Raw genomic sequence first — 72,089 nt, 5'->3', positions numbered from 1 at the left:
TGCCGCTAATTCATCATATTCAGAATCAATATTTACATCAAATGTGCCTTCAAACATGATATCAGAACTGCTGTTGCTGGCAACCTCATCTAGAAAATCTAGCATTTCTTGCATATGTATAGGTAGTCGTATACTTCCAGGACACCAGGCCGAAGCTAAAATACCAGTAATAGACTACAAAGACATAAAACAATGTTAAACCAAAATGTGTAACAGTATGATAAAAATCTTAATTTTTACATAACAAAATCATTTTATTCAGCAAATTTGAAAAAAATGTAACAGTAATATGCAATAAAATGTTGAAAAAACAATAGAAAAATTTCATTTTTTGAAAAGAAACAACTGTATGTTTTAGTTAAAAACGTCGATTACAAGTTGTTTTTCATATTTTTCACTGAAATCTAATAAGGTCGAGAACATCAACAGATAGATATCCTCTTTGTTTGTAAATGTGCGTTAAAAGAGTAATACACAAATTTATAATTACCAATGTGTATGTGACAGGAGGCAAGTTGCCGTCTCCATCGAAAGTTTCCTTATAACTCCAATCTTGGTCCGAGAAATTCATGACTAAAATATGAAAGAAGACAAGAAATAACATAAGATTTAATGGATGACCGATCATGAAAAATGATGAAACTTCTCCGATATTTCTTGCTCTAGATATTTTCCCAGACACCCGTATCATTTCTTAAAAATAAAACATTTTATTTTGTTTTTTTTTACTTTTTTAATGCTTCGGTTTTATTCTTTTTAAAACCGTTAAACTATTAATTAATGAGTCTTTTCATTTCCACGCATTAGTATGATTTCTAAAAATAACTCTTAGAGAAGTCTTATGTATGTTTCGTCTATGTAACATGTTTTTATTCGATTGTCTCTGATGAGTCTTTAGTAGGACGAACGCGCGTCTGACACAAAAAGTTCAATCCTGGTATATATAAAGAGTTTATTTTATTTTAACTTTGTAGCTTGCACAAAATGTATTGCAGACATGTGTTGTAAAAAGAAAAAGGAATACATGTACCTTTTTATTGAAAATTTGTCATTTCTATTTTAAATTAAGGGTTACTGACAGTAACTGTTGATAAAAATAAAGTAGTGTGAATCCAACAATCAAATATTAAACATTGGCAGGGGACGATTAAAAAACACGAACAATCTTACTAGGGAAAGTAATGAGTTGGCATCCTTAACGCATTAAGTATATTTCTGTATGTAGTTATCTACTCAATTAACATGTATATGTATTTGATTACAAAGAAACGACAAATGCAGATGGTTTATGTACAATTGAAAGCAATATTTCCAGTACTTGCCATAAAAACACCACGGAAACAGATCTTTGAGGTTTATTTATGGAACGCCAAAACTATCTTGTTATGACCATTTTCATTATATGATATGCATTTACCTTTAAATGATATGCACTTGTCATTATATGATAGTTTTGGCGTTCCATATTTATTGCCTATTACATAATATCAATGATCGTCAGTAAAATAATTTTGCACCCTGTTTTTCTTAAAAAAAATCTACTAGCATACGAATCTATTTTTCTAGCACAAATATAATCTTAAAAAGTGTATCGGGGATGTTGTTTTTGAATTGATAACTAAGCTAAATACTAAAACGTACAATAGTTATTTGTTATGAGCTGATGCTTACTTCAAGAAGTGTTATTAAATTTGTGCATGTTGATATTTTCTGTTTATTTTTACATACCTAAGTATAGTCTCTATACGTCAAAATATTTTCCTGTTTTGGTTCTTGCTGGTAGCCTTTAAAGATGAGTAAAACTATAACATTTTATATGCAAATGATTTTGAAATGAAAACAAATTACATTACATCGAAATGACGAATAGCACAGAATAGTTTAACTGTGTACAGATGGTTGAATTCCTAACCTTTCAATTTGACTGGTTAAAGTTAATCTATGACAGGATTTAAGACTGGTCTGACGACTATTTCTATGACCCCAATAACATTAAGGTGGTACCTAACACTACAGGGAGATAACTCTGAAAAAATCAGATAAACGTTTCTATTATACTGAGTTAATAAGGGAATATTAAGCTTCTCAATGATCAAAATAAGTGTTTGTCAAACTGCTATATAACCAGTTGATTTTTCTGTTAAATTGGTTGGTTCAAATTTTTTGAATTTTTTTTATTTTTTTCAAAGGGCCAAAAGTAAATACTTTGCCAAAATTTTATAAAAATTAAACGAGACAAATTAATTTTAGTGAAGGTGTTGGATACCACCTTAACACGAAACTAAAACTAAGACTTTTATAACAGCAGAACACATTGATACAGGTCCGCTACTATATTCAGTTAACTTCGAAACAATTCCTGTTAACTCTGATTAAGACAACGTCCATCGAACCAGACTTGATCTGAGTTAACATTTGTCTGATCTGATTAAAAATTAAAACAGGACTGCTTTTAATAGATATTTTTAAATGTTTTTTTTTTTTTTATGATATTAACAATACAGATTAAATACATAAATTGTTAATAAAGTACTGATGAAACATTGCTAGCTAACACATTTTTCCGTGATCTGCCTTTTTTACAAATTGAAAATGATATTGGTAACAAATCTAACGGTCATTAAATATATCTTCAAAACATATAATATTCTCTTAGTTGTACATACATGTATGTTTTTATAAATGTAATAATTTCTGATCGGTTTTAAATGAAGATTTTTCTCACTATAGCAAACACAAATAAAGGCAACAGTAGTATACCGCTGTTCAAAATTCATTGATCGATTGAGAAAAAAAAATACAAATCCGAGTTACAAACTAAAACTGAGGGAAACGCATTAAATATAAGAGGAGAACTACGACACAACAGAAACACAACATTAAAATGTAGCACACACAGAACCGAACTATAGTATAACAATGGTCAATTTCCTGACTTGGTACAGAACATTTTAAGAAAAAAATGATGGGTTGAACCTGGTTGTGAGGCATGTCAAACCTCCTGCTTTAATGGTAATGTTAAATGTAACATTAAAATGACAACATTACATGACAGGACTACAATAGAAATAAATGGGAGAAAATATTGAACAGAGAAACACACGCATAATAGCCAACAAAAGGTCACAGGTTTAAAATTTAATACGCCAGACGTGAGTTTCGTCCACACAAGACTAACCAGTGACGCTCAAATGAAAAAAGTTTAAAAGCCAAAACAAGTACAAAGTTGAGGAGCACTGAGGACCAAATGTTCCAAAAGGTTTTGACCAATATGGCTAGGGTTTTCTGCCTTATAAGAATATCCTTGTTATTGCAATAATAAATAATAAATAATAAATACACGCAATAATTTATAAATTGACTGTATTACCATGCATAAGTTTTTACCTGAAAAAATATGTGTTGTTTTAACACGTTAAATTCATTGTTAATGATGAAAGTCTATTTGAAAGACACCAATTGTTTTATGGTATAGATTAAGAAAACAACCCAACATCGACTTTATAGGAGCGCGAGAGAAGAGGTAAAACGTCGATTGTTGTGCGAATCATGGGCATGTCGATAACACGAAAGTTATGCACAGTTGCTTTCCGTTTGAAAATAATAGAAATATATGTCAAACGGAAACATATGAATAAATCAAAAGAAACATCTTGGCAATTATAAGAAATACTTTGCTGTGCTTTCTCTACAATTTTATAAGTTGATTTCCAAAAATGCACCTTTTTTGTTTGATTTATATTCAATTTTAATATACCCTAGCAGTATAGCAGCAGATACTATTTGCAAAACCATGAAAAAAACCAATTTAAGTCGACCGAACTTTTATCATAATGCTGGGATTTTACTCATAGGATTACTTCAAGTATGATTATCGAGATTTAAATTAGAAAAATGCTCATACAATGCTGTAAAATTGTAAAATATTATGTTTGTGATTAAAAAAAAATGACTACAGATTAATAATTTTAGTGATCACATTTTGTTTGAATGGTTTAAAATCACCAAACATGGTATAATTCCGAAAACCGATGTTTATGTCATTATGTTTTTGGGCTGACACGAACCACTCATCGGCAAATTCAAAATGATTACTTTTTGTTTGATAATTTCTAAGCAAACAAAACATTTCATACTAAGAAGTTCAATATTCGAAGCTTTTGTTACATTACTTAAGATCTATCAAAATAAAAGAAATACAAATGTTAATTAATATGTAAACAACTTACAATGATTTGTTTGTTTCTCTCCTTGTTCGCAAGATTCTTATTAGGGAAAAGACACATTGCTCATTTTTTATACAATGTCAGAAACAAATGAAAAATAATTGCTGACTTTTAATTTGTGTTTAAATGATTTATCATCTTGACATTCAAATATTATTAGTTGAGAAATAAATAGTTCAAATTAACCTACGCAATGGTTTATTCTTTAGTTTTCTATGTTGTGTCATGTGTACTATTGTTTGTCTGTTTATCTTTTTCATTTTTAGCCATGGCGTTGTCAGTTTATTTTAGATTTCTGAGTTTGACTGTCCCTTTGGTATCTTTCGTCCCTCTTTTATCGTCATTTAAAATAAGAAACCGTTACAGTTTTCTAATAATTGTAGATGTACAGTTTATATATCATTCAAACGTGCGTCATTTTAATCGGAGGCGTGTGATGATGGATCACAAGTGTAATAAATGAATAAGTGAACTATTATATGGCGTTAAATGAACATGTGTTTATCAAGAACCATTGAAATGATTTAAAATATCTCAAAGTACAATAACGACAAATATGTCCGCCAAAAAGTAATATAAATGAACACAGAAACCAAAATCCGTGTTGGATAGAGTTGTTTGCAGAACAAACTAAAAACACGTTAACACCATTTCATTTGTCAAGTTTAATTTTTGCGTTAACAAGTAAACGCGTTAACTCTGTGTCGGTGTAGTCTGTAGTAAACGGGCGTTTTCTAAAGATGATCGTTTTTACCTTTACGTGCATTTATAAAACACGCAATTAATCCAGTTTACTATTCGTGGAAATTAAAAAAAAAAAAAAATTCTGGCTTATTCATCAATTGCAAGTAATAAATACACAATATATAACTATAAGTAAATACTCGATCAGATCGTTTTTAATGTTTACAACAATGTTCATACCTGTATATCTAGCTTGGCAACGTTTCAATTTTGAGGTGAAACAGACTACATCAATTATCTATTATAGTTTGTTTTCGTTGTTCTTTTAATTTCAAAACGATTTCTTCCGTAAGCATTCTAACATCAATGTCTGGTTGATAATCTGGTATTCAAACACTATCGATAATACTAGTACTTTTCAATAGTAATTTACTTGATGTAGTAGTTTACATAGACCAGGGACAATATCAAAGACAAATAATGACCTCAAGAATATAATAACAAATGCATTGTATCAAGAATCTACAAATGTATATTTACCTAGATATATAAAGCATAAACTTGAACCATAACCATGATAACAGTTACAGATGTATATGAAAGGATCAAAACCTAAACAATGGCTCATTTTGTACTGTAGTCCTATCATACAATGTTGTCATGTAAGTGTTATATTCAACATTGTCATACAAACGTGAGGTTTAGATAGCCACAAAACCAGGTTTAACCCACGATTGTTTCTTTAAATGTCCTGTCCTAAGTAAGGTAAATGACTATTGTTGTCTTAAAGTTCGTTTCTACATGTGTTGTTTTGAATTTTTTTGTTGCACTTTGGTCATGTTGGTCTGTCTGTTATTTCGTTATTTTTCTCTTATTGTTGATGTATTTTCCTCGGTTTTAGTTTTTTTTTACCTGGACTTGTTTCTTTCAATCGATCTATGACTTTCGAACAGCGGTATACAACTGTTGCCTTTATTTACTCCATCTATGATCAACTCAATGATATTGTTATTTCACACAAAACTCAATCAATCCTTCAATTGTCTGTGTAAAAGTAAAAGATCAAAATAAAAGGTTAACGACAGAATCTACAAAATAATATAAATCATTCTAATTAGTCTGACAAAAAACGACAAAAACTTCATTTGATTGCTTTATAATACTTATGTTCATTTTGGTGATACAGTAAATTTTCAGCTTAAAGAGAATTATAAAGTATAAAGAAATCTGTTCGCATTAACTTTCAACTTTCATGATTTATTAATAAAAACAGACAATAAGAATGTACGGAAGACACAAATAAGAAATAAAAAATAACGAATAAAATGTATTTGTACGGAAACAACGAAAACTCCATCCTTTTACAATATTGTTGAATCGTTACGAAATTTGGCATCTCAATTTGAGGCACAAAACAGAAACGAACTTTGACGAAGTGTGTCAGCCAATTTTAAGATATATTTATCGTTTTGTGACGTTGGACTGTTCCTCAGTAGGCTATTTTGACCACTGATATATACCTCTTTTTTTCAAGTGATGAAATTTGATTTCAAGAATGAATTTATTAACTTACAAATTTCATGTTTTACAGAGCTGCTCAGATCAAAATGACAGTACCGATCAAAGTTTGATTCATATTAAATTGTTGTGAGATTTTCGTATTCAATTTGTATGATTTTCTATTAAAGGTTGCTCAATATAATGTTATACAACAAAACATAATTGATATTAAAAAAGAAAACATATGAGTATACATTTTAAAGAGGACAATAAGAATGACTCTAGACGAAATCAAGAAATTGATATCAATAAAAAATCAAAGGACATCTGATTTATAATGTTATTTTGAGATATAGATAAAAGTCCTGATAACCGTTTCAAAAATATTATCTAATTTAGTATGTTAATATCCGCGGGAGATTAGGATAGACATAAAACCAGTTTCAATCAACCATTTGTTTCTTAAAATGGAACCAAGTCAGGCCTATGATACTTATTATCTACAGCCTGTTTCCATTTATGTTGGCCTTTCCTTGTGTTGTAGTTCAGTGTCTGTTGTTCCGTTGTGTTTTCTATTTTTTTATAGTTGATTTTTTTTATCGGTTTATGTTTGTTTCACGGATTTGTTTTTGCAAAATAGAATTATGACTCTGTATAATTCTGTTGGCTTAATTTACAACTAATTCTATTATGCCATGCTTAATGTTTATTATAACATTGGCAGTCGTTTAATATATGTATAACAAAAATGCCAATCGTTCGCCAGTTATCAAATGTTGACAAATATAATGCCTATCCTATGATGAGGATTTAACACGGTTAGTTAGAATTATTTAGATTCTAATAAAAAAAAAGACTTTAAGGTTTGAAGCAGACAAATAACGCACTTTCGAAAGGATTTTTTTTAATAAAGCCACAACTAGCCACACCAAGAACAATGCCCAATTTTGTCAACGGGGTTGTATAAATTACAACTGACATTTAAGTTTTTACTCCGAGTTAGTCAATAAAAGCCCATGTTCTATGACTATATATGTTATTGTTATTAGATGTATATAACTATATGTTATATTGCAATTAGTGCATGGTCTTGTGTCCAAAGATAAAAATAAACGTAATAGTAGACTTAAAACCACATCCCTTTATCTTACATTGAATGGAACAAATTCTAGACTTTGTTTATTTGATATAAATACCCTAAGGGATATAGTCTTACTACAATAATGAAGTAATACAAATCTAGCTGATTTCAACATGTGGTAAATGTAATCTGTAATATGTTCTAAATAACCTGAATGTTTATAATAGAGAAACACGGTCCATAGTACTATACATATTACTAAGTGTACAATGTTTACACATGTTGTTCACACAACGAACAATATAATAGACTAGGTATTTGGTATGAAAGAGCGAAACTATGTTCAATTATACAAATGTATAAGTTTTACAAAACTATGTAAGGAGCTATCTTGGCCTTTTGAGAGACGTCTGCATTGTATGTGTTGTAGTAGCTTTGGTTCATTGGTGAGACATGAATTGAAAGACATGTCAGTAAATAAATGCTTAGTATGAAATAAAATTAACGGTATCAATTTTCTTGTACCAGATGCGCATTTCGACAATACATGTATCTTCAGTGATGCTCGTGGCCAAAATATTTGAAATCCAAAGCTTATATAAAAGATGAAGAGCTATAATCCAAAAGGTCCAAAAAGTATAGCCAAATCCGTGAAAGGAATCAGAGCTTAGCATGAGGGAGATACATTCCTTAATTTATAATAATTTCTATCATTTTGTAACAGCAAATTTTAATAACACAAAAAAAAAATCCGTATTTTCATGCCAGTACCGAAGTACTGGCTATGAAAGGAGTAAGACCCACAATATAGCAGTTTTACAGAATTCTTGAAATGTAAAATTTAAGCTATTTATTGAAAAGTATAATACTTTTGTAACATAAATATGGGTGTTTTTTAACAATACAATACACGTGTATCGGATTCTAGCATCATTAAGTCATATTAAATTACTGACATCTACACAATTTGAGCATTTGGGTGAATTTTTAGACGGTTTCTGTTTTAAATAGATGTGGCCGTATCTGTGTTCATTTTTAATATTTAAATGTAAGTTGTATTTGACAATAATATATAACAAATGTAAAAGTTGAGGATGAACACGGATGCGGCCACGTTCATTTTTGATAATAAAAACATCTGAAAAGTGACATATAAAGGCATATTTGATAGTATTTTAATATTTAAGCTTAAATTTGAGCGTCTTTAACGACTAAATGAGTTGAAATATTTCACACAAATAATCGAATCTCCTAAAGTAGACACTTATGTGTTTAAAAAGTGTCCAATATCTTTCTTTACATGAACCTCAAATTTGGAGCCAAAATCGGCCCTCACCGGACCTACTCCTTTAAACGCACGTGGAAAGGTTTGGGATTAATTAAAATGCATTTCGGTTTGACAGACGTGTTTTAAAAAAACAACCAAGACCCTACGCATAACACATTCATCTCCTCTTTTTGTCATTCTTTGCCAGTGTTCATATGAGTGAAAATTCGTACAGGAGCGTTTTCATGTTCTATTGAAAAAAAATAAAATAATCATTTATGTGACATTGTATGTTTATAGTTTCGTTTGTTATATATGTAATATACTACAGAACAGACTACAATAGTTTATGGTTGTACCTGGTTATTTGTTTCTATTGTAATTTGTGTTTCCTTGAACTTGTAAATGATTTTATATTGCATATATACTTAATAACTTACCGTTTTGAAAGTGTGATATAAATCCCCCTTTAATTTGTTACTTATATGAAATGACAAGAATGATGTGAATTAAGTTTTAAAAAACTCTAGAACTCAAACACAGTTTAATGTTGTGAAAAGTGAAATCACAAATAAAGAAGAAAGGTTGGTTTCGGAATTTAGGTAGCACTGTAAATTATATGTTTTAGCTGTTTTGAATAAGCGAATATAAAAACTACATTTTTTTGCAGTTCTTTGATGTATTGGTTCATTTTTTTTTCTTTGGGTAACTTTTTTTTTTGTTCGTGCAATTTTTTGTTTTGAATCAAGTGTATAATAATGTAAGATAACAAGCACTTGTTATTGTCATTTTGTTTAGAAAATACAGTAGAAAAATAACACATATACCGGATTTGCAAAAATATTCAAAATGGACGTCCTTTACCAAAATGACAAATTCTACTTAGGTTTCGCTTTTTCTTCTTTTTTTTTTAAACTACTGCTATTCATATAGTTGATAAAAGTTAGCCTGGTTCTTTTTATGTTTTTATTGAGAAAGTTAAAATACATCACAAATTTAACACATACACATCTCAAAATAACATTGACAAAATGTTTACTGGCAATTACAACACATGTACTGACATTTACATATATGTATATCACAACACAAACACCGATAGTTTCAGTTTTATTTTTGGCATTATCAAAGTACTGTGTTATCCACTATTAGTTTTAAATTGATATTACTAAACATGAAATTATACTTCTATTGCATACAATGCTTACAACCTAAAACAGAGATAATTGTCTATTCAATATCCCTTCCTCTTATTTCAATCGTTTAGAATCGAAATGCATGCTGTTGTTATTGCATGTCTTCATTTCAAAATGTAAATGCAATCGCTCGGTTTAACCACAGTCTAACTTAAAACTTTTACATGAGTTGAGTTTAGTATACATATATAAAACTAGTATTGTTGGGCTGATATTTAGACGAATGATAAATATATATTTGAGGAAGCAAATTTTTGTTCTTCCATGACAGAGATTCCAACCCATGTTACTGAGATATCGTTGCACAAAATCGGCTTGCACTGTACCGACTAGGATCTACATATATTTATATATATACGAGTCTAAATTGAAAACTACGTTCAAACCTATGATTGCGTTGGATAAAAACCGCAATTTTTATACGTGTGCATGTTAAAACAAATTTCATTGTAGAAGGGTCTAAAACAGCACAAACAACATTTTCCAAAAGACCAAAAAAGTGAAAAAGTATATTTAATCAAAACGCATTTGACTAACAGGTTGAACAACTGATGTTCTTTAACCCTGCTGACTGCCATTGGCGATTGCCAAATAAAATTGATCACAAGATGCAACAAAATGGATCTTAATATAAATTTAATACTAAACAGAAAAAAATTTAACTTGTGGCCAAGATGTTATGCCACAAATATACGGTGTTAATATTTTTAGTACACCAGATCTGGATTTCGACAATGAATGTCTCTTCAGTGATGTTAGAGATCGAAACGGTATTTGCAAGGCCATATAAAAAGTACCCTCATTTTTAGAAAAAAAGTACCCTCATTTTAAGATAGACTCTTGAATTTTAAGAGTCAATATAGGATGAACGGATCATATAAACCGGAGGGAAAATATGATACAAGCCCAAACGAAAAAATATAAACGAATCTAGTTCAAACCTATTACAGTATTTTTATAATAAGTGTCACTATGCAATGGCTTGGGCTCCTGACGATGGACATGGCCATGATCAATTAGTTAATTCTAATTGGTCTAAATAGATGTTCGAAACACCTTATGATCTATGGAGTTGGGGTGCTGGGATAGGCTTTGACAACGATTTATTGAAACACCTTATGATCTATGGAGTTGGGGTGCTGGGATAGGCTTTGACAACGATTTATTGAAATGAAAATAGATTCTATACTCTGTTCGTTAAATTGATAAACAAGGTTGAGTATATAAAGAGTATAGAAAAATATTAGTCAGACAGATCATGAGGTGACGAGCCCCTGATAAAAATTACAGTATTTTTATAATAAGTGTCACTATGCAATGACTTGGGCTCCTGACGATGGACATGGTCATGATCAATTAGTTAATTCTAATTGGTCTAAATAGATGTTCGAAACACCTTATGATCTATGGAGTTGGGGTGCTGGGATAGGCTTTGACAACGATTTATTGAAATATTTATGCATTGGCTTGGGCTCCTGACGATGGACATGGCCATGATCAATTAGTTAATTCTAATTGGTCTAAATAGATGTTCGAAACACCTTATGATCTAGGGAGTTGGGGTGCTGGGATAGGCTTTGACAACGATTTATTGAAATATTGATTATTGCGTTGGATAAAAACCGCAATTTTTATACATGTGCATGTTAAACAAATTTCGTTGTAGAAGGGTCTTAAACAGCAGAAACAACATTTTCCAAAAGACCAAAAAAGTGTAAAAGTATATTTAAACAAAACGCATTTGACTAACAGGTTGAACAACTGATGTTCTTTAACCCTCTTGACTGCCATTGGCGATTGCCAAATAAAATTGATCACAAGATGTAACAAAATTGATCTTAATATAAATCTAATACTTAACAGAAAAAAAATTAACTTGTGGTCAAGATGTTATGCCACAATCATACGGTGTCAATATTTTTTAGTACACCAGATCCGGATTTCGACAATAAATGTCTCTTCAGTGATGTTAGAGATCGAAACGGTATTGGGAAGGCCATATAAAAGTACCCTCATTTTTAGAAAAAGTACTCTCATTTTAAGATAGACTCTTGAATTTTAAGAGTCAATATAGGATGAACGGATAATATAAACCGGAGGGAAAATATGATACAAGCCCAAACGAAAAAATATAAAAGAGTCTAAATTGAAAACTACGTTCAAACCTATGATTGCGTTGGATAAAAACCGCAATTTTTATACATGTGCATGTAAAACAAATTTCGTTGTAGAAGGGTCTTAAACAGCAGAAACAACATTTTCCAAAAGACCAAAAAAGTGTTAAAGTATATTTAAACAAAACGCATTTGACTAACAGGTTGAACAACTGATGTTCTTTAACCCTGCTGACTGCCATTGGCGATTGCCAAATAAAATTGATCACAAGATGTAACAAAATGGATCTTAATATAAATCTAATACTAAACAGAAAAAAAAATTAAATTGTGGTCAAGATGTTATGCCACAATCATACGGTGTCAATATTTTTTAGTACACCAGATCCGGATTTCTACAATAAATGTCTCTTCAGTGATGTTAGAGATCGAAACGGTATTAGGAAGGCCATATAAAAGTACCCTCATTTTTAAGAAAAGTACCCTCATTTTAAGATAGACTCTTGAATTTTAAGAGTCAATATAGGATGAACGGATAATATAAACCGGAGGGAAAATATGATACAAGCCCAAACGAAAAAATATAAAAGAGTCTAAATTGAAAACTACGTTCAAAAATATGATTGCGTTGTAGTCGACCGAACTTTTATCATAATGCTGTGATTTTATTGATAGGATTGCTTCAAGTATGATTATCGAGATTTTAATCAGCAAAATGCTCATTCAATTCAAAATTGTAAAATATTATGTTTGTAATTCAAAAAAAAAATAATACTACAGATTAATAATGTTAGTGATCACATTTTGTTTGAATGGTTTGAAATCACCAACATGGTATAATTCCGAAAACCAATGTTTATGTCATTATGTTTTTAGGCAGACACGCCACTCATCGTCAAATTTCAAAATGATTAACTTTAGTTTGATAATTTCTAAGCAAATAAAACATTTCCGACTAAGAAGTTCAATATTCGAAGCTATTGTTACATTACTTGAGATCTATCAAAATAAAAGAAATACAAATGTTAATTAATATGTAAACAACTTACAATGATTTGATTGTTTCTCTCCTTGTTCGCAAGATCCTTATTAAGGAAAAGACACATTGCTCATTTTTTATACAATGTCAGAAACAAATGAAACATAATTGGTGACTTTTAATTCGTGTTTAAATGATTTATGGTCTTGACATTTAAATATTATTGGTTGAGAAATAAAGTCAACCTTGAAATGTCTTAGTTCAAATTAACCTACGCAATGGTTATCGTCATTTAAAATAAGAAACCGTTACAGTTTTCTAATAATTGTAGATGTACAATGTATATATCATTCAAACGTGCGTCATTTTAATCGGAGGTGTCCGCAAAAAAGTAATACAAATGAACACAGAAAACAAAATCCGTGTTGGTTAGAGTTGGTTGCAGAACAAACTGAACACACGTTAATGCCCTTTTATTTTAAAAGTTTAATTTTTGCGTTAACCAGTAAACGCGTTAACTCTGTGTCGGTGTAGTCTGTAGTAAACGGCGTTTTCTAAAGATGATCGTTTTTACCTTTACGTGCATTTATAAAACACACAATTAATCCAGTTTACTATTTGTGGAAATTTAAAAAAAAAACAAATTCTGGCTTATTCATAAATTGCAAGTAATAGATACACAATATATAGCTACAAAATGTTCCCAGAAAGTATTTCGATAAGTAAATACTCGATCAGATCGTTTTTAATGTTTACAACAATGTTCATACCTGTAGATCTAGCAACGTTTCAATTTAGAAGTGAAACAGACTACATCACTAATCTATTATAGTTAGTTTTCGTAAATCTTTTAATTTCAAAACGATTGCTTCCGTAGGCATACTATCATCAATGTCTGGTTGATAATCAGGTATTTGAACACTATCGATAATACTAGTACTTTTCAATAGTAATTTTTTTGATGTAGTAGTTACATAGACCAGGGACAATTTCAAAGACAAATAATGACCTCAAGAATATAATAACGAATGCTTTGTATCAGGAATCTCCAAATATGTATTTTCCTATATACATAAAGCATTAACTTGAACCGTAATCATGGTAACAGTTACAGATGTATATGAACGGAACAAAACCTAAACAATGGCTCAATGTGTACTGTAGTCCTGTCAAGCAATGTTGTCATTTCAGTGTTAAGTTCAACATTGCCATACAAGCGCGAGGTTTCGATAGCCACAAAACCAGGTTTAACCCACAATTATTTTTTAAAATGTCCTGTCCCAAGGAAGGAAAATGACAGTTGTTATCTTATAGTTCGTTTCTACATGTGTTGTTTTGTCTTTTTTTGTTGCACTTTGGTCATGTGTGTCATGTTGGTGTTTCTGTTATTTCATTATTTTCCTCTTATTGTTGATGCATTTTCCACGGTTTTAGTTTTTAACCTGGACTTGTTTCTTTCAATCGATATATGACTTTCGAACAGCGGTATACAACTGTTGCCTTTACTTACTCCAATTATGATCAACTCAATGATATTGTTATTACACACAAAAATCAATCAATCCTTCAATTGTCTGTGTATCGGTATAAGAGCAAAATAAAAGGTTAACGACATATACTACAATAATAATATAAACCATTCTAATTAGTCTGACAAAAAACGACAAAAATATTCATTTGATTGCTTTATAATACTTATGTTCATTTTGGTGATACAGTAAATTTTCAGTTTAAAGAGAATTATAAAGTATAAAGAAATCGTTTTGCATTAACTTTCAAATTACATAATTTATTAATAAAAACAGACAATTAGGATGTACGGAAGTCGAAAATAAGAAATAAAAAATAACAAATAAAATGTCTCTGTACGGAAACAACGAAAACTCATTCCTTTTGCAATATTGTTGAATCGTAACGAAATTTGGCATCTCAATTTTAGGCACAAAACAGAAACTAACTTTGACGAAGAGTTTTATCCAAGTTGGGATATATATATCGCTTCGTGTCGTTGTTCCTCAATAGGATATTTTGACCACTGATATATACCTCTTTTTTCAAGTGATGGAATTTGATTTCAAGAATGATTTTTTCCGGTATGTGGTTATTGATTGTAGAGCTCCCTCATCATAATTCATTCTCACTGAACTAGTTTACATTTTTGTTCAGGGGCCAGCTGGATCACGACTCCGGGTGCAGAATTTTCTCGCTGCACTGAAGACAAATGAGTGGTCTTCGGCTGTTATTTCATCTTTGGTCGGGTTGTATTCTCTTTGACACACTATCAAATTCCATTCTTAATTTTATCTTTTAATGTTTAATTTGTCTTCTTTTCGTTTCTTTCGCTATGGTTAAAATGTTAGACACAGAAAATATAACCGGCATAAACAGTAAGTATAATTTCATATAGCATAAGACTTCATATTATGCATAACAATATAGATTCATCTTTCTAATGGGTTGTTGATCTAATAGGGGAACATTATATCAAATTTTGATATTTAAATAACATATATTTTCATTATAATTGTAAAATGAATAGAAATGCAATAAAAGCTGCATTTGTATGTGCAAAAAATAGTTTAAGGTATATGTGGTTATATGTTTAAACAAATTTATCTTCGCTAGCTTAAATTTAATATATAATTACTTTATCAGTATAACCAAAAATTGATATATATATTTCGTTCCGTTTGTGACTTGAATATATGTGCAATTGCATTCGGTCGTCAGATATGTGTGTGTGCAAACGTGTATTTAAATGTCAGATTTATTTTGTTATTCTTAAACATAAATAGTAATCAGTTATTAAGACTTAATTTCACTTCTGCCAAATCAGTACTTTAGACTTTCTTGGTATAAAATCAGTACTGTTCATCAGCGTTTCAAAAATGATCATGATGTTGATTTGTACAGGTATAAACATTATACTCAACTGTCTAACCAGACGATGATAGACTATACTAAAATTTTCTGACCTGCACTGATTCTACTGCAGTGAATATGTATCAAATCTTCCAGAACGAATGAAAATGACTTACCAATTACATGTTTTACAGAGCTGCTCAAATCAAAATGACAGTACCGATCAAAGTTTGCGTCCTAATAAATTGTTGTAAGATTTTCGTATTCAATTTGGATGGAAGTCTTATTATCTATTACAAGTTAGATTAAATTTGAATGATTTTCTATTAAAGCTTGCTTAATATCATTTAATACAACGAAAAAGAATCAATATTAAAAAAGAGAACATATGAGTATACATTTTAAAGAGGACAATAAGAATGACTCTAGACAAAATCAGAAAATTCATATCAATAAAAAAGTAAAGGACGTCTGATTTATAATGTTATTTTGAGATATATATAAAAGTACTGATTACCGTTTCAAAAATTTTATCTAATTTAGTATGTTAATATACACGGGAGAATATGATAGACATCAAACCAGTTTCAATCCACCATTTGTTTCTTAAAATGGTACCAAGTCAGGCCTATGGCAACTATTATCTACAGCCCGTGTCCATGTATGTGGGCATTTCCTTGTGTTGTAGTTCAGTGTCTGTTGTTCCGTTGTGTTCTATTTTTTTATAGTTGATTTTTTTTATCGGTTTATGTTCGTTACACGGATTTGTTTTGGAAAGAGCTCCCTACATTTCGCATTGCGAACTAGTTTTTTATAATGTTTTCGTAAAGCTTTATTTATATTTCCTAACGAGAAATGATATTTAGTTACAAATACTAGTGGTATCTGCTTGTCAGATTCTTGTTTAAAGCGGAGTAACTCTGGTCGTTCGATATTCAGACGATGATAGACTATACTAAAATTTTCTGACCTGCACTGATTCTACTGCAGTGAATATGTATCAAATCTTCCAGAACGAATGAAAATGACTTACCAATTACATGTTTTACAGAGCTGCTCAAATCAAAATGACAGTACCGATCAAAGTTTGCGTCCTAATAAATTGTTGTAAGATTTTCGTATTCAATTTGGATGGAAGTCTTATTATCTATTACAAGTTAGATTAAATTTGAATGATTTTCTATTAAAGCTTGCTTAATATCATTTAATACAACGAAAAAGAATCAATATTAAAAAAGAGAACATATGAGTATACATTTTAAAGAGGACAATAAGAATGACTCTAGACAAAATCAGAAAATTGATATCAATAAAAAAGTAAAGGACGTCTGATTTATAATGTTATTTTGAGATATATATATAAAAGTACTGATTACCGTTTCAAAAATTTTATCTAATTTAGTATGTTAATATACACGGGAGAATATGATAGACATCAAACCAGTTTCAATCCACCATTTGTTTCTTAAAATGGTACCAAGTCAGGCCTATGGCAACTATTATCTACAGCCCGTGTCCATGTATGTGGGCATTTCCTTGTGTTGTAGTTCAGTGTCTGTTGTTCCGTTGTGTTCTATTTTTTTATAGTTGATTTTTTTTATCGGTTTATGTTCGTTACACGGATTTGTTTTGGAAAGAGCTCCCTACATTTCGCATTGCGAACTAGTTTTTTATAATGTTTTCGTAAAGCTTTATTTATATTTCCTAACGAGAAATGATATTTAGTTACAAATACTAGTGGTATCTGCTTGTCAGATTCTTGTTTAAAGCGGAGTAACTCTGGTCGTTCGATATTGAGAGCCGATTCACAGTTACGAAGTATTTCATGGTCCTTATACCCCCTTTGCTTAAGGTGGCCTTTGAATTTACAAAGTGTATCTTTTAAATATTGTGTGTTGCTGCTGTTTCGGTGGTGGCGAATAGCTTTCCCTTTTATGAATCCGGAGAAGACTGTTGGGTTATGCATAGACGTCCTATCTGAATATTGAAACGTATTATTAGGTTTGGTGTAGCTCTTTATATCAAGGATACCGGTGTTCCTGAACCTCAACCCTTTATGAACGACTGTATCGAGAAAAATAATTTCTTCGATTGAAATTTCATAAGTAAACTTTAATAAAGGTTGATGATCATTTGCTATTTAAAAAAAAATCCTCAACGTCTTCTCGTGACGAATGAGCTATTATAAACGCATCATCTCTATATCTTCCGTAAAATAAGATCTTATCTTTATACTTATATTTTTCAATAATTTCATTGATAGCTTCGAATGCTCTAATATCACAAATTTCTGGGCTGCATTTACTTCCAATACTAGCGCCTTTTTTCTGTACAAAGTATCGGTCATTAAATTCAAAATAATAGTTTTTCAACACTGTGGCTACTAACGATTTAATTGTTTCACAGCGAGGTAATTCTATCGGATAATCTTCTTTTACTGCACTGTTACATGTATAAGCCCGTCCAACAGAATGAATGAGTTCCTTGAACTCCATGTTTGTATACATGCTGGTGGAGTCAAAAGAAACTAAGAGGCAATCCCGATCAGGCCTTAAGTTTTCTATTTTATTTATGAAATCCCCATTACCTCTAATATAACTGCTCTGTCTTTTGACTATAGGTATCAAAAAGTAATCAATGAATTGGCTAGCCCTTTCGGTGACAGAGTTACATTGAGAAATAATTGGTCTGCATGGGGGTAATTCTTTTACTGTCATCGTTTATTTTTTTATTCCTTGAATACCAATTTCACTTAATTTGTGAAGTTTAGGAAGGAGAAACAGACGAACCAATCTGGGTCCCTCTTTCGATGAGCCACGGAGAAAATCAAGAGTTATCCCATCAATCTCACCATTGTCAAACATCTTGCTGATTTGTGTTGGTATATTATTTTTAATCAGTAAAAAATGAAGTTCTTGTATCTCCGTGTAATGGATATAGTTAAACTGCATTAACCCTTCTTAAATGTAGTGTGTATTTGTAGATATTACAATTGCGCCATCCTTGTCGCTCTTAGAGAAAATAATATCCTGCATATTTTCAAAGATCGTAATCCTAGCCGTTGTTCTTTAGTAAAGTTGTAGTGGTTACTTCGGAAATCAAGATTAGACAATTCAAACTGTGTTAGATCTAGATGATTTTCAAGTTCAAAGCAAGCAGGTGTTGGTTGCTAAAATGATTTCTGTCGAAACGGATGCATTCCCCGACTTTCAGCATTGCCAAAATGAAAACGACATCTAAGTTTACTCTGAGTCAGTCAATAAAAGCCCATGTTCTAAGACTATATATGTTATTGTAATTAGATGTATATAACTATATGTTATATTGCAATTACTGCATGGTTTTGTTTCCAAAGATAAATATAAACGTAATAGTAGACTTAAAATCACATCCCTTTATCGTATATTTAATGGACTAAATTCTAGACTTTGTTTATTTGACATAAATACCATAAGGAATAAATTCTTACTACAATAATGAAGTAATACAAATCTAGCTGATTTCAACATGTGGTAAATGTAATCTGTAATTTGTTCTAAATAACCTGAATGTTTAGAATAGAAAAACACGGTCCATTTTACATATTGACCTTCAAACAACGTACAATATAATAAACTAGGTATTTGGTATGTACATGTAAGAGCGAAACTATGTTCAATTATACAAATGTATAAGTTTCACAAAAACTCGTAAGGAGCTATCTTGGCCTTTTTATGAGACGTCTACATTGTATGTATTGTAGTAGCTTTGGTACATTAGTGGGACATGAATTGAAATACATGATGTCAGTAAATATATTTCTAGTATGAAAGGAGTAAGTTCAGTAAGAACCTTTTTTGGCCCCAAAATTAAGCAGCTCTACACAATTGTTGAAATGTAAACTTTTAGCTATTGTTAAATATAATACTTTTGTTTCATAGATATGGGCTGTTTTTGACAATACAATGCACATGTATCGGATACTTGCATCATTAAGTCATGCTAAATTACTGAAACCTACACAATTTGAGCATTTGAGTTAATTTTTAGACTGTTTTTGTCTTAAATGGATGTTGCCGTATTTGTGTTTATTCTTAATATCTAAATGTAAGTTGTATTTGACAATAGTATATAAAGTATATAAATGGTTCAGGATGAACAAGGATGCGGTCACATTCATTTTTGACAAAAACATCTGAAAAGTGATATATTATGGCATATTTGATAGTTTTTTTAATATTTAAGCTTAAATTCGAGCGTCTTTAACGATTAAATCAGTTAAAATCTTTCACACAAATTAATTGAATCTCCTAAAGTAGACACTTGAGTGTTTAAAAAGCGTCCAATATCTTTCTTTTCATGAACCTCAAATTTGGTGCCAAAATCGACCTTAGAGGACCTACTCCTTTTAACGCATTAGTAAAGGTATGGTATTCATTAAAACGTATTCCGGTTTAACAGACGTGTTTTAAAAACCAATCGAGATCCTAATCATAACAAACTCATATCCTCTTTTTGTCATTCTTTGCCATTATTTATATGGGAGAAAAATCGTACATGAGCCTCTACATGTTCTATTGAAAAAAAATCACAAGCTATCATGTATGTGACATTGTATGTTTATGGTTTCGTATGTAACAAATGTAAGGGATACTACAGAACAAACTACTATAGTTTCTGGATGTACCTGGTTATTTGTTTTGAATTTCAATTTGTGTTTCCTTGAACTTGTAAAATTCTGATGTTTTATTACATATAGGCTTAATTACTTCACGTCTTGAAAGAGTGATATATAAACATCCCTCCTCCTTTAATTTGTGACTTATATTAAATGACAAGAGTGATGTGAACAAAGTTTTGAAAAACCTCTCGACCTCAAAAATAGTTTAATGTTGTGAAAGTGATATCACAAAAAAAAGAAGAAAGGTTGGCTTCGGAATTTAAGTAGCATTGTAAATTGTTTCTTTTAGCTGTTTTGAACGAGCGAATTTAAAAACTACAGTTTTTTTGCAGTTCTTTGACGTATTGGTTCATGTTGTTTTCTTTTGCTAACTTGTTCTTTTTCGTGCAAAGGAGAAGGGGCTATAAAGGCCAATATTGGCCTCAATTTCGAGAATTTTTTAAATTCTACTGATTCGTATGTGTATGGCTTTCTTTTTCCGTTGGACATATTCATTTTATGAAAAAAATGTTTTTTTGTAGTTATGACGTCACAATGCCGTGTTTTGACAACACTTCACGTGCATATTTGTTGGCTTTTCGCAATTTTTTACTCATTTTCGCCAAGTTTTTTTACGAAAAAAGTACCTGCGCATTCTTGCCCCAACGAAATATTTTGTCAGAGCAATATTATCAACTAAATGCATCTTATGTTGAAATATTTTCGTGGGGCAAAGCTGCGCTCATACTGAATATTAATTAAAAACTTGCTCAAAACCGGCATCGAAGTTCTCTAATTATCGTCCGTTTTTCCCGGTATCGGAAAAAAAAGGAACATATATGTATTTTTTTAACATTTTTTTTGGTCAATGGTTGATAACAATAAAGTTTGGCTATAGAAAGTAAATTACAAAGCGTATTTCTTCATATTAAAGTAAAACATAGCCTCTCAAGTTAAGCCTAGCCCTTACCGTCTATATTTATTGTAAGTGATTACGGAACTGACGCACGGAATTTTACTGGTGCTGTTGTTAAGAAGCTTTTTATAGTGGAACAGAAATCAGCGGATCATTCATTAAATACTTGGTATTAACAGACAGAATTGAAAGAACTAAATATAATTTAAAAGATGTGATTATATTTTTGAAAATGGTGGAATTCGTACTCCGTGAAAGGTAAGTTAAGCTTAAACTAGTCTACATCACATGAACTTGTCACGTAAAAAGTTCTTCCGTCTTTTCATATTATTATCTCTTACGAAAAAGCGAAATGGAAACAAAATTTTAATTCTATGATTATTTTTCTTTTCATTGCTTTAAAGTACTACACAAAATAATAAGACTGCCGGAACACGATCTACAAAACTCGTATTTATAAATTCCACGGCACAGCAGACGATTTTTAACTTCAGTTTCCATTTTGCACTGACGTCTGTTATGTAAAAAAAAAAAATACCATGACATAATCAACAACAATGAAATGGTAATTTCATTGATATTAAGTTGAATCGTAAATAAGAAGTAAAGAAATAAAAAACAAAACAAAATTGTTGTTCCTACGGTTTATGAATCAAAATCATAAATATGACTTATTTACTACATTTAGCTGCTGTGTTTATGTGGTTCACATCGCCTACACGCTACGCTGCGGAGAAAATATTTTACGTTCGAATCTCATCCAAGCCAAATTTTTTTTTCATCATTTCGTAATTTTTTACATTTGTCGTTTTGAATCACATGATCATGATAGATACAAAAAAACAAAAACAACATGCACCAATATACATTAAGACCTTGTATTTTTAATGTTTTAGACATAAATGGATACTGCAGATCACTGGAGACAGCGGACCTAAATTATTACATGACAATTTCCTCATAGAAATGAGTGAGTATCTATATAATTTCCATCTTCGCTAGCTAAGGGTTACGATCCACTCCCGTTTCAGAAAGCAGGAGTGGAGAAGATGTATAATTTCATGCAGTCGATTATTTGATACTGAGTGCAGAAGATTCATAGTTCAATTAAAAGCATTGTGAACCCAGATTTAAAATTATTTATTTATGCGCAGCATCCAGAAGTAAAATTACAAAATATGGATTACATTATGTTATAGTCTGAAAATGTTTGAAATAATTGCCACTGGATGTTAAACATCAATACATTCATTTAATATTCATATAACCAAACACAGAAATAAATTTGGCAACTTAAAATGTTATTTTTACTATGGAAAATCTTATGAAATTTTTGATGCACTGACTTGCAGTATCTACGCTATTAAGAAGAGTGAAAGACAGAGTTTCATCTTAATAATAAATTGTTATGTTTGATCAAAATAATGTGTTATGTGAATAACAAACATCAAACACTAGACTGTTTCTTAAAAAAAAAAGCAATTTTAGTTGAACATTCATTATAATACCGGGCTTGTCTGATGTCGAAAATGTTCTGGTATTCTCCGTAGTTGCATGGTTTGCTGTCTTATTCATTCGCCTCCACATTTGATATGGCTGTTTTGCACACCAATTGTAAAAAACATTTCGCCTATATTCATAAACATGGATGTTTTTATTTTCTTCAATTAAATTTTAATTATCACTGTAAAAATCGTGCTTAGAATTTAAACACTAGTGATACATGTTTAGATCTAAACGTGTTTAGGGTTGTATTTAATTCCTAAACACATTTTTCAGTAAGCACATAATATTTAAGTTTGCCGTGAATTTAAACACGTTTAAAAATGAAAGTGTATAGAAATTAAACACATGTTTTAAAGCTAAACATGATTCTAAACACAACCCTAAACACATTGTGCTAAGAATTGTGTTTAGGATCTAAACACCGTTTTAAGGTGCATGCTAACTTTAGATTTTCAAATACAGTTAACACATATGTATTTGCCAAAAACAGATAGCAATGAAATTTTTTAGGAGTTGAATAGATTTTGTAATTAAATGTACCAAATATTAATTGTATCCTCTTATGGTTTTCTTTTCAGAATGGATAAAATAAGAAAGGGAAGAAAAGATTCTAAATGTATATTGTGTGAAAAAAGAACAAAACCCGGAAAAAGAAGACCTTTGTGTGGAGAAACAAATAAAAATCTGCGCAATTTTCTCAGTAAGAATTTCCTTGTTTCACCCAATGATGATGACGTTATCTGCGATACTTGTCGACGGAAATACTACAGAGAAGAGCAAGCACAAGTAAATACACCCACTGTCCTTACAAATGATACAAATGCAAATGATCCTGATTTTATGCCACCATCTGCACCTAAAAGAGCAAAATTAAGTTCTCCTTTATCAATATCGCTTCCGATATCTTCAACAATTAAAGGTCATGCACAATGTTGTCTTTGCAAAAAGCGTGGTCCAAAACTTATGGTTGTTCCACAAGAAGCACGATTTCATACATTTTTGGAAAAAAATATAATTATTCCTGCCGGATCACGCTGTTGTCCTCGTCATTTATGTACTGAAGGTTTTACAAAAGAAGCTAACGAAGACATAACTAGTGTGTATACTGTTTCTGACTTCAATCGCAGCGGACTACTTGAATTGATAGATACAATAAGAGAACATGCATTAAAAGATAAAAACGCAAGAATTGATTTTGATAAATCTTCTTCTTTAAATGACACAGACTTTCGAAATTTGACTGGCTTAACTATTACTGATTTTGAAGACTTATGTTCTCACATTCCAAACTCAGCTATAAGAGATACCCGAGTACGAAGCATGAGAACATGTATTGGTATATTTTTGACCAAACTTCGTTCGGGTATGTCTAATAAAATATTAGCAACTTTGTTTAATATAAGCAAAGATTCTATCAGGAAAGCTATTTCATCCGCAAGAGATGCAGTTAAACAGCACTTTACAACAAAATATTTAGGATTTGATCATGTATCCAGAGAAAGTGTTATACAAAACCACACTCGTCCACTGGCACAAACATTATTTGGTGATATCACAAACACAACTGCCATACTCGTAATTGATGGTACATATATTTACATACAAAAGAGTGGACAATTTAAATTTCAACGTAGTACATACAGCATGCACAAATTTCGCAACCTCATTAAGCCAATGATGTTTGTCACAACTACAGGATACATTGTAAGTGTCATTGGACCCTACCTTTGTAACAGCAAAAACAATGATGCCAAAATTTTAAACTCAATTTTCAAAAATAACTTGGAGAAAATCAAGGAATGGTTCGATAAAGATGATGTTGTTGTGGTTGATCGGGGATTTCGAGACAGTATCGACCTCTTAGAAGAATTTGGTATTCAAACTAAAATGCCAAGCTTTCTCAAACGTAACGAGAAGCAACTTTCGGTTGAAGACGGTAACACAACACGTTTAGTTACAAAGGTCCGCTGGGTTGTTGAGTCCGTTAATGGTAGAATCAAGCAGTGGCGCTTGCTTGACAAGGTATTACCAAATTCCCTTATACCGTATGCTGGTGAATATACACGTTTTGTAAGTGCCATATGTAATAAGTATAGACCACCACTTAATGCTGGTAATGAAACTGATGACCTTCTCTTAGGTACAAAAATGCTTCACATGTCAAAGAAGAAAAATGAGCTCATGGAACGAGTTTCAAATGAAAACTTGCATTCCAGAAGTGGTAGGTGGCAAAAAATAGATGGCAACGATTCCGTTGAAGATTTTCCGAAACTGTCGGAGGAGGACATCAGGGACATAACTCTCGGTGTATACCAGGTTAAACTAGCAAAGAGTTATACTGAGGAACATCTAGAAAATGACGATTACTATGAAGTCATGCAACAGTGACATCAACTTATTAGAGTTAGAATGGCAAGTAGACATACAAGCAGCAAAACGCATAACCTATGGATTACATATGATGACTGCTGCATAAAAACTTGGTACTGTACTTGCAAGGCCGGTGCTCGAATTGTTGGTACTTGTAGTCATATTTCGTCAGTTATATGGTTTCTAAGTTTTTACCGGCATCAAACCAAAGGAAATCAAGCAAAGCAATGGAAGGACTATATCCATGATGCTAACCAGCCGGAAGTAGTTGATGATAGTGACAGTGAACCGGAGGAGTAAACATGTTTAGCATTTGTATTTAACTGAACAATTACTTGGACATATATAGGCATATAATATAATTCCATTTTTGTTTTGTATGTCTTTGTTGGGAAAAAACTGACGTACGTCGATATCAGGGTACTATTATGCCTAGATGACGAATATAGAAGGGAAGACATTTATTGCAATAGTTCAACTGGTAAATGCTAACACTGAATTGTCACACCAAACTGGTATAATAATATTGATATTGATAACATAATACCTGAATTTATGATAACTGTTGCTTAAAAATTCAGAATCATAGTGTAGTAACAGTTTTGTCGATCGGGGGTTGCATATTGTATTTTTAGTTTGATATGAAGAACATGTGAAAAGTTTCTAAAGATAAATGTGCTAACAATATTTCAATAAATTTGAGTAATTTTTGAAATGCATAGTTTATGAAATTGTGAACTTTATCAGCAGAGTACATAAAAGTACACACCAACTCATTTTTGGTAATTTAAGGTAAAAGAAAACACAAACAATAACTGTAGATTCCCTCTAATTTAGTCATACATAGAACGAATGTTAATTTTGTTGTAACCATAGCAACTGTATAACTGATATTAAATGGTTAAATTTTATATCAATTTTATTCTTCATTGTATAAACACAATGTTTCACAAGTAATAGTGTATTCACGTTGATTATTTACTGTGTAATCTATTGTAAAAAGTACACAATACATCAAAAAAAAAAAGGATAACATACGTAAAAAGCTGATATTTTAGCTTAGTCGGCATACCATTTTTATGACGTCATAACAAGAAAACAATAAGAGATAACTATAAAATTCTTGGTGTTTTATAAGCTCCATATCATAGATATCAATTGAAAGAAATATCAATAGATTCTGAAGTGGGGCCAATTTTGCCCCTTAGAGCCCCTTCTCCTTTTTGTTTTGAATCAAGTGTATATTAATGTAAGACAACCAGCACTTGTTATTGTCATTTCCGTTTAGAAAATACAACAGAAAATTCACACATATACTGGATTTGCAAAAATATTCAAATTGGACGTCCTTTACCAAATGACCAAAAATCGTTTGAATTCTACGTAGGTCTCGCTTTTTTTTTTTCTTTTTTAAAAACTTCTGCTATTCTTATAGTTGATAGATGTAAGTCTGGTTGTTTTTTATGTTTTTTTTTTTAGAAACATAGAATACATCACAATTTAACCAAATATAAATTTCAAAACAACATTGACAAAATGTATACTGACAATTACAACACATGTGACATTTACATGTCTATGTATATCACAACACATTCAACGATAGTTTCAGTTTTATTTTTTGCATAATCAAGGTACTGTGTTATCCACATTTAATTTCATGTTAACATTACTAAACCTGACAATGTACTTCTACATCTTCGCTAGTCAAGGGTTACGATCCATTCCCGTTCTCTACACCCTTGGCAGATTGAGATAAAATTACAGAGACACAAGGTAAGAATTTTTATTTGTTGCAGTCGAAACTTGCTTCATCCAATCAAAAATCGCCTATAACATGATCACGTGTAAATGTAGAAAGTATTTGTAAACAATTGCCACGTGTTTATTATGCAACTGCAGCAAGATGTGTACAGTTTATTAACAGAAAGCTACTGTTGTCTCTTTTGATTTTTAAAATAACAAATTCTTTTTTTACAGATATAATAGTTTTATAAAAAATGTCTATCCCTAAAAGAAATTCGAAACATGAAATAGGGAAACATGGAGTAGAACCCGAATTTAAAGATATAAATCCTGGTCTTTTCTCGATGAAATTAAACTTGATGTACATTGCAGACCATGTGCAAATTGAACATAAAAAAATAGCTTTACTTGCTGCAAAACAGGAAGAACATCAAATAGTCCATGCTGCTATTGATTTAATGTTAACATTACTGGATAATCCATTACAAAACCGCCGGCGCATAGCTCAAAATATTGAAAAACTTGAACAAAATATCAAAACAAACCCAAAGCACTTGAATACATTAGCTGACCTTGCAGTATTGTACAGAACTATAAATGCAGAAGACAAAGCTGTGGCGCTATATGAGACAACTAATGCAATATTGAAAAGCAATGATCCAAATGATATTAAAGAAAAAGCAGTGTGCGTTCTTGAACAAGGTTATGCTGTCTTGTGTGACGAATTATCCCAAAACGAATTTGAAGCTCAGCACAAATTGGCTGATTCCTTGCAACGTATGCAGTTAGAAAAGCATATATCTGTTGGGAAGAAACACGACCTTCTTTGCCGGGCCTCGAAACACACAATCATTGCACAACAAATGGTGTATCGTTCACTCAACTGTAAAATTAAAGACGATGTTTGTTATGGAAAAAAATCAAGCATGATGCTGTTCAAAAAAGGGATAGACCACCTTGAAAATACTGCATATCCCCAAGAACATGTTTACATATGGAAATATTATTTTGCACGAGCTTGCAATAGTGTGACGCTCATTTCAAGTACTAACGATATCACAGCATGTGAATTGTATCTGTCAGTTCTTGGAAATTTACTTAAAGATGATAAAAGCTATGCCGTCTATAGGGCACGTGCATATGCTTGCATTGGTCACAGACTCGTGACCCGCAAGGAAGTCAAACAGGGAGATTTAAAGCGTAGTGCATTATCAAATGATGAAAGATTCCAAGTTCTTATGAATGATCCGCTGTCTGCTTTTGATTATGCAAATGATGAACATGCACGCGATGAGATTGTTCTTAATCGTAAAGGAAAAAGCTTACTTTTTTGTGTAAGTTTAGACGTGACACAACGGAAAATCAAAAACTTAAATATCTTACTGAGGCGGACATAGCACTATCCTTATCACTATCACTAAACTCTCGTATGGACCGTCTCAACTTTTCCGTACGAATGAACGTCTACTTTGAAATGTCAATCTTGAAAAATATTTCTAATGTGAGTAGATATGATTTTTTACAGAAGGCATTGGAAGACGGAAAAGCAGCAATACTTGTAAATTTGAAAGGAAAGGATGTATGTAAAGTTGCTGAAATTTGTCAACGACTTGCGAAATTTCCGAAATGCTTCCTATGAGACCAAAAGCTGTAACAAACAAAGAGTACCTTCATATAGCTCTTGATTACCTCAATCAATATATCTGCGCAAAGGGTCAAACGTATACCCAAGCATTCGCAATTGGAACTATTCATTTTGACATGGGAAAATTTCGAACCGCCCTAGAATGGCATAAAAGAGCATTCCTGCTCTCAGATTACAAACGTGCAATTAGTAATGTAAAAAAATTGTGCCTTTGTATTCTGAGATTAGAAGAGTCAAAATCTGTTTATATAGAGTTTATCAATGCATTAACATTTATTGCAAGCAAACTGCAAGATTTAGAATTTATTAATACTTTAGTACCAAACAGTATGTGGAAGGAATATCTTGGCAAGCTTTTGAGATTTCTTGACTTTTTAAAAACATGTCCGCTAACAACAAAACAGGTTGAAATAGCAGAGTATCTGAGGAATGTTTTATCAAAGAGAACCCTTATTTCAGTCCGACAGTTTAGAAAATACCAGTTCACACCGTCTACAAGAAACATAGAATATGAATGGAGAACCTTAAGCTTCCCTCACCCAGTAATTGAGCCAGCGAGTGATCACCTGGACTTTGATTATGACTTTTTCGCTATCATGAGTTATGAAAATTCCGGTTGGATTGAATGTTTTCTTCGGCAGCAGTTGAGCACTAACATGCTTTATAATGATAGGACATTTACAGGTATATTAAAACTTAATTAAATTCAAATGTTTAAAATCAATAGCATATTTTTTTTTTTTTTTTTTTATTTGGCTTATTTTTTGAAATCTTGGGTCCTCAACGCTCTTAAACTTTGAACTTGTTTGGTTTTCTAAACATCTTGATTTGAACGTCACTGATGTGTTTTATGTATACGAAACGCGTCTGTCGTATTACATTAAAATCCTGGTACCTTTGATAACTATATATATTATTTGAAATTTTAATTCAAAAAATATTTTTGTTTTTTCTGAAAGGGTTATTGTGATTCATAGGTATGATCAAACCAACAAACGGTTAAACTAATTTTAAGTAGGCTAGCCATATTTACTTTGTCATTTTGTTATATACGCATTTTTTAAAAGAGGGAAAGTCACTATAAACAAACACAATCACATAGCAAAGCTTAGTTCCGACATAAGGAACATTTCCGATACCATATAATGAATGTTTGATACTTATTTGTGTATTTGCTACTCGTTTTAGCTTGTCCTGACGTTATCAATTATGAATCCTGTTCGACGTTATTGGAGACAACCATTAATGGCATCAATAAAAGTCGAAAGGTCATACTGGTTCTTTCAAATAACTTTCTGACCAAAGAATGGAACGTACTGAAGTCAATAGTTACAGAAACGCTACAGAGAAGACAGGTCATTCTATTAGTTATTTTACTGAAGAATTGTGATGTGCCACCAGAAATAGATTCTGAACATTTAATGTGCTTTGATTTCACTGACGAGAAGAACATCCCTATGGAAATTCATAATTTGAAACTGGCTTTGCTTTCAGTTTAATAACTGATGATATGATACACGGTGTCGATTGTGATTCAATGTTTGCATTCATTATATCCTACATTATACAAGCAATTGTTTTGATGCTTTAACGTCTATAACTACGCTAGTGACTTGAATTCATATATGAAAAGTTGAATATACAACACATTTTAGTATGTATACGAATATGTTCCAATCAATCATACAATCAATCTATTGTATCGGAATAAAGTTCTTGTCTTCTTTGTAGTATAATTTGAATAAAATTTGTCGTCGTACATTTCATTTTCAGTCGGATTGAATTTTCACAATAAATTTGAGAGAAAGATGAATTGAACTTTTAATAATCATATAAACAAGCAAAAACATAGCAACAATGGACGATATTAGATGTTCATTTATCTATTCTTATGATTAAATTGTATCCATTCAAATTAATAAAAACGACAATTATATGACGATAAATCGTAATGTGAATCCTTTACGTGATTTTTACAAATATTTATTCAATATAACATTGTATAACTATGTCATGAACTAGGACAGTTTATTTTTATTTTGTTGTACTTTTTTCTACAATTTTGTTGGTGCATTAAAGACGTTTGGTTCTCTAACGTATCATCTAGAAATAAACTGTATGATTCAATGTAATACAAGGACATGATAGTAGCATATAAACATATAATACTTAACTTTACCCAACAGTTGTTGGTGTGGTTTGTGTTGCATATATATGTGTGTGTAAATTTCATAAAAAAACAACTGTTTATGACATTACCTTATTCTACTTTTTTTAAACTGGAATGGAAAGACAGGCCAAATGTGGTTTGTCTGCTTCATCTACGACCCTCGAACAAAAGACAGCGACCATAGCTTTGTTTTTAGAGAAAGCGGTGTATAGTTACAAATATATCGGAACATAAATGAAAAGATATAGATAATGAATGAAAGCAATCCATAACGATCGTCTATCCATAAACAACAACATACTACGCAATTTAATTTAAAACTATTGACGATTTATTTAATTAAAATGATATTATTTGTTTGTAAGTTCTATCTCCTAACTGTAACTCTTCATTGATTCATGCAGACAGCTGTCTATCAACTTTTTGAAATAACAATATAAAAATGAAACTAAAAAGTTTAGGTGAAAACAACGTTTTTAAGTGTGGAAACCAGCTGAGATCTATTTAAGTCAGGAGTCTGATATTAAATAGCATATGTTGACTCATCTCTATTGTATAATCGTTTTCAGGTAAACTAATATAATATATCAGATCGTTAGCTTCTTTTTTTAAAGATTGATCCATTTTTTTTTTCATAACGGGCCTCATATGGCTGTCTACAGGTTATTGGTTTTGTTCATTATGACATTGTTACATATAACTGCTTACATTCACGTTATAAAGACTCTTGTAAACAGGGTGGTAATAAGGGGGGGGGAAACACACGTCTATTTACTTTTTTATTGATAAAATATTATAATTGTAACGTGATTGAAAGCACAATAATTAAAAAAGACAAAAAGTTACAAGCTGTGCGGGAATGTTTAGTAATCAATGATTAATTAGCGTCTTCTAAAAGACTCAAACTAGGCAGTCAATACATATTTGATAGAGATAAAGTCATGAATAAACCAGAGTACTGTTTTAACCCGTCAATATGCTTATCATAGGTTTAGTCCCGAGTTGTTTTCACGATTGCTACTAAGTTAATCTCTGACGTGTGTGATACATGTGATGCAATTTTATCTTAATGTAGATTCCACCGAACAAAATATGTAAACTTTACTATATTTGATTTTTTTTTCGGGCTTTTTTCGTTGATGGTATGCAAAACCGTACATCAAGCTCAATTGATTACAAGCCAATCTTGATTGTTAAACCCACCAAGGGTTTAAATGGCGGCTCTCAACCGTCGTTATGTTTATCAAAGGTTTAGTACTCAGTTTTTTAATGACTGCCACAAAGTTAAAATCTGACGGGTGCGATACATATAGTTAAATTAAATCTAAATATAAATTCCACGGAACAAAAAGTGCAATCTATGTTAGATTTGACCTGTTATTTCGGTCTTTTTTTTCAATTATGGTAAGCAATACCGTACATCAAGCTTATTTGATGTCAAGCCAATCTTGATTGTAAAACCCACCAAAGGTTTTAATGGAAGATCTAACCCGTCATAATGCATATCATATATTAAGTCCCGAATTGTTTCGGTGACTGCTTCCAAATCAATCTTAAACATGTGTGATAACAGTAATGCAATTACATTTGAACATGCTGAATGTAAAAGATTGACGAAAGATACCAGAGGGACAGTAAATTGCACCGAACAAAAAGTGAATTCCAAGCTATATTTTACATAACCTTTCGGTCATGCTTAATGATCACTTTATTTCAAGTAATTAAAATATTCAAACAATGTTCTAGTTTCTCAAATTAAAAACAAAAATGTAGTATCAATTAAAACTAAAATATGCTGATGTGACTTTTAATCTTAAGAAATTAAAGTAAATTTAAATTAAAAAATAAAGTTTTTGGGTATCAAAGGTTTTAAGAAAAAAGGTCAAGGTAAAAGATATGTATACACTAACTTGTCGTAAAAATCAGCATGTGAAAGATTTACCTATTTGTACGTTCAAGTTTTATATCAAGTTAACTTATAAAGCAACATAATATCAAAATGAATAGATTTTATATTACGAAAAATATGAAGTCCAAATCCAAAATAGTTAGATTAAAAAGAAATACTCAAATGTGAATTATGGATTGTAAAAGTAGAAAATTAGAACTTTCAAACATAATGTGACAGATTGTAGTCAAAATATCTTTCAACATTGTTAAAGTAACTGTTTTTATTTCTATTTCTTTGTTTCATAAAAACGAAGATGTGGTATGATTGCCAAAAAGACAACTTTCCACAAACGACCAAATAACACAAAAAACAGGGTCACGGTACGGCCTTCAACAGTGCGCAAAGCAATTACCGCATAATCAGCTATACAAGGTCCGAAGTAACCAATAAAAATAATTCAAACGATAAAAATATGTTTTCGTTACTTACATGTAGTAAATAAAATGTCGTACAAGTTTAACCAATTTCAAATATTTGAATACATGAGATATAATGGCGTGGAAAATGAAACCACTGTATTTTACATGTTCACCCATAATCTGTATTATTTCCTCCTTCAGGACGAATAGTGTAACCAATTTGTGTCCTTGATAAATAAACGACGTAATATATTGTTCATATAGCTAAAACAAATCAAATAAAGCTATGCAACTTTTTGATGACTTAATATTAGATAAATGTCCCCCTTATCGTTTGAAAGATTGGGTAAACCTTGATTTGCATTACATTAAAGTCATGACATAACCTTTTATGTTTATTTCAGGTGTTTTATTATCAGTACTGCATGAAGTACGTGTCAATTTTTGACAACGCATTTGTATTAATGTTATTTATATATTAAGAAAAAAACCATATATCAACATGTTATCATTATTAACACTTAACATAGATACGTAATTCGAACACTAGTTTATGATAACAACGTACAGACATGAAAGTAGGTTGTTGCTTTCTGGAAATCAAATTCATAACATTGAAGTTCACGTGATATACAATGTGTATTTCTTGAACATTTACCAAAACTGCAACCATCTGTGTAACAAGCCTGTGCTTATCTGTATAACGAGGACAATATTTACAACATGTTTAATTAACTTTGCGATTGTTTGCCCGAATCTATCTATCATGTGTGTCCTTTACGATTTCAAACACTTCAATTTTTAGCAAGTTTAGGGGTTTTAAGACGTTTGTCCTCAAGCATCACCAATAATATATTATTTTTCATCGTTTCAACATATTGAGCCAACTAATTGATTAATTACCCGACTTGGCTAAACAATTTGTCCTTTCTGGTTATCAACTTTTTATTTTTCTAATAAGCTCTGGATGTTTAAATACGTTTGTCCACAAGCATCACCAACGAAACATCATGGTCAGTTGTTATCATGGTGCAATAAACGTGATAGAATTGATATAATAGTCATTTGAAATATACCTATTTGTCTTTAATGACCGTTAACAAAAATGATTATTTCGTGCATCAACAAGATCACAGTGGTTACATTGTTTGACTTCTTTACGTTGTTTTTACGTTTCCACAAACTTTGGACAACCATATGATAATCCAATGAAAAATGAGGAACTTACAAGGCATATCTGAAGCGTGAAGACAGATTCAAATCTTGTCTATGAATTCAATAAACGTGCGGTCTGTGTTGTTCAATTTGGTAGTTTTCTGTCTAGTGTTACATTGATTTTTCTTTCTTTCTTATTTTTTTTATGTCATTATGGTCACTTCTACATTCCGTTTCGAAATGCATATGCAATGTAAATCATATACCGTTTTAAGGACAATACAATTAAATTCGATTAAAATCTCAAACGTCTGAATTATAAAAAAGACTAGAACACACCCGTGATATCGCGGGTCCGTGACTGAATTTAAATTTAAAGTATATAACTTTGCGTAAGCCTTGAACCCGTCGACCTGGAACTTATCAATTATTGGTAATAATAATTATTTGGAAAACAAAAGGTCCTGGATGGAGTATTTTTTAAACCATTGTCCTATATTAGTTATAAATAAAGTTGAATTTTTTTATTCGCTATTTTACGTCATGCCCGCTAACAAATTGAAAACTGTACCTATATGCCTTATTTTAAGTCCAGACTTTTAGAATTCGTATTGTTATCTTTATAGAAAGTCTTACTGATTGAAATACTACCATAGGGAACAATTTGACAATGATTGATTTTAGTAGTGTCAACCCTGTGATTATGACCCGTGTATACAGCAAAATCCTAAATACACCGTTTGGTGGTGCGCCTGTCAGATGTGGAACGTACAGATAAGGTAATAGGTAACAGATGAATATACTATTGGTATCGGTATCGGATTCGACCCGGAACTTGCTTATTATTGGCAATATTAATTATGTGGAAAACAAAAGGGTCTGAAGTGGTGTCATTTTCAATCTACACCATTGTCCTATATTAGCTATATATACAGGTGAATTCTTTGATTTGTCGTTTTTACCCGAATACGGCTGACAAATTGGACCTCGTTATTCTAGTATTATAGATATTTATGAGTAAATGTACAATCTTTATCAAACGCTCTAAAATCTTTCCATACTTTTCTTTTGCATGTAAAAAAAGGTAAATACAATGCAAAACTACAAAAAACTAACTTGTATTTCTCAAATGCACATTTGTAAATATTCAATGACGCTCCCCTCCCGCCTCCATCCAAAAAAAGAAAATTAATTAAAAAAAAAGAATGAAAAGATTACATGCATGTCAGTTGTTTTCTGTTTGTTTGATGTGGTTCAATGATTCATTTTGACATTTTATAAGGAAATCACATTTTGCCTTTCTTTTGATGTTCCTTATTTTTGTTATTTTATTTTTTCCTAATTCATTTTGGCTTTCACTTTGAAAACTACGATTAATCCCGCAAAACAATTAATTGAATTAAAAAAAAAATGTTGTTTGCTATAAGTTGACAATAAATATTGAAAATAAACTTTTCATATTATTTGTTGAAAATGATAGTCTTATAATTCTGTCGAGACATAAGTTTTCTTTCATAAAATGCAAAAATCGTAAACGGCAAATGCATATGTACAGACTAGGCGAAATGTTTGTTTCTACCAAATAAAAAAAAAATCTTAGTGTATAAGTTGCAATTACACTCTTCGTATTGTATTTAATTCCATTTCTTTATTGTGACAGTACTGTTAATTTAAATTTTCAAAGCTAAAAAGGAAAATATCTCTCAGAATTCTGATCAATACGGGCATTAACTTATATTGAGAATTAAAGATTCATTATGGTTTTCTTGCTTACATGTACCACAGTCATATACATTTTGAAAATGAAGTGCGGAATAAAAATAACGGAGGATTTTGCAAAACAATTTGTAGGTTATCTATTCTTGGGAAAGAAAGTCTATTATATGTTTGTCGAACAATTTAAAATCTTAGTTAGATTATGTCAATAATATTTCATGTCAACACAAGTTCTGACTACTGGGCTGATGATAGCATCGGATAGGAAAACTCTACCAGCAGTGGCACCCTTCTGATTTAATCTGCGTGTTAATGGTTTTATTTTAAAAAAAAACTTGTAAACCCAACGATATTGACAAACCCTGTTTCCATAAATGAATAAACGTTGTTTAATAAATTTAAAAAAATATCCGAAAATACAAAGTCTAATCATACATAGATAAGGACTATAAACGCCGGTTTTTTAATGTTGATTTAGTAGTTTCCTCCCTGGCATCTTTCTAATTTAATCTGCGTGTTAATGGTTTCATTTCAAAAATACATGTAAACCCAAAGATATTGAACACAAATTAATCAACGTCGTTTTATGAATTACAATGAAAGTAATTGAGATTTTCCGAAAATACAAAATCTAGTCATAAATAGATAAGAACTTAAAACGCTAGTTTTCTACTGTTGATTTAGTATTTCCCTCTACTACGTATATATATTGTGGTGAGTCAGATAAGAAGTGTATATATACTTTGGTCTGGTAGTTGGTAACACATAAGACTAATTTTGTAGAGTCTTGTATATTGATGAATGCAATTAAACGTTACGTAAGTTCTGTTTATCAATTATTGTACGTTTTGTTAATGTCGAATGTGTAAAAGCTAAAGATATAAGCTATTCAAATGAAAAAAAAATGAGCAACGGTTAATGATAGAAGTTTGAAAAAAAAATCATATTGGACATTGATTTTAAAAACAAATCAGTTGAACATTTTTAATGGTCTTGTACCATAACAAAACGCTAACAAGTTTGTAAATAATACTAATATTGGTATGTACTTATTATTATTTATAACACTTGTGTCATTTATTTAGTATTTTGAAATAATGCGTTCGGTTTATAAAAAAATATCATGCTCTGGTGGTCTGTGCCTGTACTTTGTATCAATAACAATCAAACATTTTCACAAACACGTTTTTTGTCATTTTCTGTGAAGCCATTTGCATTGAAACCTTAGCTTCACTGTTAACCCTTATCTTTAGTTTTTCCAGCTGTTGCAATTACTTGACACAATGTTTATATTAAACACAATTACAGATATTTTCGTCATATTTAGTGTGAATATCTCTTCGCTGTTGTTTTGCCTCTTTTTTTTTTAAATATGTCACACAACTGTCAAAGTCCTGACTTAGTACAGGCCTTTCGATATGTAGAAGATTAAGGATTACACTTGGCTATATAGCTGGCTAAATTTGAAGTTGCATTGCGGCCCCAAATGAAATAAAATGTAGCCAAATCAATCGTTAATAATCTTTTTATTGGAGAGAAAGTCTTGTGTGTGTAAAACAATTCAAAATCTTAGTATGACCATGTCACTGATACTTGATATCAACTCATAAGTTCTCCCTTTTTCGCTGATAATACAATTAATGAAGGGAACTCTACCAGCAGAGGTTTATTTGCAGATTTAATCTGCAGGTTTATGAGTTTATTTTTGAGCTCATTATGATCCAATGAAATTAACAAACCCTGTTTTCATAAATTACTCACCGACGTTTTATAAATAAAAAAAAAAAGATAATGCAGATTTTTCGAAAATACAAAGTGAAGTCATAAATAGATAAGGTCTAAAAACGCCGGCTTCCTTCTTTTGATTTAGTATTTCCCTCTACAACGTATATAAATTGTGTTGAGTCAGATAAGAGGTGTATATATACTTTTGCCTGATAATTAGTAATATATAAGACAAACTTTTAAAGTGCTGCATATTGATTTGTGGAAATAAACGTCACGTAAGTTCTGTTTATCAATTATTTTACGTTTGGTTAATGTCCAATATGCAACATTGTAAGATTTGAGCTATTTTAATGAAAATATGATCAACAGCTAAATATGATCAATCATGCTAATCATAGAAGTTTGAAAATAAAAAATATTGAACACATATTTATGAAAACAAATCAGTTGACAGTTTTCATTTTCCTGTCCCTTTAGGAATGTATGACTAGGTATGTGAATGCTACTGATATTTGTTTTCGTTTATTATTATTCAATACATAACTGAATAAGATTAAGTTTATAGTAATTAAGCGCAAAGTAGTATATTAATATTACGTTTTAAATGTCTTTAACTGTACATAGTAGCAATGACCATATTACATGTTGGCAAACAAGTTGTTGTATGAACGCCCGTGAAGCTATCTGCATAGTAACGATTGCTTCACTTTCCAACTGATTGTAATTACTATTGATTCATTTATTTTCGTGGATACCAATTTTTGTAGTGTGAGGAAAACTTCGTGGATATTGAATTACGTGACTTTGGCAAAGTCTGCATTCATACCTTTAGAAAGTTTGTAATTCGTTGAACATTCAAATTCGTTGTTCCCCTGTTTCCACGAAATTTGGTATCCAACGAATAGAAATAAATCACCAGTAGTACTTAATTTTGTAATAGTAATGTATATTTAAACTAGCTGTTGCTTGACACAATGTTATTATGAACCACAATTACAGATAATTTTCGACGTATGCGTTCCAATATATCACAGTATGTGTGACTCTCTTTTACATATGACATTTTCTTAATGTTCGAACTATATAGCATGTCCTGGTTAAATAACTGGAAAACTAGTTATATATTTTTGTTGATCCACTTGTATCAACATTTATTTGTCATATAAAAAACGCAGAAGGACAAGACAACTTAGACGATAAGCCTTGCTTAGTATTGACGCTTATTGTACCTTTTTACCTTTTTTAGTAATATTTGTGTTGAACTATTATTTCCTAATAAATATTGGTTTGCATTAAAATATATTTTTTGAAGATATACTTGAGGAAAATTTGTACCTTTACTGTAAAGAAATAAAAAAAAAGATAATTCTCAAATGTTTTAATACTAGAACATTGGGAAAACATTATCACCAAAAACATGGTTTGCAAGTAGGATAATTAATGAAAAAAACGCTTTTCATATTAGTTGGTGCAATGCCGCTTTTAAGCTTCAGTGTTTCGAACCATACATACATTTTTAATGTCATAAAACTTTGTTCCAACACCTATACATTTAAGTTTATAAAAAAGTGTGTGGAACTGAATCAAATGCACGCTTGAAATATACAAAGCATGCATACAGAGGCTTCGAAATTAGTTCTCTAGATTTAAAAAAAATGTCAACCTGTTATTTATGAATAAATTGATTAACTTGTCTATATTATCTGCAGTGGTTAAGCCGCAGTAGTTAGCTGGATCATGTTTAGATTCAGACTTGTGTAGGGGTGATTAAGGCCTGGCTCCTAGCCCCATTATTTTGGGTAAATACTACTTGAAAATACTTAATTAAAGATTTTTTTATTAGAGGAATACAATCCGTTTGGCTATATTTTATCATTTCATTCGAGATAATGCTGAATCCACTTGATTTCAAATTCTTTAGACCTTTGGTTATGACCAACAGTTGAATGCTACGTATCAGTATCAGAGGCGGATTCGTTTTTTTTTTCAAAATAAAAACTAAAATACTCATTTTGAACAAAACAAAAAAGGAGCTGCATAATGACAGCATATCATTAAGAATCTGGGAAAGTTTCATAAAATATAATAAGTGGTTTAAAAGGAGTTGCTTATACAATATGGGCACTTCCTATTTTAAGGCAATGGCAACATCCATGTTTTTCCAATAACAACCCCAACAAATGATTTTAAACAAAAACAAAATAGGAGGTGCAAAAAAGCATCATACAACTACTAACCTGAGAGAGTTTCATTTTGTTCTGATTAGTGGTAAAGGAGGAGATGCGGATATAAAGTTACAACACTGTTTGTAAAATTGTTGCATGGAAGAAAGTTTCATTTTAAGACAATAACAATCAAAACCAAGGAGTAAATAAAGAATCACACAACCAAAGTACATTTACATTAACAGTTATAGATAATATAAAAAAAAACACAACTCCACTAAAAACCGTGAGTGAAATCAGGTGCTCCGTCGTGTTATTGCTTTGTTCAATTCGGTAATAAATTATTTTAATTTGTTTCCCCAACACATTTCTGTCTCTTGCGCTAGTATTGGTCTATACTCCTATATAATAGTTTCAATTAAGATGGGTTATTGTGTATCATTTCATGTATAGTGATGTTAAACACTGTATTACTGAAACAAAACATCATGATACATGTACATAAAAATTACCATCATCTCCAAACTATTTTGATCGTCAGTTACCACCCTCCATTTTTTTAGTTACAATCATCCATCGTCATCAACGCATTTTTATTGTGTTTAATTTTCTCAGTAAGGACAACTGTTTAATGTTAATATTTAACAGACTCCTTGCAAATGTTAATAACCAAACGACGGCTGAGTGATGTTAGCCACATTTTGTAAAAACAAAGTAATTAAGAGGGAAAGATCTTACCGGGATTCCCCTCCGCAATATTTGGGTGGGGGTGATTTTAGTTACCATCATTCGCTAGTCAACAGTGATCTGTGAAGTTCAAACAATTCAACGACATCGAATATAACATTTAAATTGATGAATTGACCTTCAAACGTGTTTTTACCTCTTCAGTAAGATACTAAAATTTAGTGGCATTTCCATTCATTTTTAATTTGATACAATATTTTTAATACTTGCATATTTCTTTTTGGCAGAAGGAATACTTTTTACAAGCTGCTGCTTCTAATAACTGAAACGGAAACGGAATGGAGACATGGAAACCAGAATTGACCGACATATGTCCCGGTTTAATCAATATGAAATTAAATATGTTGCATACATCAAATCACGCGTGGATCGATAATCGAAAAAAAGCGTTACACAATGCAAAAGAAAAAGAACATCCAATAGTTCATGATGTTGTTGAGTTAATGCTTATTGAAGTGGATAGTTCATCTCAAAAACGTAGACACAAAGCGAACAATATTGAAAATCTTGAACGTAAGTTGAGGCACAACGAAAATCATTTAAATACATTAGCTGACCTTGCAGTATTAAATAGACACAGCAACTTACCAGAAAAGGCTGCGATATTAGAAGAGAGAATAGAGACAATATTGAAAAGCAGCGATCCGATATCATGGAAAAGGCTATAAGTGTCCTTGAACAAGGTTATGCTGTTTTGTTTGAAGATTACACCGGAAGTGGCATTGAAGCACAGCAAAGGTTACTAGAATCTGTACAACTAATAAAAGTTGAACAAAGTACTGCTATAGGAGAAAAAAAAAGATTGTCTATGTCAAGCCTCAAATCACACACTGGATGCACGACGACTGATGTTTCAAGCACTAAACTGTAAAACAAATGACAGTTTCTTTGATAAAAAATCGAGTGTGGAATTGTTCGAAAAAGGGTTGCAATATCTCTCAAATACTTCGTATCCGACAGATAAATATTACATTTGGAAATTTTACTATGCAATGGCTTGCAGCAGAATGCCTGATATTCAAAAAGCCACCAGCGGCACAACATCCATAAGTGAGACAGCTGTAAATCTGTTCTGGTCAATACTTGAGAACTAACCAAAAGGAAACGAATGCTTCACTATATATAGAGCTCGTTCATATGCGTATATTGGCCATATTCTTATTTCCACATATAAACCCTCTGACGCCTTTCCAAGTTACAGCTCATATGAAAATGATAAACAATTTCAAGCCATTCTCAGAACTCCGCTGTCTTCTATTCAATGTGCTAATAAGGAATTGTCCTATAATGAGGTTGTTCTTAGTCGAGAGGGAATTAGTCTTGGTTATTGTACAAGTTCGGTACGACTAAAAACATCGAATATCTTGAAAAATCCGAGAGACAATTATCGTCTTCCATATCACAAAACCCTTGTCTGCGCCGGTTGATTTTTCCACCAGAATGAAAGTCTATTTAGAAATCTCCTCTTTGAAAAGCGTTTCTCTTGGTAGACGTGAAGATGTATTAAAGAAGGCGTTGGAGGACGGAAGAACTTCAATAAGGCTAAATTTGAACGCAAAGGATGTTTGTAACGTCGCTGAAATTTGTCAAAGACTTGCTAAATTTCCGAAATTTTACCTTTATGGACCAGAAGCCGTTTCCAACAAGGAGTACTTACATGCAGCCTTAGATTACCTTTACCAGTGCTTTAACGCAAAGGGTCAAACTTATTTCACAGCATTTACATCTGGGGCAATTTATTTTGATTTAGGAGAATTTAGAACCTCATCAGAATGGCATAAGAGAGCATTCATGATGTCAAATAAGTTCGGAAATGGAAATATACAACAATTAATATTTTCAATTTTGAGATTGGGAGATGAATCAAATATGTATGACGAGCTTATTCATGCGTTAACATATATAGCTAGAAAACGAAAGGACGTAGAATTCCTTCAGAAAGTAGTACCAAAAGTTCATGGGGATGAATATCTAGGAAGTCTTTCAGATTTTTTGATTTTCTTGCAAACCTTCCCACTCACGGCAGAGCAGGTTGAAATAGCGGAGAGTTTAAAAGCTAGTTTAATCAAGAAAGGCGTCTCAAAAGTTGACCAAAACTGTGACAGTCGGTACAAAATATCTACCACTCAAGTCGTAAAATATGACTTAAAACCGGAAATTGTGTATCAACGTGTTCAAATGGAGACTGAACCTGTGGATGTTCAACACAACTGGAGATATGATTTCTGTATAATCACGAGTGGAGCTAATACTGTTTGGATTAAATGCTTTCTTAAACATCAGCTGAGCACACCAATGGTCGATAGCGACATGATATTTACAGGTAGCTATACCATGTATACAGTATTATGTTATCGAGCGTATATTTAATTTCCATTCAAATCACAAAGGTATTTACAAAAATCAATTTTTACCCTCACCAAGCTGTTTTTGGTCTAGAAACATGGATTCTTTTCAAGCAAACAAAAATGTTACACACAAAGTGTCCATTTGGCTGTGCGATTGCAGTCGTGATATATGGTATATATTAAATGCCGTATATAGGTAGCCATACATATCATCCCTGTTTGCAAATTGACACCCGATCAGGTGTTTGATTAGTACATATACTATATGCTTTTAACCACAATTTCTGTCTCTTAGCAATGTGCCTTATATGTGTTTTTTTTTTATTCCTTCCTTTAAAGCCATGTTCATTTACTTTGCGAAAAATCCCTAAAGTGTTGCTATTATATCACAAAATTATATGCCGTAAAATCACTGAATTATTTGCCGTAAGGAAAACCATACTAGTGTGATATATAAATAATTTATTCTTTGAGTAAATGAAAAAAAAAAAACACATGACTAGAATATTTTTTTGTCAATAGATATATCCAAACACATCTTTATTGATTAACATAATTAAGAAACGAAACAAACGAATATGTGTATTAAGTGAGCTTGTTGTTAAAATATTTGTAATTCGTTTTAGGTTTTCCTGGTATTGATTATGACTCCTGTTCACCGTTGCTGGAGACTTCCATGGAAGGTATAAAGAAAAGTCGGAAAAGCATACTAGTTCTTTCCAAAGACTTTCTGACAAGAGAATGGTGTCTGTTGAAAAAGATAATTACAGAAACACAACAGAAAAGATCGGACTTTTTATTGATCATTTTACTTGAAAAGTGTGATGTGCCGTCAGAGATAGACGATACACATGTATCGTACTTTGATTTCACTGATGAAATGAAGATTCCTTTCGAAATTCAACATTTGAAGTTGGCTTTAATTGAAAACTGATTGATTGGAGACACAATAATATGTTCGCTCTATTTCTAATATTAGGAATTATGAAGGCGTCATTGTGATTGTGTTTTGAAGAAGGGCAACGATGGTGCTGTTCCTTTGCTTTTTTTGATGCGCAATGTTAATGATTTTTTGGGTTATGTAGAGAAACCAATTGTTTTTCAATAGGTATTATTCTTATGCGTATTCTCATGTTTTGAAATCTTTTAATGTGATCTGCATGTGTAGTCAATGAGAAGGTGTGTGTAATTTTCCTGATTGAATTTAAGAGTTAATATTGAAAGACTCTTGCTTTCAATATTATTGTTTACAGGAAATCTTCTAATCATCAAATGATTCATTTGCATCTATTTTTTCATTGCTTACTTATATAATAAGAAATTGCTCATGTCCAAAAGGTTAATTGTAGAAATTTTTCGAACCATGATATGCGGATTGTAAATTTTTTTTTGACAACCATTATTCAACTTAGTTCAGCTAATTTTATCATCTTACAACATGAACAGTCGACCGCTAAGACAGCAGACAGGATATTTATTAATTGTATATGCAAAACTAAATGACATAAATATATGGTTATTTGTTTGGTCATATTCACTGGTCGAGAGTGTAGTATGTTTTGTTTAGTTCGAATTTGACTTCCAAACAATCTAAAATCAAAATAAATATTGTGGGTTATTGGGGTTTTATTTGAATTTGCTTTAAGATTTTTCAAAATTAGGCGGCGGAGCTTCTCCAAAAACTGTTATTTTTGTTACAATCTGCATGCTGCAAGACACGTGAATTGCATAATTTTGAGTCTTTAACTATGCCTGCTTTTGAATATATAATTAAAACAGATACCAAAGACATACTGTTTATGTGTATTTATTTCAAAAATGTTAATCACATTAGCGTCTGGCTAGCGCTAAACCAGAAAATAAATTAGTAAACAAACTCTAAACAGGTTTTATTGTATTAAACTAAATCATCGCACAGAGTACATGCAGCCATCTGGATTTTTCTGTTTTTGTCAGATTTGTTACTTCATATTCAAAAATATACGGAAAAAGACTACTTAGACAAGTATTTTGTTTCAGATAAGCCTTGCTTGGTAGTAAATAATACTATTTCATTGATAGTCATTAACTGGTGAATATGTATTTTGTGTTTATTCAAAGTAGATGTTTTGTAGACGGAGTTGATGTAAAATTTATGTACAAATGATTTAGATAATTACAACTTTTATTTTTTTTATTGTGCTTAAAGAAATATTTAATTTATATTTATGTGGTCCTAAATAAAACGATAGAATATTAAAAAAAAAAAGATGTGGTATGATTGCCAATTTGACAACTCTCCACAAGAGACCAAATGACACAAAAATTAACAACTATAGGTTACCGTTTGACCTTCAACCATGCGCCACGCTCATACCACATTATCAGCTGTAAACAGTTCCGGAATTACAAATGTCAAACAATTGAAACGAGAAAACAAACGGCCTAATTAATTTCAAAAGAACGAACGAAAACAAACATGTAACACTTCAATGCACGACAAAGACTGAATTACAGGACTTGGAACAGGCTCATTCATACAGAATGTGGTGGGGTTAAACATATTACCTGGATTTTAAAACTCCCATTACCTGGGAGATAGGTGTAACAGTATAACATAAAAACGAACTATAAAATCCGTTGAAAAGGCTTAACTTTTCAGATGGATAAACAAAAATACATATGACAAAAACATAGAGTGGACGTGACCGGGTACTTGTATATCCCAAAATAAAAAGACACATCTCACGTATCTGGGTGTACTCGCAGTTACTGACAGCTAGTTCAAAGCCACTAACAACTAATAACTGATTAAGAAATGCTTCTAAGACTAAATAATCAATTAGTACACATCCATCATCCAATGAATTTAGTATAAAAAAAGTCATTAATAGTCAAAGAAAAACATGACCTTGTGCAATGCCAATGTCTTATTGACCGATTAGATAGAGACGCGCGCGCTCTGTTAATACCAGGCTTTCAATAGATAGTGAAGTCGAGAATAAACCTAAGACCTTCAAAATTATTAACGTTTACACTTTTTTAAGAAATAGTGTACATTGTAGGAATCATACACTTATAAAGTACTGTAAATTGAGAAGTTATTGCGTGTTTGGTATAGCAATAATAAGAACTCGTATTGGGATAACTGAAGTTGTGAAAGTTCTTTAAAAACATTCTTTATTTTAACAGATTTTTAATTATGAAATTACAGCATGTTTCCTACTACAGTTTGATACAATAATTTGCTCATTATGGAAACAGAACGTACAGTGACCATATTGTGTTTACCTTCAAATCGTTTGACTCTGTATGATTGTTATCTCTTTTTAAAAGATGCCCATCTTGTTTCTCCGAATCTTATGGTTGTTGTCTGATTTCAAATCGTGACAAATCTCATAATATGTATAATATTAATGTATATACAACACTGTACATGTATATTTATATACTGTCCATTTTCTTTCCGCCTTGTTAACATTCAATTGTTCATAAAATACAAGAGCTCATAAGAAAGAATGAATAACACTAGTCCTATTGTTAACTTTACGTTCCGCTATATTGGTGTTAACCTAGCTAGCTCTAACTTAACAATTTAGATTCTGGTGATTATAATGTACGCCTATATCCAATCAAAATTCAAACATAGTACAGGATTCAATTAAGTATGTCTTGCCTAATGCCTTACACCTAGAAGTGGACAACAGTTAAGACAATTAAAAAGATGAAATCATCATAGATACCAGGGTTACATTTTGTAATTACGCCAGACGCGTGTTTCGTCTACAAAAAACATCAACGACTCTCGAAATCAAAAAAGTTAAAAAGGCCAAATAAAGTCCGAAATGTATGTAAGAATGTATATTCTTACATACATTTCAATTTAGCAACAATTCAACAGAACATGCATACGGGATATGTATTATCACCCAGTTGATACGATATTCTACAATTTGTATTTTATATAGAACTTTTTTGTCATAGGGTTGCTGCTCATAAGGAAGCCGTTCAACGAAGAATCCCAAGTATTAAAGTTTAAGTTTCCCCTGTCAACATTTTTACTGTCCCACTCCCCTTCGGTTCAACATGTTAAAATGTCTATTTAAGATCAGAGAGGACAAGTTGTCATAACAATTTTGACCTATCAAATTATTCGTATTGCTAGTTAAGGATTTACCAAGGCAATGCAGTATATGATCATCTAGGCATTCCAATAAAGCTGATATTATCTCTTTTTTCATTGGTAGGGTTGTTGTTTTTTAGTCCCAGTCTCAATTTTGTCTGTTAAAATCTATTATTTGTATTCTAGTCGTTTTTTCCTAAGGCACTGTCTGTACCTTATCAGTCGTACTACAACTTTGATATACTAGCCTCCCTTTACAAACTGTTTAAACAAACTCGTACGCAGTGTACAAATATATGCTAGTTCTAATCTATTTCCAAAACTTTGAAGAAAATTAATCAAGTCGTACATTCAAACTTATTTAAGTGTTCTTTACATTTCTTGTGTTTATAATTTAAGTAGTAAAGCAGTATTTTTGGTATAATATATATCAGATGTGTTTAAGGTCATCAGTTTTTTGAAAATATATCCGAATAGACATACGATTTAATTTAAATGTCCTCTATATGGGTCTATGCCAACTTGATTTGAAGTTCATTGTATTCCAATTTAAAAGAAATGCTTGACACAAATAGTCTATGGCTTTACAAAATAAGACTTATTCAACCTATGTCAATGTTTCCAAGATTGAAATAATAGATATGATTCATAAGGGAGTTATTACGTAGTTTTTGTCTGGTTCCTCCTGCTAGCAAGTACATACATTACAGTTATTCAATTACAATGAGTTAGAATATGTTTGGTACACACTATGTTATGGTTAGTTTTTTAAATTATATTTTATAATTTTCAATTGAAAAAGATTCGTAGTAAAAATATGTTATTATTGAATAAATCAGTTGAGAATTACCAACTTTCCATGATAAATAATCCTTTATGTGCAACGAATTAAGATTTTGTTTTTAATTTATGTATTTTCTTCTGCAGTGTATCACGATTTACATTAGCACATAATATTGCAAATTTTAAAATCATCAATCAAAGTAAACATGGTAAACAAAGGTAGAAAATCATTCAATTACTGGTCTATGTTTAACCGTACTGTTGGTTTATTATTGTGTGTTGGATACCAATTGTTGTGGCCTTCGAGGGTACATATGAAACACAAATTCAAATGTTGAATAGGCTTTGTGTGCACAGATTTGTAAAACCACGAAATCAAATATCCCGGAAATGCAAGTTTTTTTCAATTCCACGAAAATTGATACCCACAACAATAAATGAATCCACAGTATTTAATCGGATGTTCATATTTAACTCGGCATTTCACTAGTACTTGTCAACATACTTTTATTTGAAGTGTGTTTCTTCAACTTTCAGACTGAACAAGTATTCAATAAATCAATTCTATAATTTTCTAGTTAAGTTTCTATTGCGTTAACAGTTATATACAGATGGGTGCAGTCCTAACCTGTACAGCAAGTTAACTTGATAACCAGTCATTTGGACTGGTCAAAGTTAACCTGTGACCAAATTTAGGACTGCTCTGACCAATCCTAGGACCAAAATCTAGTTAACTTGAAAAGCGGACTTGGTCCTAGGACTGTTTTTATGTCTGCCAAAAAGTTAACTTCGAAACAGGTCCGCTATTGATATAAGTTAACTTCGAACCAGTCCTGCCGTAAAGTTAACATAAGTTAACTTCGAAACCAGTCCTGCCATAAAGTTAACATAAGTTAACTTCGAGACCAGTCCTGCCACAAAGTTAACATAAGTTAACTTTTGCTTTGACAAATCCGATCGAAACCAGACCTGTTCCCAAGTTAACTTTCGACTGGTCTGCTCAACACTAAGTTAACTTGTAACCAGGACCGCTCTACATCGATTTTTTAAAAATATTTTTTAATATCTTTGTTTCGTAGTATAAACATCGAAAATAAAGTAAAACTAATACTTCCGTTATATAAACAGGATTTAATACAAATATTTGAAAATAAAGTTCGCATAAAACGTTGCTTGAAACACAAATTTATCTGTGATCTGCCAATCTATAAATTAAAAAACGACCTTGGTTACAATGATAACGGACACTGAATATATATTCCAATACCTATCAAATTCAACCATATTTGCACTTTATTTATATGTATATCTATGAAAGGACGTATTTTTAGAGGAAAGCATCATTTTAACACATGACTACAAATTTTTGTTCGCATAAATTTAGGGTGCCAGCATGTCCTCCTTTTATTCAAAATATTGATGCATAAAAAAATGTAGTTACGTTTTAATACTTCATGCTGACTTGTACAACAAAATTATTTGACCCCTTTGACCAAAACTGACCATGTGTGCACTTTTATTTATAAATCTATATACCTGCATAGTAAATCAGCCATATTTTTTCAAATTTTTGTTCGCATAAATTTAGGTTACCAGCATGTCCTCCTTTTATTCAAAATTTTGATACATAACAAAATTTCAGTAGTTTTGATACCTCATACTAACTTTTACAACAAAATTATTTGACTGCATCAACTAAAACTGACCATATGTGTACTTTAATTTGTAAATCTATATACCAGCATAGTAAATCAGCCATATTTGTTATGTCAGGATTCAATGTATATTACAATGGACAGCAATATTGCTATACAATAACAACAATTTTTTGTTTGCATCAATTTAGGGTGCCAGCATATGTCCTCCTTTTATTCAAAATATTGATACGTAACAAAATTTCAGTAGTTTTGATACCTCGTGCTGACTTGTGCAACAAAATTATTTGACCGTGTTGAACAAAACTGACCATGTGTGCACTTTTTTTTATAAATCTATATACCCGCATAGTAAATCAGCCATATTTTTTAAAATTTTTGTTCGCATAAATTTAGGGTGCCAGCATGTCCTCCTTTTATTCAAAATTTTGATACGTAACAAAATTTCAGTAGTTTTGATACCTCATATTGACTTGTACAACAAAATTATTTGACTGCATCAACTAAAACTGACCATATGTGCACTTTAATTTGTAAATCTATATACCAGCATAGTAAATCAGCCATATTTGTTATGTCAGGATTCAATGTATATTACAATGGACAACAATATTGCTATACAATAACAACAATTTTTTGTTTGCATAAATTTAGGTTGCCAGCTTATGTCCTCCTTTTATTCAAAATATTGATACGTAACAAAATTTCAGTAGTTTTGATACCTCTTGCTGACTTGTGCAACAAAATTATTTGACCGTGTTGACCAAAACTGACCATGTGAGCACTTTTATTCATAAATCTATATACCAGCATACTAAATCAGCAAATTTTTTTCAAATTTTTGTTTGCATAAATTTAGGGTGCCTTCATGTCCTCCTTTTATTCAAAATTTTGATACGTAACAAAATTACAGTAGTTTTGATACCTCATGCTGACTTGTCCGGCAAAATTATTTGACCGTATCAACTTAAACTGACCATATGTGCACTTTAATTTGTAAATCTATATACCTGCATAGTAAATCAGCCATATTTGTTATGTCAGGATTCAATGTATAATACAATGGACAGCAATATTGCAATACAATAACAACAAATTTGTGTTTGCATAAATTTAGGGTGCCAGCATGTCCTCCTTTAATTCAAAATATTGATACGTAACAAAATTTCAGTAGTTTTGATACCTCATATTGACTTGTACAACAAAATTATTTGACTGCATCAACTAAAACTGACCATATGTGCACCATATGTGCACTTTAATTTGTAAATCTATATACCAGCATAGTAAATCAGCCATATTTGTTATGTCAGGATTCAATGTATATTACAATGGACAACAATATTGCTATACAATAACAACAATTTTTTGTTTGCATGAATTTAGGGTGCCAGCATATGTCCTCCTTTTATTCAAAATATTGATACGTAACAAAATTACAGTAGTTTTGATACGTCATGCTGACTTGTCCGGCAAAATTATTTGACCGCATCAACTTAAACTGACCATATGTGCACTTTAATTTGTAAATCTATATACCCGCATAGTAAATCAGCCATATTTGTTATGTCAGGATTCAATGTATAATACAATGGACAGCAATATTGCAATACAATAACAACAAATTTGTGTTCACATAAATTTAGGGTGCCAGCATGTCCTCCTTTTATTCAAAATATTGATATGTAACAAAATTTCAGTAGTTTTGATACCTCATATTGACTTGTACAACAAAATTATTTGACTGCATCAACTAAAACTGACCATATGTGCACTTTAATTTGTAAATCTATATACCAGCATAGTAAATCAGCCATATTTGTTATGTCAGGTTTCAATGTCTATTACAATGGACAACAATATTGCTATACAATAACAACAATTTTTTGTTTGCATAAATTTAGGGTGCCAGCATATGTCCTCCTTTTATTCAAAATTTTGATACGTAACAAAATTACAGTAGTTTTGATACCTCATGCTGACTTGTCCGTCAAAATTATTTGACCGCATCAACTTAAACTGACCAAATGTGCACTTTAATTTGTAAATCTATATACCCGCATAGTAAATCAGCCATATTTGTTATGTCAGGATTCAATGTATAATACAATGGACAGCAATATTGCAATACAATAACAACAAATTTGTGTTCGCATAAATTTAGGGTGCCAGCATGTCCTCCTTTAATTCAAAATATTGATACGTAACAAAATTTCAGTAGTTTTGATACCTCATGCTGACCATGCTGACTTGTACAACAAAACTATTTGACCGCATCAACTAAAACTGACCATATGTACACTTTAATTTGTAAAGTTATATACCTTTATAGTAAATCAGCCATATTTTTTGTGTTAGGATTCAATGTATAATACAATGGACAGCAATATTGCAATACAATAACAACAAATTTGTGTTCGCATAATTTAAGGGTGCTAGAATGTCCTCCTTTTATTCAAAATATTGATACGTATCAAAATTAATGTGTTTTTAAACCTCATGCTGACTTGTACAACAAAATATTTTGAGCGCTTCCACCAAAACTGACCATATGTGCATTTAAATTTGTAAATCTATATACCATATATACCCGCATAGTAATTCAGCCATATTTTTATGTCAGGATTCAGTGTATAATACAATCGATTGCAATATTGCAATACAATAACCACCTTATAACAGCAAATTTTTGTTTCGCATAAATTTAGGGTGCCAGCATGTCCTCCTTATATGCAAAATATTGATACGTAACAAAATTTCAATAGTTTTGATACCTCATGCTGACTTGTACAATGAAATAATTTGACCACATTGACCAAGACCAAAACTGACCATATGTGCACTCTAATTTGTAAATCTATATACCAGTATAGTAAATCAGCCATATTTTTTTATGTCAGGATTCAATGTATAATACAATGGACAGCTATATTGCAATACAATAACAACATGAACAACAAATTTTTGTTCGCATAAATTTAGGGTGCCAGCATGTCCTCCTTTTATTCAAAATATTGATACGTAACAAAATTTCAGTAGTTTTGATACCTCATGCTGACTTGTACAACAAAATGATTTGACCGCATTGACCAAAACTGACCATATGTGCACTTTAATTTGTAAATCTATATACCATGTATACCAGCATAGTAAATCAGCCATATTTTTTATGCCAGGATTCAATATATAATACAATGGACAGTAATATTGCAATATAATAACAACAAATTTTTGTTCGCATTAATTTTGGATGTCGGCATGTTCTCCTTTTATTCAAAATATTGATACGTAACAAAATTTCAGTAGATTTGATACCTCTTGCTGACTTATATACAACAAAATTATTTGACTGCATCGACCAAAAACTGACCTGCATATATATATATATTATATGTGCACTTTAATTTAAAAATCTATATATATCCGCATAGTAAATCAGCCATATTTTTTATGTCTGGATTCAATGTATAAAATAAATGACCGCTGTTGGGATGGCGCCTAATTATGTCTTCTCCTGGCACTCCTGTAAACATGTTAGTAGGACGGCAAATGTAAGCAATAAGGAAAACAATTAATGCAATTTTTTTCCGCATACATTGAGAATGTCAGCGTTTCATCTCTGTATTCATAATATTGAACAGTCACTAGGGTGTGTAAAACGAAACTGTTAGGCCGCATCATCCAAGTACATGTACCAACACTGACATGTCTGAATTCATTTGTGATTTTTAATAAAAAATGTATTTGAGGTTCTCTTCTGGTAATAGTATACTGTTAATCTATTATGTCGGTTGATTCATTTTGTTTGTTGTTAAAACGTCAAGTGACAACTATTTCATTCATGTGCACAAATCTCTCGACAAATCTGACGAATTTGACGAGATTGTTGGTAGTTTTACCACATCGTACATATCCGGACACTGTACAACTGTACAATTTTCGTGAGAATATTCTGCGGAAAAAGAATAGTAAATCCAATCCAAATAACTAGAATAACAATGAAATATCCATGCATGTATAAATGCGTAAAGTAAAAATTATGAAGGGACAGGTAAAAAACGGGGAACGAAGTAACGTCGACAAAGATGTTGATATCCCATGATATACGAATGTTGTTCCGATGCGTTGGATAACCCTTTGTTTATAAGAATATATAAAAATGAAAAAAGAAAGAATTGTGTTGTTATTAATAATGTCTAGTAGAGTATAGCGAGTAAAGAAATTTGTTATCAGAGGCCTTCTTGGGAAGAACAATGCGAATGTTGTTTATACATATTTTAATAAAGCTCAAGTCTGATATGAAAAGTTGCAAAAAAGATAACATTTCATAAGCAGACATGTCCCCAGGTCTGGTCAATAGCAGACTTGTCCACAGGTCTGGTCAGAAGCAGACCTGTCCACAGGTCTGGTCAGAAGCAGACCTGTCCACAGGTCTGGTCAGGAGCAGACCTGTCCACAGGTCTGGTCTGGGGCAGACCTGTCCTCAGGACTGGTCAAAAGCAGACTTGTCCACAGGTCTGGTCTGGAACAGACCCGTCGATAGGTCTGCAGCAGTCATAAAAAAGCGGACCGTAGGTCTGGTCCACCGAAGACGAAGTTAACTTGCTGGTCTGCTTAAAAATTCTCAAGTTAACTTAAAAAGCAGTCAACAAGTTAACTCTAAGTTAACTTTTGTCAAGGTTAGGACCGCACCCATCTGTATGTAGGACTCAAATCTATGGCGGGTTCCAAATATATGGCAGATTCCTAATCTATGGTAAATATGACGTAACAAACGCCAAACAAATCAAATCTATGGCAGATTTTTGTTTTCTCCAAATCTATGGCAGATTTAAGAATTACGTAATTTTCCGGGGAAAAGTGGAATTTAACGTCACAATAAAAATTACGCCATATAAGTTGTCGCCGACTTCAGCAAAGTTGTTGGCTCTCCAAACCTCCCTGAAGTCCTGTGTTAAAAATACTCAGGAAAATAATTTCTGTTTTCCCTCTAGAACAATTTGACGATGGTTTAAAGAAAGATGTTATCTTTTATCCATAGAAGGGGCAATAATTATGTAATGTACCGTCCGAATCCCGCAATGAAGAAAGGAGCAGCTGTTTTAAGTAGTGGATATTTTGGGAATGGAGCTACATTGAATATTAACATTTTAGCATCTACGGCTGCATGGCAAAGTATTTAAAGTTAAAAAATGAAATTACAGAATACCACCTTGACTTAAATCGTCACAAGTTAAAACAGATTAATTAACGCTCAAATAAATATTATGTGAAAAGTCAAACTGTTTAAAAGTTTTTAACTGCTGTCTTGTTAGTCAATGGACTTCCTTTTGTTTTCTAGTTGTGGATTAAACCGGTACCATGCACAGATTAAGAAATGCTTATTTTATCGGGGAGGATCATATTAATCCTGATTTCTGTTTTATGTATATCACTTCTACACCATTTTATGGTTGACATTACAATTTGGTTGACCATAACGGAATGTATATTTCACAAATGTTTATAGGTTGTCGTACATTTGAAGTTATTTAAGACAAGTCAATAATTGTATATGTACCGCCTTGTTCTACGTTTGCACAAAATCTACCATAGATTTGGAAACAACAAAAATCCACCATAGATTAGGAAATTACAAAAATTGCCATAGATTAGGGTTTAAAAACATCTGCCATAGATTTGGAATGGCATGATGCCATATTTACCACAGATTAGGAATCTGCCATAGATTTGGAACCCACCATAGATTTGAGTCCTACATATATAAATGCAAATCTGTTGGGACGCATACGTTCATACATGTACATTGTTTTCGTTTTTGCAATATGATATTTTCATTTCACTTCTTTCATTACAGAATCAAAATTTTTGAACACATTTTGTTTTTCATAAATGAAAAGGACGACAACATGGATATAGATACAGCAATATGTCCCGGGTTATTCCAAATGAAACTAAAACTTATGTGTACATCAAATCGGACGCGTATCGAACATCGGAAGATAGTATTACACAATGCGAAAGAGAAAGATCATCCAATGGTGCATGATGTTATTGATTTGATGATAATTGTATTGGATAATCCATTACTTAAACGAAGATATTTACCTTACAATATTGAAAAGCTTGAACTGATAATAAGACGAAACCCAAATCACTTAAATACATTAGCTGACCTTGCAGTTTTGTACAGAAATAGCAATTTAGTAGACAAGGCTATACCAATCGAAGAGAAAATAGATGAAATATTGAAAGGCAGTGATCTAAATGACATCAAAGAAAAGGCAGTTTGTGTCCTTGAACAAGGGTATGCTGAGTTGTTTGAAGAATATACAGAAGACGGACTTGAAGCACAACAAAAGTTATTAGAATGTTTAGAACTTATCAAAGTTGAAAAGAGTACTGCCGTGGGACGAGCCAAAGATTCTCTTTGCCAGGCCTCCCATAACGCCATGGGTGCACGCCGACTATTGTTTCAAGCTCTAAGTTGTAAAACAACAGACAGCTTCGTTGACAAAAAGAAGTCCAGTGTGGAAATACTAAAAACAGGCTTACAATATCTTGCAACTACTTCGTATCCCAAAGAACACGTTCACATTTGGCAATTTAACTATGCAATGGCATGCAGCAGAATGCCTGGCATTAAGGCTGCCGACTTCAACAAAATACCAACGTGTCAAAAAGCTGTTCAACTATTCTGGCAAGTAATTGTGAACTTACCAAAAAACAACGGATGCTTTACCATATATAGAGCTCGCTCATATGCATAATTATATTGGCTATATTCTAATTTCAACGTCGGATTTCAATCCAAAATACAGCTTATTGAGCAACGATGAACAATTCAAAGACATACTTAAGATTCCATTGTTATCATTTGGACATGCTAACGATGAATTACCAGACGATGAGGTTGTTCTTCGTCGAGAGGGTATGAGTCTATGGATATTAGTCAAGTATGGCTCTACTAGAAATGATGAGAAAATCTATGAATTTCTAGACAGAGCTGAGAAAGTGTTATCGTTCTCTATATCAATAAGCCCTTGCATGCACCAAGTCACCTTTTCGACGAGAATGAAAGTATATTTTGAAATGTCCTCTTTGCAAAGTCTTACTCTTGATAGAAAGAAAGATGTCTTAAAAAAGGCACTAGAGGACGGAAAAGCTCTAATTAAGAATATGATGAGCGTAAGGGACGTTTATACAGTCGCTGGAATTTGTCACAGACTTGCTAAATTTCCAAACTACTACAGTTATGGTCCAGAAGCCGTTATTAACAACGGTTACTTGAATGCAGCCTTAGATTATCTAAATCAATGTTTTCGTGCAAAGGGTCAGACAGCCTACTCATTTGGAATAATCTATTTTGATATGGGTGATTTTAGAACCGCTACAGAATGGCATAAAATGGCTCTCATGTCAGATTTTAAGTTAGGAAATGGAAATATCCAACAATTATTATTTTCAATATTGCGATTGGGTGAAGGATCACATGTGTATATCGAGCTCATTCATGCGTTAACATATATAGCTGGAAAATGGAAGGACGTAGAATTCCTTCGTAGATTAGTACCTAAAATTCATGGGGATGACTATCTAAGAAGTCTTTCAAAATTTTGGATGTTTTTACAAACCTTCCCACTCACAACTCAGCAGGTTGAAATCGCAAAGTGTTTGAAAACTATCTTATTCAGGAACAATATCATAACCGCTGATCAGTTCAGTGCTGCTGGATACAGCAAATCTACAAGACGTCACTTTGAATGTGTCGTAAACGAAGCAAGCCTGCTTCAACGAGTTCCAATTGAAATTGAACCTGCGGATGTCCAACATAACTATAGATTTGATTACTGTTTTATCATGAGTGAAGTTAATTCTGGTTGGATTCAATGTTTCCTACAGTATCAGCTTACAATACAAATGGTCGATGGTGACAGTAATTTTGCAGGTAGCAATATTAACTTTAAGAATATCTGTAATCTTAAAAGACATATTTCAGTTGGAAGTCTTTGGTACTAGTATTCAAAATATAGTAGGATTCAAATGTGTTCATGCTCAGTTTTTATTAAAATTAATATCAAATTCTTCAAGTAGGTAACCATACAAACTCTTTGTTCGGTAAATAGAAAAAATGCAACTGTTTGAAGAACGACAATGTTGCCTGTTTCAATACAAGATTTTTACCGTTTTGTAACATACATCTATCTTACCTTCGGTGGCTGTCCTAATTGTCAGGCATCAATCTTCATGATCTACGTTCAACAACTGTGCACACAGCATTTTGAAATTTGTTCTTTGCCAGAATATAAAGAAGATATTCACCGTAAGTGAATAAAGCAATTACTCACGTTATCTGATGAAACTGACCTGTGACTGTAAAATATAAACAAACGTATTTGTTTTGTCATATTACGCATACATTAATTGGTTAAAACAATTATTACAAAACGACAATTTAATCTTATAGCTGTTATGTTTATTTTTGTGTGAGTTGTTGTCTTTTTGACATATTCCCAATTCAATTCTCATTCTTTTTAAAACTTATTTTAGGTTTTCCTGGTATCGATTATGAATCCAGTTCATCGTTGTTGAAGACTACAATAGACGGTATCAATAAAAGTCGAACAAGCATACTTGTTCTATCTAAAGACTTACTGACGAGGGAATGGTGTTTGTTAAAGCCGATAGTTACAGAAATACTACAGAAAAGATCGGACTCGCTATTTATCATTTTACTGGAAACGTGTGATGTGCCGTCGGAGATAGATGATACACGTTTATCATACTTTGATTTCACTGACGAGATGAACATTCCTTTCGAAATTCAACATTTGAAGTTGGCTTTACTAGAAAACTGATTGATTAAAGACAAAATCATCTGTTCGATTCATTCTCATATTATGAATTCTGAAGACGTCACTCTAATTTTGATTTGAGGAACATCTATACATTACACTGTTCCTGTGTTTATTAGCTGTTGCTGTGCAAATTTCAATGATTCTGTCTTACGAGACATTTTTATCCTTTGTTTTGCAATTAGTATTATTGACATGTAGACTCTCATCTTTTGAAGTATCCTAATGTGATCTGCATGAACAGTCGCTCTAAAAGACAACAGACATGATAGCAATTATTTAAAATGTTAAACTATTATTATTTATTTGTTTGTATTTATCAATGGAGGTTGTGTGTCTTTTTAACACAAGTTTGACTTTTTGTCCTGGTGTATTCATGTTTTTTAAACGGTCTGGGGAACTGAAGATTCAGACACACAATACAGTGTGTTTTATTTAAAAAAAAAACGGTAAAAAAATGTAATAGCACAATTCTGTAGCTGGTCAGTATAAACCATATATTTGCTTTTAAGATCTTACTTACAGACCCTGGAATTTGTCAATATATATTTGTTACCAGACCCTTTTTTTCAATAAATGGTACTCATACACCGTGTACATGGTCATTTGATGTTACTTATAGACAGTCTAATGAGGCAATGAATTTTAGTAACATATCATGTACTTTTGTGAATAGAAGTTGACAATATACCAAGTAGGTCAAGAAACATGATACATGATTATTATAGAACATCTACTTGCATGAACATATGTTAGTTACATACCATGTATTTAGGTGATTCATGTTACTTTAAGACCATATATTTTGGCACTAGATCATTATTTGTTCAACATTTGCTGGTAACAAACCATTAATCTTGTCAATATATATTACTGACAATATTTGGATCACTACTATATGGTTATAGACTATGTAATTCGGTTGTACATATTACTTATAGGCTTTGAATTTGGTCAATAGATGTCGGTAATGGACCATGTAAGCGGTCAGTAAATGTTGATAATATAGTTGGTCGTTAAATGTACAGACTATTTATAAACCACGTTGTAGCTTGTCTATATATGTTGGAAGTATACTAGACTAATATACCAGGTGTTTGGTCAAACAGAAGTGAAAATGTACATTGTATAAAGATATTTTTTGTCATTGTTAATTATTACATCGGATGAATGAGAACTAATAAAGGTCTCAAAACAAGTTGCATAATGTATGTTCACTTACAACACTAAAAAGCAGTTATGATTACGGTTTATTATATAGGTTTGTCGTTGTTTAGCCATGGCGTTGTTAGTTTATTATTGATCTATGAGTTGACTCTCCCGATCGTATCTTTTGCCTCTCTTATTCAATGAAACTCATGTTTTCTTTTTTTGCAAAAGCGCCTGGTTTTTGTTTTGAAGGAACGATTGATTTCATTAAATATTTCCTGTATGCTTAGTTGACTTCTCCATAGGGTAGCAATTGTATTATGTATTCTTGTTCTATCGTTTCATGTTTTTCATTCATTTGTATCTTGTTGTACAAATTTAAATGTACAAGGAAAACATTGCTTATTTTAAATATAATTTGTACTTTGAATATGTTGCACTTCACAAATCACCTTCTTGATGCTCTTTAAATTAATACATTGTCTTATAAATGGTAAAATACACAAGGTATTCCTTATCTCGTACAAGTGAATATGAAATATCCTGCGGTTTATTGTAAGTGGGCAGAATTATTATTTTTATTATCATAATATTAAAACCATTCTATATAACATTGGTATATTCATTCGCCCTTCAATCATACTACAATCAGAAAGATACAAAAATAATATTCTACCTCGTAAGTTGAAAATAAATTGATAACACGATGGTCACATTCTACTAAAAGGAGAACGACATGAGGAACATATCCCCTATCATCTGTAAAATGTACATTCCATAACAGTTTACCAACATTTATGTCGTTCGTAAAATTTACAAATAAATGATATCAGATGGACCACTTTGAACTCTGGTTATGATAGCCTCCTCGTGAGCAACCATACTACTGCAATCGTCAACTCATATCTTCTTTTTTCATTGACTTTAACAAAAATGTGTTTGTGTAGTAAATATTAAAGATAAAACACATATCCATGTGCTTTTGTTGTTGCCAAAGGCCAGTCACAATTTAGTACAAAGGAAGACAATTCATAAAGAATCAACGAGCAGTCACTTAAAACGGTGAACATTCATTCTAAGTTTTAACCTACCGTGTATCGATACAAGTTTAAAGATTTTGACAACAACAATAATTAAAATTAAAATGTGTTGATTCATGTACAATTTTAAATAAGCGTTTTATGTTATCTTGAAGTTTTATGTCTGACGCAAAAAGGCTATAAAATGAAGGTTAAGGTCATTTTATTGTATGAAAAGATCGTCTTTCAAGAAAATGTTTGATAACATACCGTATTGTCTGTGCATCCATTCACATGTCATATACATGAACAATGTACATGTAAGAACCAGCGATAGCTTTTATGAAATAGCTTTACACTCTATTTGTATATGTAAATGAGTAATGGAAAGCTTTCTCGTAATTACGATTTTGATTTTTCGGGCTACAATACATAAGATACTAGGAAATCATTCACATATCGGGTACTAATTCGAGTTTGTTTTGACTGATCTTTTGAAGCATAGGTATTATTGTTTTGACAAGTATTAAGCTGATTTGGACATTAAACTGCCGTTCATATAAGCGACATAAGAGAGCTCTGTAACCACCTATCTTTGGAGTGAAGACGGGACAGTGTCATATTCTAATGATAACATTCTAGATACGATTTCTTCTAAATACACGATGTATTTGACATGACATTTATTTTGGTGCACATGGCGTAATGAGCGTCCTAAATGGTGATGTTTATATAATTACAGGTTTGATTATATTGCAATACATGTTCTACTATAGACTCAGGCATATCAATATATACATCGTTGTAAATTTAATCGAAATTTATTCATTCAAGTGAGTGGTGTTTCCCAAATCTGATGAAATGTTTGTTTCTAAAAAGGACGTAACCTTAAGTATGAATTTAATAAGTTCCTAAGCAGGCGGCTTTTTATTACCAGTTCTGTATCTCGGGTTTAAAGAAAAACACAGAAAACATTGAATCTGTTTGTTTATTCATGGCTAAACGTATAAGGGTAGTGTTGAGAACTCACAAAACATGATTGACCCCGCCGCATTTTTTGCGTTTACTAAAATAAGGAGGCTCTGGCCTTTGTCGGCAGTCAAATCGAAAAATACCGAAATATTGCTAACAGAAATAACGGATTGGAACACAAAGATCGCCGAATAGAAATTAAATATTAAGATTTGGGGAAAACCTAGATAACGGATAAGTTATTTGAGATATCAGAAACACCAACTGAGATCACGAATTAAATACATTTGTGTAAGTTTCCTTGAAGCCTTCTGCATGTTCAGTCGATAACTGTACTGGATTAGCGTAGGGAAACTCCTAGACGTTTTGGATTTAAAGATGCTAATCCTAGTACCATTTTTAAGTGTTTACATGACACATAGTGCTAATATATCTGAACAATTATTTAAATTATTATAACTGTGTATAGTAAGGGTACCATTTCGACTGTTCAGATTGACAAATTGATTAGTTGTTAATCTAAAATACCGAATATGATCTTAATTATTTGTTTGTTAAATGCCATGATACGGGTACATGGGTTTCATTATCAATTTAAATGAATACCGCGTATTTAAACTGCTACAGTGTTTTAAATAGCCGAAGAGATTCATACCGTTTGTCATCACATTTAAATGTATATATATTGACAATATCTCCATGAGAGCAACTTCTAATTGTGTATTCATTCTGGAAGGAGATAATACTAATAATAATAATCAGAACGGAAAGGTGGACAAACCTAAATATACTTATTGTGTACGAAAAGCGGACTTTTAAAGGTTCAGGCCCATATTGCCATAAGTTTCGGTAAGATGTTTATTGTTAGACTGATAATACAACAAATCTATGATCGACAAATTCATTGTTCACATAATTTATGCATGATTACACTTGCAATTATATGTTAACATATGGTTATAATACTTTAGTCTTAAGGTAACGAGACTCGATATTTAAATTAAAACTGTTATCAAACTTCGGTATGCCATTGAATCAATTAAGAGCCGTATCAATCTAAAACTACGAGGTACACATAATAAAATGTTGACCCAGGTCAGATGAATTGATTATCTAAGGGTTTTAGAAATAGTACACATACAATGTATGTATACAATCTTCAATTGATTGCATTAAACATTTTGCACAACTGCGTAGCTCACAGGTTTTTGGAAGATGTTTTTAATATAAGAAATAATTCATAGAAGCCATAGATTATTGGAAATTAACACATTGCCTGGTCCGTTATATTCGAATTTTATCCTGAGCAAATACGGTCATTAAAAAACTGAAGCGTGGGTATGCTGTATGTGTGGCTGTTCTTTTTTACTCCCTGTTAGATAAAGCTCAAATATCTTTATAAATATGTAGCTTGCGTAGGTTATTTCGAGAATAACTGCTAAGACTTTTTTAATAAACACTAGGCGACAATTCAGAAGCCTGTAATTCAGTGGTTGTTGTTTGTTGCTGTTACATACTAGCTTTTTCTTCAATTTTCTCTCTCATAAAATAGGTCATTAGCTGTCTCGTTTTAATTGTTACATATTTGTCATTTCGGAGCCATGTAAAACTGACAATGCGGTGTGAACTTTGTTCATTGTTGAAGGCCATACTTTGACCTTTTTTTTTAATTTTGTTGTCATTTTGTTTCAAGAGAAGAGTTTTTTCAATGAAAATCATACCTCATCTTCTTTTTATAAATATATATAAATACAAGCTCCTATAAAATTTTCCCAAAATAAAGTACGAAACATTGTAAGTTTGTTTACTGTTAGACATACCCTTTATTTTTCTTTTGAACTCGAGTAATGTGATATACATATGTGTAATTTCTGTACCAGTGTTTCAAATTTAAGTTCATAGTAATTATATGTATCGCACCTAAGTTTCAAAATACCATAAAGCTATTCAAATAAGTTCAAATAATATAATCAAATGATTTTTTTCCTTCACCTAGAATCAAACATGTATCTGGATTTTCGTTTTCCTTATTCTGGTTCTTAAACAATAATAATTTAACACACATGTTCATGACAGGGTGTTAATGCTTGTGTATGTAAACAGTTTAGTCTCCAGCACAAGATACAACTGATGATCGTGAAAGCTAAAACAAAAATAAAAAAGAATGCAACCATGATTTGAATATACTTATTCAAACAAACCAATACTAATTGGACCTTTGTTGAACGATGATTAACTTAAATATATTTTTGTAAATAATTGATACTCATAGAGGTTTGTCTTAAAATTTCATTATGAAAATTCGGGATAAATAAATCTTGGGTTGGTTACCTTTAAGAATAGGTTTATTCAAATGATCGTTCATTTTACTCGAATTGTATATTATACGAGGTCGTTAAATTAACTCATCACAGATACCAGGATAACAAACATCCTTAAAATGTTCATGTTTATATGAAAGAAATCCAAAACGAGTGCGTTCCATGGTGCCAAATTCTACGTCTTACAATTTTGATATTGATGCGAAAAACCTGGATCAATATATTGTATATCAAGTGGTAATACATAGTAATAATAGACAAACTTTAATTCAACAATAAAATGATTTGAATGAAAGTAATTTATTTAAAATTGTTATCATATTGAACATTAATTTATGAAGGTCAAGCAATTAACGTGTACAAAAAAATGTTTATAACGTTTTCAATTTCTCTAACAACAGTTAACACATTTAGTTCAGCCAGAGTGTCGATATAGGTTATGCACTATTCACGTGGTCAATCGTCTACTGACATCATGAGCAACCACATGTGGATTAATTTGTTTAATAAATAATCCGGAAAGGGTTTGATTGGTACGGATTATAAAAGAAATAATATTTGGTTACATACGTACCACTTGACTTTATATCATCAGATGAATTAACGAGACACTGGTAAACTCTTAATCATTGATTATTTGTCATATATCTATTATCTTGTAGTGCTGTCATATATGGCATCATCCTCTGCAAATTGTGGTGTATGTGAAAGACGAACCATCGACAAACCATTAATAGTCTGGTGTACAGAATGTGATGAAGGACTATGTGAAGAATGTCACGAACACCACAGTTTATCCAAAGGAACCAGAAACCATAAAACAATATCAATTACTGAATACAATAAAATACCTATTGAAGTACTTAGGTTCTCTCAAACAATACACAAAGACAAATTTATACTTTATTGCAGAAAGCACGAATGTCCCTGCTGCAGTAAATGTATAGTTGAAAACCATACAGAATGCCATAATATCGACAATTTTGATGATGTTATTCAAAATGTCAAAACTTCTAAGGGCTACTACCAGATTGAGGAAACATTGATTGAAGTAACAGAAAATTTACAGAAAATCCGTCAACAACAACAAGCCAATCTGTTGACTTTGAACGAAAAAAGAAAAGAATTCAAAAAAGAAATGAAAGAGACAGGAACAATGATTATAAAACATCTGGACAAGCTACACGACGATCTTATAAAAAACTATGACGCTTTGGAAAAGAATGAAAACATGAAAATTCGTCAAATTTTGTCATCATTAGAAATGCATGGAAACGAAATAGTTAAATACCAGAAAAGCATTGCAAACATCAAACGATATGCAACTGACTTACAGCTTTTTCTTTCAATTAAGCAAATAGAAAAAGACGTAATGAACAAAGACAATATTCTACATTCACTAATTCAAGGCGAGACTTTAAATTATCGTGCTTTAAACTATAAAATCAACACTGCTATTCAGAATATCACTTTCGATATCAAAAACTTTGGGGAAATATATTTTGAAACTGAACCATGCTATATTGTGCTTAGTAGAAATAAGACAAAACAAGCTCAGATACCGGTACCAGACGTAACAACAAGCTTACTTGATAACATAAAGCTGCAGAAATGCAGACAGATAGATATGCAAGGAACAAATATCTGTGGGTGTTGCATACTACCGAATGGTAAATTGGCGTTTACTTACTTTTGTGACACGACGGTTAAGGTGTTCAATATTGACGGATCAAAGGTCAATGAGATAAAAATGCCATCTAACGTTTACGATATAGTCTATATAAGGGCAGACAACACATTAGCTGTTTCATCCGGTACATCAAGAAAACAGTGCGTTACTATTCTAGATTTCGAGAAGGAACAAATTAAGAAAACAATTTTACTAGAATCGTCTAATTTTGGCATATCACTTAGAAAAAATAAATTAGTCTGTTCCAATAAGAAAAAAGGCATACTAATGATAGATCCAAAAGATAGCACTACAACTACCATAGTCCGAGCTAAAATGCAGAACGACTGTTATACGGCAACATTTGATAACAAAATATTCCACTCAAATCCGACAACAAGTGCCGTTGAATGTTTTAGCCTCCGAGGTAAACTTAAATGGACATTCAAAAATAAAAGCGTTCTGAAAAATCCCCGTGGTATTGCTGTCGATAAAGATGGTAATGTGTATGTGGCGGGGATGAACTCTCAGAACGTTCTTAGTATCTCTCCTGACGGAAAACAACATAAGATAGTATTAGGGGCGAGTGATGGTCTTAACAATCCATCTGCATTGTGTTATAGTAAATCAAAGAAACAGTTGTTAGTTGCGAACTGTGATTACGATGCTCATTTGTTTGATTTTATTTGAAACATCAGCATCAAAGTTTGTCTCCATATAGTTATTTTACCAACTTCGAATAACAATTCAACTTATACCACTTACAAAATAAGTAAATTTGAAATAACTTTGTATTCGAAATTAGAATCATTTTTTTTTAATTGGCTAATAAACCACACCATGTTCACAGATTGGATTTGATAACTTTGGCCTATACTTCACTTTTGCAATTCATAGTTTACTTTATTTGATATTAAAAAAACGTCCATAAAGTCTAATTAAACTAATTGACCAGATTTCTCTGAAACAAACATACTTTTGGTTGAACAAATGCCATACAAATGCAATAGGTCATGTGTGTTTAAGTAATACACAGAATACGTGTTTCTTTTTCTCCTGAGTAGCAAATGACTTATATTTTAAAGGCATGTGAAGTTTAATGATTTGAGCAAGTAAAGGTCATTATATCAACTTAAGAATTTGCAAATTCCATAACAGAAACGGTCTGCCAAATATGAACAACCGTACGAGATGCCTTAAGCTTGCCATACTTAAGGATTTAGGACGCCATACATTAAGTATCCACCATCTTCTACACAAGAAAATGCCTTTATACTGCAATCAGCTATTTTACTGTTCAGATAAAGCTATATGCATATACGTTAACTTTATACGTCAATGACCTCAACTAATATATTAGCCCAGCAGTGGCGGATCCAGAGGGGGCGTAGAGGGCGTACGCCCCCCCCCCCCCCTTTGCTCGGGCTTTTTTTTTTGGTAAAATGATTAGTCAGACTAGACTTCGTGAACTTTGCCATTTCCCGTGTACTGTAGTTTTTAATTTTTATGCGACAATTCTTTACTTATGAAGATATTTTTCGCTGGAATTTACTGATTGTCAAAGTCATGTAATTCTCAGTGGTGGAGTTGAACAGTGCGTCGAAAAAAACGTCGCTTAGTCATTTTGAAATTCAAATTATAGTAACACATTGCTTAGGCTGAGGATGGCAATCATGACACCTTCAAAGCGACACAGGATTGAGCAATAACGTATTAACTTCTATTTCACTATTCCACCAACTAATCTATAGACTATTACACTCACATGAATAAAAGTTCCACGGTTATATTATTTCCCTACGAAAACATATTTAACACCAAATGACCCAGCCAATTTTAAAATAACATAGCTGAATAATGATCCCCAGTCAGTATAAGTTCTAGATATATTCAAAGTCTAAGGTACGAACCATTTGATTTGAGGAGACAGTCTGAGATATTTGTGAGAAAAAAAAATAACTCTGATTTTTGCATTAAACAAAAATTCTGGCTGTATCTGGATTGACAACAATAATCATGTCCACTGTTTTTGCTATTAGAAACAAAAAATTCCAACAGAATTATTTAGCATTAAATGAACATGATGAATAAAAACGGACATTTTTTATGGCTGGGGTTTGCATGTCTGAACAGAATGTCTGTTTCGCCGAACTGATATATTAAATACTTTTTTTAAGACCAGACGGCAACCTGCCTGATGGGTGTGGCCTTTTTGTCGACCGTCATTCATAAATTCGTTGTCATTTCAGACTCATTCTTGGCCTTTAGTTTAGTTGGAACCCCTCACTTCCCTTAATTTTGTTGGGTGAAACATATCAACCAAACATTTTGATAAGAAATTGCTTGTTTGTCTTTTTTAACTTGTGCCGGCCGTATTGTAAATTTCATTGAATACCCCGGCGTATATCTTTGTTTACAACAAGAAATCTGTGAAGTTATGGTAACTTAACTTACAACAAAATAGAAAGAATTTTCCATGTCTATTTTCTATTGACAAGTCCTACATCAAATTTATCAGTTCATAGTTTTGGATCCATACTATCATTTTATGATAGACAATCAATAGAGAGATTACAGCATCGAAAATATCCAACCCGTACACTTTAAAGCAACTACAATATAAAGATTATATGCGTATAGTGTCTTGAAATATGAAATTTAGTTGTATTCGGCACGAAACAGGCAGAATTGCTCGGTAAAACCGCGCGTCTGGCGTACTAAATTATAATCCTGGTACCTTCGATAACTATATTCTCCCGTTTCTTTCTAAGGCTTATACAAATACATGTCATATTTCAAGACACTTTACGTATATTGTCTAAGTACTAAGAAAGGAATATGACAGTCAACCATCCGTTCCATGTGTTTGAGCTTTTGATTTGCGATTTAATTATTTACTGTCCGATTTGAATTTTTTGGGGAGTTTTGTAGTTTTGTTATTTTACTTTCTGATAAAGGACACAATTTGTCAAAAACGAAACCATGAAAATTGTGACTTGAAAGGAGAGTTGTTTCAATAGCGCTCATACCATCTCTTCTTATTTCTATGCACTATCAATTGTATGAATAGAACTTTTGAGAGGCAAATCAAAAATGTGGCGCAGTAACTTAATGTTGTTGAAACTCGACAAAGAGTGCGTAAACGGACGAAAGAAAAACACAACTAAATTGATATTAGAATACGATATTAATGATTTGTTATACCCCATTGTCCATTAGTATCCATAACAAGACGCCTCATTGAGAATAGTAACCAGCATAATTATAGCCATTACTATGTAATCGTTTCCAAATATTATATGTAGTACATAGGTATATTTGCATTTATAAGGAACTTAGTTACTGTAATGTCATACGGTTGCATTGATAACTTAAACAATGTCAGAAATCTTGCAGTGATGCTATAATGTTTAGAATTTTTTTTGAGAGATAAAAAGCTGTTAAATGTCACTTTTATATCACTTTACCATTATCATGGTATATATTAGAAAAATAGAAAAATAACGAACGCCAAGAAAAAATTAAATCGGGAAGTCAAACTTTGAATAAAATGCATCAAGTCGTAAATTCAAACTTATTAAAGTACATATTACATTGTTTTGTTAATATTTTAAGCAGTAACGTAGTATGTTTTGTATACTACATATCATATGTGTTAAAGGTCGTCAGTTTATTGAAAATATATCCGAACAGACATACGTTTTAATTTAAATGTCGTCTATATGGGTATATGCCAACTTGATTTGAAGTTCATTGTATTTCCATTTAAAATACAGGCTTGACACATTTAGTCAATTGCTTTACGAAGTAACACTAATTCAACAAATGTCAATATGTATTTTCCAAAAATTGACAAAAATAGACATGATTCATCACGTAGTTTTCGTCGGGGTCCTCCTGTTTGCAAGTACATGCATTACAGTGATTCAATTACAATGAGCTAGAATGTGTCGGATACACTATGGTATGGTTAGTTCTTAAGATTACATTTCATAATTTTTAATTAAAACGATTCATAATAGAAGTATAATAACTAGTCAATTAAAGAAGTTTTGTAAATATTATTAAATAAATCAGTTGATAATTACCAACTGTCCATGATAAACAACCCTCTATGTGCAACAAATTATGATTTTGTTTTTATTTTATGTATTTTTCCTCTGCAGTGTTCTTCACGATTTACATTAGCACATACAATCGCAAGTTTCTAAATCATCAATCAAAGTAAAAAAAATGTGAAAACAAAAATCATACAATAACTGATATATGTTTGTCCATACTGTAGACTAATTATTGTTCGTTGGATACAATTGTCGTGCCCTTAAAGGGTACAGGTGAACCCTTAATTAAAATGTTCAACGAATTGCAAATTTTCTATAGGCTTTGTATGCATAGATTGGTAAAACCACGAAATCAAATATCCAGGAAAATGCAAGTTGTTCCTCCATCTACGAAAATTGATACATACGAAAATAAATGAATCCATAGATTTTAATCGGATGTTCATACTCAACTCAGCATTTCACTAGTACTTTAGTACTGCAACTGACATCGAAAAGAACGCTTAGTTAACGAGTTTAATGGTCCGGAATAACACACGGCTGCAAATTGTTCTAAATAATATAATACTATCTATATTTTAATTTTCGTCTGGTCGATAAAAGTTTGTATGGTCACATTTTTGTGTTTTATGGCTTAAATTGGGGTACCCCTCAATTTACGGTTTTGAGTAGTTACCTTAAAATCCAAAAATACATTATTTTGCTTAAATTTCCCGATATTTTCGTAACTATTTTCTATGCACATATAATCAAGGATCATCGAAATGATGAAGAAATAAATATACTACCATCTCCAAGTAAAACTTTCAAACTTAAAGTTGGCTGTTTTTTTTAGATAGAAATTTAACGCATTTTTCTTTGAAAACGAGAAAACAGATGATTCAGTAGTTGACATTTGAGCGGACAAAACATATAATGGCGATACTGCATGCACATTTTGTTGGGCAAATTCCAAATAATTTTGTCAAAAACTCAAAAATAAAAACATCATTTGTACCTTTTTTAATTACGGAAGTTTCCTATCCGTCAATCAGCAATGAATTTGATAGTTTCTATGTGATTATACAGATTTTTTAGGGGAGGTTGATTCATTCTTTTGTTTAATTTGAATATATATAGTAGTTCTTTCGTGTATTTTCTGTAAATAAGTTATATTTTTGTTAATAACATTTTGACTTTTTATAAAAGTTAACCAAATCCTTCGGATAAGAGGTTTTTCCGAATAATGACTATAGTTGATATTGTGTGAAAATAAATTGTATGTCAATGTTTACCCTCAGAGCAATTAATATGCATGCAAGTGGTCGGGTAAAAAGTACTATTGAAGTTTCTCAGAGATTTGGTGTGTGACAAGGTGATGCTACAACCAACTTCTCTTGATGTTATGCTTTCCTTGAACGAATCATCAGTGATGTTATGAGAAGGCAAAATTGTTGCGTCTTTAAATTATGATTGATTGATTGATTGTTGGTTGCTTAACGTCCAGTGGCAAACATTTCATGCATGTTTAGGACGAGAACAAGTTAACAATAAAAACAATAGGTAGGTCTTGTCATAATAGAAGCTTTTCTGGATGTTGGTCTGGAAAATTTGAACTGCCTCTCGAAAATCATGGCATATTAGATTGGGACAGAAATTTTCCATTGCAACAGGCCACCTACGGACCCCTCAAAGAGTTGTTGCAAGGGTTCTTGACGTGGTAGGAACGTCGCACTCTCTTTACACGAGACATCGGTTTTAACTTCCATTCTAACCGAACGGGATTGTGAACTTGATACATCCCGCACAGCCAAACGGACGCCCACTTCGTTTTACTGCCGGTCGGGAGAAGACCAAGTGACCATATTTTAATTAGATAAGAAACAACAGAAATCCATATATGTGATCAAACTGATCGAAATATATCCTCACAACCTGACACTTTTATATGATCTCGCGCTCAGTTTCTTCCTTGTAGTTTGGATATGAAAACAGTTTGTTTTTGTCTAAAAAAAAACCTTAAAAGAAAAGAAAACTGCACAAAACTGAGTCCTCTAAACGTAATGACAGTCTTGTAAGTTGTGCTTATTAACATGAAAATGAGGTCAAGGTCAGGTGATACCTTTCAGACAGACATATACACCTTACATCATTCCATACACCAATTATAGTTGACGTATTGTGTGTAGTACTTGAAAAAAGTCCCATAAAAAAATCAATTGACCAATAAATCATGAAAAAAAGGTTAAGGTCAGAAAAAGTTCAGATAAAACCAGCCAGACTGACTTGTAACCATTACAATCATTCTATACACCACTTATAGTTGACATTTTGCTTAAGAGAGATCGTATGCAACTTCTGGCGCGGAGAGCATTTAGGTTAAGTTATTGCTTAAAGTATTTGATAATCTAATATAATCATGCAAATTAAACCTTGATCACTGATGCATGAAAT

The 72,089-nt window shown here is 31.7% G+C and overlaps 6 protein-coding genes across 6 annotated transcripts; all 6 read left to right on the top strand.

Moving 5' to 3' along the window:
• Positions 1–23,755: 23,755 nt before the first annotated feature.
• Positions 23,756–26,251, top strand: LOC143083553 (uncharacterized). Its single transcript, XM_076259814.1, has one exon. The coding sequence runs from the start codon at positions 23,811–23,813 to the stop codon at positions 25,356–25,358; it is 1,548 nt and encodes a 515-aa protein (XP_076115929.1). The 5' UTR covers positions 23,756–23,810; the 3' UTR covers positions 25,359–26,251.
• A 1,071-nt stretch (positions 26,252–27,322) lies between these two features.
• LOC143083550 (uncharacterized) lies at positions 27,323–28,620 on the top strand. The gene has a single exon (XM_076259812.1). The coding sequence runs from the start codon at positions 27,341–27,343 to the stop codon at positions 28,481–28,483; it is 1,143 nt and encodes a 380-aa protein (XP_076115927.1). The 5' UTR covers positions 27,323–27,340; the 3' UTR covers positions 28,484–28,620.
• A 105-nt stretch (positions 28,621–28,725) lies between these two features.
• On the top strand, positions 28,726–30,677 carry LOC143083551 (uncharacterized). Its single transcript, XM_076259813.1, has 2 exons — positions 28,726–29,415; positions 29,920–30,677. The coding sequence occupies exons 1-2, from the start codon at positions 28,848–28,850 to the stop codon at positions 30,228–30,230; spliced, it is 879 nt and encodes a 292-aa protein (XP_076115928.1). The 5' UTR covers positions 28,726–28,847; the 3' UTR covers positions 30,231–30,677.
• Positions 30,678–42,151: 11,474 nt separating this feature from the next.
• Positions 42,152–44,859, top strand: LOC143083549 (uncharacterized). Its single transcript, XM_076259811.1, has 2 exons — positions 42,152–43,045; positions 43,697–44,859. The coding sequence occupies exons 1-2, from the start codon at positions 42,163–42,165 to the stop codon at positions 44,002–44,004; spliced, it is 1,191 nt and encodes a 396-aa protein (XP_076115926.1). The 5' UTR covers positions 42,152–42,162; the 3' UTR covers positions 44,005–44,859.
• Positions 44,860–56,950: 12,091 nt separating this feature from the next.
• Positions 56,951–58,604, top strand: LOC143083548 (uncharacterized). The gene is made up of 2 exons (XM_076259810.1): positions 56,951–57,558; positions 58,161–58,604. The coding sequence occupies exons 1-2, from the start codon at positions 56,982–56,984 to the stop codon at positions 58,466–58,468; spliced, it is 885 nt and encodes a 294-aa protein (XP_076115925.1). The 5' UTR covers positions 56,951–56,981; the 3' UTR covers positions 58,469–58,604.
• Positions 58,605–64,599: 5,995 nt separating this feature from the next.
• Positions 64,600–66,285, top strand: LOC143084256 (uncharacterized). The gene has a single exon (XM_076260665.1). It carries the CDS (start codon positions 64,600–64,602, stop codon positions 66,283–66,285), a length of 1,686 nt encoding a protein of 561 aa, XP_076116780.1.
• Positions 66,286–72,089: the final 5,804 nt, after the last annotated feature.

Source organism: Mytilus galloprovincialis, chromosome 7 (assembly GCF_965363235.1).
Source record: "Mytilus galloprovincialis chromosome 7, xbMytGall1.hap1.1, whole genome shotgun sequence".
Classification (NCBI taxonomy): Eukaryota; Metazoa; Mollusca; class Bivalvia; order Mytilida; family Mytilidae; genus Mytilus; species Mytilus galloprovincialis.
The sequence above is the reverse complement of the archived record's forward strand: the minus strand, read 5'-3'. Positions and strand labels throughout refer to the sequence as shown.

Excerpts from the sequence above, each read along its gene's own strand:
- LOC143083553 (XM_076259814.1), top strand. The coding sequence starts at position 23,811 with ATGCCACCATCTGCACCTAAAAGAGCAAAATTAAGTTCTCCTTTATCA.
- LOC143083550 (XM_076259812.1), top strand. The coding sequence starts at position 27,341 with ATGTCTATCCCTAAAAGAAATTCGAAACATGAAATAGGGAAACATGGA.
- LOC143083551 (XM_076259813.1), top strand. The coding sequence starts at position 28,848 with ATGGGAAAATTTCGAACCGCCCTAGAATGGCATAAAAGAGCATTCCTG. Across the intron at positions 29,416-29,919 it reads TAATGATAGGACATTTACAG|CTTGTCCTGACGTTATCAAT; the intron begins GTATATTAAAAC and ends TACTCGTTTTAG.
- LOC143083549 (XM_076259811.1), top strand. The coding sequence starts at position 42,163 with ATGAAAGTCTATTTAGAAATCTCCTCTTTGAAAAGCGTTTCTCTTGGT. Across the intron at positions 43,046-43,696 it reads TAGCGACATGATATTTACAG|GTTTTCCTGGTATTGATTAT; the intron begins GTAGCTATACCA and ends AATTCGTTTTAG.
- LOC143083548 (XM_076259810.1), top strand. The coding sequence starts at position 56,982 with ATGGGTGATTTTAGAACCGCTACAGAATGGCATAAAATGGCTCTCATG. Across the intron at positions 57,559-58,160 it reads TGGTGACAGTAATTTTGCAG|GTTTTCCTGGTATCGATTAT; the intron begins GTAGCAATATTA and ends AACTTATTTTAG.
- LOC143084256 (XM_076260665.1), top strand. The coding sequence starts at position 64,600 with ATGGCATCATCCTCTGCAAATTGTGGTGTATGTGAAAGACGAACCATC.